At 40.0% G+C, this 57,527-nt stretch overlaps 4 protein-coding genes across 6 annotated transcripts in view; 2 read left to right on the top strand and 2 right to left on the bottom strand.

Moving 5' to 3' along the window:
• The window catches only part of LOC117558123 (bone morphogenetic protein 1-like), a 14,605-nt gene extending 11,550 nt beyond the window's left edge, over positions 1 to 3,055 (bottom strand). The window contains exon 1 of the mRNA XM_034234124.1: positions 2,755 to 3,055. Within this exon, the coding sequence (XP_034090015.1) occupies positions 2,755 to 2,905 (151 nt within the window). The 5' untranslated portion in view covers positions 2,906 to 3,055. The remainder of the gene's footprint in view (positions 1 to 2,754) is intronic.
• A 1,323-nt stretch (positions 3,056 to 4,378) lies between these two features.
• antxr1b (ANTXR cell adhesion molecule 1b) lies at positions 4,379 to 17,357 on the top strand. Its single transcript, XM_034234131.1, has 18 exons — positions 4,379 to 4,683; positions 7,271 to 7,342; positions 7,432 to 7,503; positions 7,619 to 7,700; positions 7,824 to 7,857; positions 8,087 to 8,166; positions 8,874 to 8,942; positions 9,030 to 9,110; positions 9,210 to 9,270; positions 9,491 to 9,589; positions 10,745 to 10,814; positions 10,903 to 10,981; positions 11,897 to 11,992; positions 12,088 to 12,129; positions 12,249 to 12,341; positions 14,488 to 14,646; positions 15,290 to 15,370; positions 16,034 to 17,357. Exons 1-18 carry the CDS (start codon positions 4,529 to 4,531, stop codon positions 16,412 to 16,414), a joined length of 1,806 nt encoding a protein of 601 aa, XP_034090022.1. The 5' UTR covers positions 4,379 to 4,528; the 3' UTR covers positions 16,415 to 17,357.
• Positions 17,358 to 22,582: 5,225 nt separating this feature from the next.
• On the bottom strand, positions 22,583 to 45,069 carry LOC117558122 (AP2-associated protein kinase 1-like). 3 transcript variants are annotated; one of them, XM_034234121.1, is made up of 20 exons: positions 44,043 to 45,069; positions 42,620 to 42,738; positions 40,430 to 40,538; positions 40,131 to 40,273; positions 37,967 to 38,088; positions 37,549 to 37,630; positions 37,040 to 37,172; positions 36,804 to 36,907; positions 36,456 to 36,538; positions 36,137 to 36,297; positions 35,695 to 35,816; positions 34,658 to 34,984; positions 33,918 to 34,078; positions 33,623 to 33,819; positions 33,454 to 33,540; positions 33,213 to 33,308; positions 32,666 to 32,773; positions 32,246 to 32,419; positions 30,117 to 30,221; positions 22,583 to 23,574 (listed from the first exon to the last, which is right to left on the bottom strand). In XM_034234121.1, exons 1-20 carry the CDS (start codon positions 44,200 to 44,202, stop codon positions 22,916 to 22,918), a joined length of 3,252 nt encoding a protein of 1,083 aa, XP_034090012.1. In that variant the 5' UTR covers positions 44,203 to 45,069; the 3' UTR covers positions 22,583 to 22,915. The 3 variants fall into 3 exon arrangements, with proteins under 3 accessions (XP_034090012.1, XP_034090014.1, XP_034090013.1); XM_034234123.1 differs by lacking the exon at positions 22,583 to 23,574 and adding an exon at positions 27,799 to 29,791; XM_034234122.1 differs by lacking the exon at positions 22,583 to 23,574 and adding an exon at positions 27,799 to 29,797.
• A 1,766-nt stretch (positions 45,070 to 46,835) lies between these two features.
• anxa4 (annexin A4) lies at positions 46,836 to 55,340 on the top strand. Its single transcript, XM_034234144.1, has 13 exons — positions 46,836 to 46,977; positions 48,153 to 48,202; positions 49,122 to 49,209; positions 49,871 to 49,965; positions 50,781 to 50,894; positions 51,996 to 52,086; positions 52,603 to 52,682; positions 52,931 to 52,987; positions 53,062 to 53,155; positions 53,425 to 53,520; positions 54,503 to 54,561; positions 54,715 to 54,837; positions 55,111 to 55,340. The coding sequence occupies exons 2-13, from the start codon at positions 48,194 to 48,196 to the stop codon at positions 55,165 to 55,167; spliced, it is 963 nt and encodes a 320-aa protein (XP_034090035.1). The 5' UTR covers positions 46,836 to 46,977; positions 48,153 to 48,193; the 3' UTR covers positions 55,168 to 55,340.
• Positions 55,341 to 57,527: the final 2,187 nt, after the last annotated feature.

Here is a 57,527-nt window from a genome sequence, read left to right on the forward strand (position 1 = left end):
GCTCTAAGCATATTTAGCAAATATCATATTATTTCTTTAATTCGGAGTAGTGTTATCTTTAAGTAATGTGGAGAAAACTAAACTTTAGAAAATGACCTATTTCTCACACTGAGTCATTCAGTAAATCCAAACAAAGGTTTGAGCGGTTGGTTTAATCATTTCTTCATCACAGACAGAACCTAACTCTAATGATATTTTTAAAACTCATCTCTGATTCTCAGTTATTTTTCTTACTTCAAAAAGCAGCCAAACTTCACTGCATGCATTACTGTGTCTAATATCTCTGTCCTGAGAACAGGTCTAAACGGACTCCATGTGTCTGTTTGATCAGCAAACACTCCTGCTGAGCACACACACTGAAACATATTGGAGGACTGTCTCTGTCATTTCAAAGAATGAAGATGTGAACTGAATACCTTATAGCATTGTGACTACACTTTGCTGGACTTGTACTCCAATGACAAAACAACAACCATAAAGAACTCCTGTAAGAAGTTCATATATTCATTTATGGCCTTGAGATTAAGTCTGTAGAGTTGTGTGTTTCTCAAAGTTACAAAACAAGGTTGTGGTAAAATGCCTTAGTCAATAAGCAGAGATATGTTTTCATAATTATACCCAGCAACTCATTAACTGAGGAGTGAAGTCCTTTACTGTACATCGGAGCAAAGAGCTTTGCAGGCTTGATAAGATGAAGAACTGCATCTTCCACACCTTCAAAGACTCAACATCACTTTCTACCAATCAAATTATGATTAGAGGAAACTCTTCTAAATTGAATGGCTTGTGACCAACCATGTAAATCAGGAAGACCCACAGAGCACTCCAGGAACAATGTTTGTTTTGTGTGTGTTTGGTTTAGCAGCATGGATTCCCCAAACATTACTCTTATCTTTTGTACGTGTCCCAGATATCAGGTGTGACAGCATTATAACGTCAGTCCCAGGCTTAATGTTTTACTAAGCCTAAAAATGCTAGGTATGGAAAAGTGTTCTTGCATAACAGCATAAGATAAAAAAAGGTGAACGTGTTAAAGAGTTGCAGGTTGGGAGAAAAAAACAAGCAAGTGTAAACAACCAAACAAGCCAAAAGAAGGAGTGATTCATGTCTGGACTTAAGTTTGGTTGAAAGCAGGAAAACCTTCAACTTCAACATCAAAAACACAAAGTTGAACCACAAGACACAAAACATTACAAACACACTAGCCAATACTGAAGTCCAAATGAGCTTTCAGTTACTGACAACTAAATCCAGGCTTCAAAGTGTCTATTCTGAAACCTAATTAGAGGAATCCCACACACATCTGACCATGTTTTCGGTTCCCTCACATTTTGCTTCCATTATAATGACCTCCTGCATACAACAGTATCTCATGTTTTACTAGTCGGGCAGAAAAGCTTAGTAAAGTTGCTCCCATTAAATACCTCATTTAGCTGTGTGATGTAACCACCTTTGAAAGTCCAACTGAAAAGACATTGAAGGCCCTGTGTCGGCCTTTTGAAGTGAATTCACTCATGCAAAGGGTGACTGTAAATGACTGTCACCGCTGCAGTGTGCGCCCCATACCCTGAAGCCAGAGGGATTTCACCGGCGTCCTGCCGAGGACAGCGCTGGCACGGCCTCAATGACCCCCAGTCTCCAGGCAACTGCCTCGGAGAAGAAGAGTGGTGTGTTGTGGAAGTTTCAGAAGTCACAAGTGAAAAGGGACCACAACCAGCTGGGGGCCCGCTAATAAGCAAAGTGATCTTTTGGCTTGTTATACAAAGGAATAAAGTTGCATATTCTTTAACTCTACAGAAAGCTAATTGCAATGGTATTAAAGACGGGTTTATCAAATCAGACACCTCATCCTGACCTCTATTTCTGAATATTGTTATGGTGCTTTATTGAATAGTTCTTCTTATTTTTTAAACACAATGTCACTAAAAACATTTTCTCTATTACTGCACCCGAGTACAACTCTGAGATACTTCACTTGTGTACTTCAATTTTAACTTATGAGATACTTGTTCTCCACGAATATTGAGACAAATAGCTTCCACTATATGTACCTGAAAGCTTTGTTACAATACTGTAAACTATAAAGCTATGCCACAGATGAAACTTCAGCTAAGTTTAACTGTTTTTCACTAAAACTGTCATATAAAATGATATAAAAGGGCCCTTTCAGTCATCTAACTAATCAATTTATTTATTAGACCGTATTTATTTTAAATACAGGACTTTTTCCTTGTAATGGAGTATTTTTATGTTGTGGCATTAGTTCTTCCAACACTACCAGACACTTGAACAATATAGCTGTTGCATTAGGCTGATTTGTCTCAGAGATTGCTACTTGTTTTACTTTAGACCAATACTTAAAATACCTACATTATAAGTCAAGAGCAAGTTATATACAAACATCTTCAAATGACATTTATTTTACTTATATTGTGGAAATGAGTGCTTTTACTCTAACAACTCATGCAGGTTAACACAAAGTTGTTATCTCATTGATAAATTACTGACAATATATGGAAGGATTTTTTCTTTTGTGTATAGAAAGTGTATACCTAAATGTTATCCTACATTTTTCTATACATTTACATCAACATCATTAATAGCTACATTTAACTTTGAGATGTCTGAGCTCAATGTGTTTATGGCCTATAGAGGCTACGTGTATTGGAACAACACACAGAACATAATACTGCATACACCAAAAGGGAATACATAGGATCAATATATTTGCAGACGAGGTAAAATTAACTGTACCAGCTTTACAGGGATCCTTGTAGTCGATTACATCACCGAGGAGGGTAACATGAGGGTCCACCGCCTGCCAGTCAGCCGCCAGAGAAACGCGCAGACTGCACAACAGCAGCCACAGAAACGCTGGAGCGACATCCATTACGTAGGCTACCATCAAATGTCTACAACAGGTAAAGTTGGTAAATGTGGGCAGAGACAATCGCTCAAACTAAAGTTCCTCGACAGCAGCAGCGGTGTGATTTCAGGAACACAGCGCTGTTTCCTCACGGCTCCATGCTGCTGCAGTGATCCGCTGCCATACAGCACCGAGAGAGCACGGTGTATAACAGCCATGCATCTGAACCAGAGGCACTTCACCTGCAGGCAGATGCGCTATGCACACTCACAATGTGGGACTAGCAAACCTAACAATGTTTCTCATGGCACTTAATCCTCTTTCTTTCTTCTGTCTGTCTGTCTTTCTTAATTTGGAGGATCATTTTGGAGCAAAATTGCAGATGTATTGTCCAGCCAAAAAGTATTTACTTTCACCCTGCACATTTTTTAAATTCCTGCAAACCTACAAGCTAACTTATTACAACATACTGTATATCCCAGGCTCTTTCTCAAGACAGGTTTAAACCTATGGTTTAAACACATCTTAAATAGGAGTTCATTCTTGACCCTATACGCACCTCCAGGTGACAGGGTCCACTCCACCTACTGTACTTTTTTAAGACAATTTGTTAAGCGGATTTAAAAAGCGAGCAAAAATAAAGGTAGGGAACCACTTACTGAGTGTGATGAGTTTAAAGTCCTCCTTATATCACCCCTCGGATGTCACATTGACTCCTAAATATATCACCTTTTAGAAGATAAATCCTGTTTTTTGCTCTTAACCTGAGCTATTTTACCATTGCATATGCATATATGCATATGCAATGCATATTCAGTTTCTACTATGAACTGTTTATGTTGGCAAAGACAGAAAGGACGACTGCCATATTTAATTTTTTACATTTTGGTGAAAGGCCCAGCTACTGTCACTTCAGTTTAGTTTTTAATTGATTCTTTTGAAGGTTGATGCAATACCCAGCTCTCAAAATAGCCTGTATTTTGAGAGCCGGGAGCTACAATTAAAGTAGAGACACACTTTTAAAAAACAAACAACAACCTCTATGTATAAAGTTACTTCAGGAGAGACAGCACATGTAATTATTCCAGTGTTTACGAGTTCTTACCTTTAATACAGTTGACTAAACTGAAGATATTTCATATTTAACCACAATGATTTTTATAGTGCATTTGTTTACCACTAAAGATAAAAAGTAACTAATTACTCTTACTCGCCTAAGTCAAACATCTGAGTACCTCTCCCACCACTAAGTGGCACTGATGGGTAGGTAATGAATTGAGTAAACCTGCAAAAAAAGTGCATGCACATTTGTGTTGATTGCTGTTAATAGCAAGAACCAATGTCTGGTCAAAGCTGCTAAAAAACAAAAAGAAAACATTTTAAAACGTTTTTTATGTGAACTCATGGCAGCATGTGTTAAAAAGATTGAGCGTGGAGAGAGAGGGAGCTGAAGTCTTGAGTCCCAGTAGCTCCACTCCTACTCTGCCAGCACACATCTGCTGCTGAGGAGATGGGACGCTGATCCAGAGAGGACTTTAATGCATGTGCAGCATGGCTGACTGCATGAGTGTGGCGTGAGAGGGAGAGTGGACCAACATTTCCAATCGGAGACTGTTTACCTTCTTTTTGGCTGAGCTGGTGCCTTTTCTTTAACCCGGGGTGATGTCCCAGTGCTGGTGCAGGCAGGTCCTGCTCGGTGTGGAACTGGGCATGCTGGTGGTGGTCCTGGTGGTCAGCAGCGCAGGGCAGAGCCAAGGCAGGAGGGAGGCCGGCTCGTCCTGCTACGGAGGGTTTGACCTCTACTTTGTTTTGGACAAGTGAGTGCTACTTTATTAAACTTGTAATGATCGGTGCATGACTCATCTGAGATTGTTCTGAAGACACAGGTGCAAACACGAGGCATTCATGGGCTACTTGCATGATAAATAGGAGCTATTGTAGTATAGTAAGAAGATTTGAAATGACAAGCAGCTTTAAGTCAAGTGAAAATACGACTGGTTTTGTGCTGGGGACAGACATAAAGAATAATGTGTGTGACTTGGAGTGCCAAAACAAAGCTCAGTTCTGTCAACACAGCTGGCACATGTGGATGTTTTTTGTGAAATGTCCCCTTTCGGAAAACAAGTTTACTAAAGGTTAAATAAAAAGGCAGAAGAGTGAAACACTCCAGATCTGAGGATTTCTTGTGGTAAAGGATGTTTAGGGCATCACCTCCAGCAGCTCCAATTTGCAACACATATTCTCATTGATGATCTGCAGATTGCTTTATTTATATATGGCTAATTTGATAGGGACATTCTTAAAATATATTGACTAAATATATAGACTAACTGATAACCACCAGATGCAAGTATCATAGTGTAAATGGCTTCTGGATCAATCGATTAGTAATTCGGTTTATAAAATGTCAGAGAAATTATAAAAAATGCGTCTCATCCTCCCAGAGTCTCAGGTGGCTCCATGGAAATGTCTTCCATTGTTCTTACAGTTAAAAACTTAAAGATAATCAGTTTAAAACTATAAAAAACAAAGAAAAGAAACACATCCTCACGTAAAATCAGAAAACGGTATAGGCACATTTGGCATAACACTCTATGTATATCTCATAACAAAGGAATAGATCTCTAGAACCCTGTGAGTGTTGACACGAGGGCTAGGTAACCCTTTCCATGAGGCTGAAGCCAGTGTGAAGCTCCTCAGCACAGCAGGTCATTTCCAGTCATGTGTCAGTGTGTTGATGTTTAGTTGCCAGGTCAAAGTAATGTCCTCCTGGATGGAAAATACAGTTTACAAAGTGCTGATGCTTTCACTTCAATAATAAAGTGCCCTGCAGGGAATCCTGATTCATTAGAAATATCAAAAACAATATAACAAATCAGACCCAGTGACAAATAAATACCCAATGAAATAAATGCAGGAGATAACACTATAAATCAGAAATCACTTTTTCCATTGGTACTTTCTGAAGTTCGGCCACGTTTCACTGACAGGACTCCACATTGAGTCCAGCTCTGCTTCAGTCTGCAGAACCCTTTCTCCATTAGAGCCAGATGTTCCAGAGATCCCACATTTTTGGCGGCACATCTGCACTGGGTCTCACATCACAGGATACATGAAAACATAGCAAAGAGGGAGAAGAAGAGAAGCAGCGCAGAATGAGAAGACGTTTTACATATGTGTCTCGTAATTCTCTTTAATGGCTGACTTCCGTTTAAAAGTGTCCTCTTCTTATTGTTACTTGAGTGCGCAACATATTTTAAAATCAGGACTTGACATTAAGTTCAGCTCATTTGAAAATGGACGTGGCACTTCTCATTGTTTGTTATGCAAATAAGCAGTGAAACCACATGGGGAAAAAGTGAAGCATCACACTTATAAGAAAATACAAACGTTTAAGTCTCACCGGCTTCTCTAAAAACATACTGCAGATGAGCTAATGCATACATTACCAACAACAAGTTAAAGATAAACACATATATTATAACAAAGCAGCTACAGCATAGTAAATCATTCAATTTCAAACTAAAAGGAACATTAAATGTGCAGCTCTTTTGCGCAACAATTCAGACAATGGATTATAATTTACTTAACCAAAAAATGCAAAACAATTAGCTGTAACTGCCTCTCAAATGTGAACATGTCCTGCTTTTCCTTGTCTTAAAAGATAGTAAACTAAATATATGTGGGCTTTTAACAGTAGCTCTGAGTAAACAAGCAAATAGAAGAAGAAGTTTTTCTATATTTTTTATCTCATAACAACTTATGACCAACTGCTCCCTCTACTACCACATGACTGAGAAATATAGAAACTATCAGAGATGGCAAAAGTACACACATCCTTTACTCAAGTAGAAGTACAGATACTCATGTTTAAAAATACTCTGGTAAAAGTAGAAGTACTGACTAAACTTCTTTACCCAAGTAAAAGTAAAGAAGTATGGGCTTCAACATGTTCTTAAGTAAAAAGTACCCATAACTAGCAGCTGTTTTGAAGAGTACCTGACCTCCCTTTATATTAATAGAACAATAATGTCATTGTTAGCTAATGAATGTTTCGATGCTGAACAACGGCAACATGACAACGTTTCCATTGGTCCCTCTTCTTTAGAGAAGACCAGGAAATGACGCAATGACTCTAAATAATAATGATCACGCCACCAAACACAGATTAAAACTAAACTAACAAACAAACCTGTTTTGAAAATGTAAGAAGTAAAAGTAAAAAGTTGTCAGAAAAATAAGTAGTGGAGTAAAGTACTGATACCAGAAAAATGTACTTAGGTACAATAACGAAGTATTTATACTCCACTACTTCCTACCTCTGCAAACTACATGGCTATATATTAAGGACTGCTACCTTTATGAATTTCTATAAGCAAGTTGTATTCTTTGACCCTTTCTCAGGTCTGGCAGTGTGCAACAACACTGGAATGAGATTTATTACTTTGTTGACCACCTGGCTCACAAGTTCATCAGGTAAGTCCAAGCAGAAACGTCAGATTTGAAAGAGAAACAATATATTATAAAACATGACAGTCGTCTCTTGCTGTTTTGTTTTCTTCTAGTCCTCAGCTGCGGATGTCTTTCATTGTGTTTTCAACAGAAGGAAGGACTCTCATGGCACTGACAGAAGACAGGTGCCTCATGCAAATGTCTTAAAGATTGAATGTATCTGTTGTATTTTCCTTTGCTTAGTTAAATGCAATTTGTGCTATCTCCTTGAATTTTAAATAACATATACTCAATGATCAGAGAGCAGATTCGGGCCGGGCTGGAGGAGCTCAACAATGTGCATCCTGGTGGAGACACCTTCATGGACAAAGGTTTTCAAAGAGTAAGACATCTGTTAAATAAATGAGAAGCAGATCCTGCTTGCCCAACAGGATGGCAACTAACTCGTTTTAAATGAGACCAATTTAAATATATTGCCACTGACGCCTCTAAACTTCTCTTTTAGGCCAGCGAGCAAATTTACTACGGGACCGGAGATGGTGAGTAAAAAACGTTCCTTTCCAAGCACTTAATCATGACTTCTAGTAGTAATAAGTATATTTGATCCATTCATCACAACTCAATTCAAACACGTGTTAGAATAATCAAAGATAACAACCGAATCACAGCTGCGCTTTCCATCAAATCAAAGTTATTTTATAATATTTGATGAGACGGATTTTGTGTCATTATTTAAACCGCCATTTCCTCTCTGTTTCTGGCTTTTAGGTTACCGGACAGCCAGTGTGATCATCGCCCTGACGGACGGTGAACTGAGGGAAAATCAGTTTGACCTCGCACAAAGAGAGGTGACATGAAAACCAGATAGGGATTCAAACTAAATGCAGGGTGTTAGCATTACTTAGACATTGCTTTAGTGCAGTTTAACAGTGAGTCAATGTTCAATAGAGAATGAATATATTTCAAAAAGACAGTAATAATATTGCAAATTGGGACTTTTTTTCCCATCATGTGATTATGCATCATATCACCTAGCTATATCTCTCCCCTATTCAAAAATGATGTAAAAATAGAAACTTGAAAGCATAAATAAACATTTGAACCTCATATGTCAGGAAAGCCTTTGCTGTATTATCCTGTGTGTAAAAACCAGGGTTGTTGCCCTTGTGGCCACATGACTCTGCAATGTCACAACAGATGTTTTCCAGCAGCTGTCAAAGGCATAACATAACTGAAGGAGGCGTTTCTACAAGTGGAAAAAACGTTAAAATTGCAGCCCATAAGGAGCAATGAAACCTGCACTTTCTGCCCGATTGACTGAGCCTTCATCTTTCTACTGAAGTTCATTTACTCAGATATAGTCTTCATTACACAGGGACAACAATCAATAATCTTTGAATCATTTGCTTTTGCAGTCCTTGGGCAGGCTATGCTACACCATGAAATACTCTATCACACTCAAATGATTCATAAACATGAATACCAACTCAGTCATCAAATAGAACTGCAAAATGACCTATCATTAAAAAAACCTACGTGTTGTTTAATGTCTCAGGCAGGCAGAGCTCGCCAGTTGGGTGCCACTGTGTACTGTGTCGGGGTTAAAGACTTCAATGAAACCCAGGTACATTAATCTGGTAACTAATAAAACCGTTTATTAATGTAGGAATTGAGCAATGCAAACTTATAATCATTGAATCGTCATTGACAGCTTTCAACGATAGCTGACAGTAAGGACCATGTGTTCCCGGTGAACGACGGATTTGAGGCGCTACACGGAGTCATCGACTCGGTAATTTTATGTCACAGAAATATGATTAAATACTTAATTGCTAAATTGAACCTACTGTACCTTGAGTTCCTCTTTTTGTGCAAATACTTCCCCTTTCAGATCCTGAAGAGGTCATGCATTGAGATCTTGGCTGTAGAGCCGTCCAGCATCTGTGCAGGAGGTACACACAAACATTTTATTAAAAATAATTCTGCATTATACAACTGATATTTAGATATAATTATTCAACTGAAAGAGACATACAAGCATATGATGTAGAGTTTATATCCCCAGGTTACATTTATGACTATAGGCCTTTCAAAATACACAATATAAAACCTTTTGGAAGGACAAATGACAGTACATAATTATAAAATATGGTCCCTTTAATCCCATTTCAGAATCTTTCGAAGTGGTAGTAAAAGGAAATGGTTTCCTTCACACCCGAGACGTACAGAAAGTACTCTGCAGCTTCCGCATCAATGACACCGTTACTTTGAGTAAGTATATGCACTGGATTCTTTTTTGTAGGATGTCTTTATTTGTCACTTTGAAATGCTTATTATATAATTAAGTGTAATGTGAAAGCAGTAACTCATAGTGGCAAACCTACATCACATTTTCCCATTAGTCTGCTGCACTCCCCTCAGCTCTAGAGAGCGTTTTAACGTCTTTCTTTTTTAGCTTTCAGCTCTTTGTTTCGGGTTTATGGCTCACAGTGCAACCTGTTCAGACCCAAACAACAGACAGACAAAGTTAGCGACTATCTGGTGAACATAGCAGAGCATTAAGCAGCTAAAAAGCCAAATACTTAGTTGGTGGAGACCAAAACCAAGTTAAACAGAGAGTGCAAATTGGATTTACTTCTATATGAATGCTAATGTTGCTGTGTCTGCTTGGTGTGTTAATAGACAAATACCAAACCACACATAGAAGTCCATCATTTAAAATATACAAGGCCATATTATGTCAAATGTGATAGTTTGATATGGAGACTGCAAACAAGAGGAAATGGTTAGTCTGTCAAAAGGCAACATAACTTTAGGAGAATTTAGACATGTGTAAGTAAACTTTCGCCTCATCCTCCGTTGTTCACATTACATTGTGAAGTGACTGACAAGACCACAACATTGGGTGTTTGAATACAATTTATATATATAGACAGCAGCAGTTTTAATCAGCAGCCATTTACAGCACTGTTCAAAGTCGGTGAGGGGTGAGCAGTTTTTAGTAGCTCTCAATGGCTGAAATCCCCGTCGGCCCTCCTCTTAAAAAAACCCATCAACACCATCTAGCCCTCCTTTGAATCAGCTGGTATAACGCTCAATGCTTCTCAGATGTCTGGAGGGGAATGTGGATCTCATCAGGCATGAAGCACTGTCTTTGCACACACTAGACACTCACTCAGCCAGGGTAAATAAACCGCAAACCGCCCTAATTTGATACTTTTTCCATAAGGGGAGGAAGTCCAGGAATTGAATAACAAAAAAAAAGTTTGAGGCTAGAATTTAGTTGAGTTTCATGACTGCTAGAGCAAAATCAAGCAAAAGTTCTCCTTTGCAGCTTTCACTACTTTCTCATTCACCAGTTATCATCTGTAATTAACCCTTGTATGTAAAGTTCATTACAGCATGATAACATTGTTTATTCCACAGTGAAAAGACCTTTGGTGGTGAAAGATACCTACCTTTTGTGCCCGGCTCCTGTACTGGAAAAAGAGGGAACGTAAGTTATTACTGTAAACGTTTACAGACTGTGTCGCATTGAATACATGATCATTGCTCCTCTTTTTTTCCCACTTCCATTTGTACAGATGTGCCACTCTCCACGTCAGCATGAATAATGGCCTGAGCTTCGTATCAAGCTCTGTCACAATTACTGCAGTCACATGTGTAAGTGCAATTCAAATAAAAGCTGAACTCACACAAAGCTTATAGATATATTCCAACTCCAGTCTTCACTTTGTTCTGACTCATACTATTCATATTGAAACATTGCATGATAAAACGTGGGTTAGGGTTAGAGTAAGGGTTCTAGTTGTTTCTTTCAGGGTTAGGGTTAGGGTTAGTTTAAAGAAACATCCTGTCATTATTAACTTGAGGCTCTTACTCCGTTTTATTTTACATTTGATTATAGTTATAGTTTTTGTAAGAACCGTAGCCCATGTTTAATTTGGAGGGAATTTATTGAGTTGTGGTAGTCCAGCAAATAAATAGTTACAGTTGTCTAGAATGGCTCGAGAGCAACCAAGCATGAGAGTATATCAATGAGATGTTTAGAAAAGATCAAGCCTCATGGGTGCTCTGCAAACCCTGGGAAACTAATGTTTGGCTTACTCAATCCGTGTGAGCTTTGGGTCCAAATAATAATAATTGTCTTAAACCACAGAGGAATATTTTATCCATTAGTTTATCAGACACATTCAAATAAACACATCTGGAGAGAATGGGTCAAAAGTGTAAAGATACAAAAGCTGTCCAACTTCTAATAAAGTAGTAGGATCAAAGTAAAAATTGTTCTTGTAAGATGCAGTGGAGTAAAAGTATAAAGCTGCAAAAGATACTTGAAGTACAGTAAAGTACAAGTACCTTGATTTATTTTACCGCCACTTTCATAAATGATTCTTTCTTCTAGTCTCAGTTGCAAACTTGTTAAAGTAGTTTCATTCAAACACAAGTACAACACATTATGTATTTCAGTATTTTAAAAGCAACATGTTGGTTAGAAAGTTGTGTACTGGTTTGATGCAGTATACAGTCAAATGATCTTACCCTGGTGATGTCCTGTCTCTTTTTCCTGCTCTATAGTCTGATGGGACCTTTGTTGCCATAGCGTTGCTCATCCTGCTGCTCCTGCTCATCGTCCTCCTGCTCTGGTGGTTCTGGCCTCTCTGCTGCACCGTGGTACGGCAGCCATCTTGGATTTTGTGGATGAACAACATAAACATTTGTGTTTATGTCAGGTTGCACCATTATATATTTATCTTTCATGTTTGCAGGTCATTCACGAGCCGCCTCCTCCAGTAATAGAGGACAGCTCTGTAAGTGCTTAATCCTTTTTCTCCCCTTTCTGCACCCTTTTTAATTTCATAACAGTAATTATTGCCTTGTTTGTCTCGCAAAGTCTAATGGTTTTGCTTCTTTGATTTATTTTTGAAAGGATGACGAGGATGGTTTTCCCAAGAAGAGGTGGCCCACAGTGGACGCCTCGTACTACGGAGGACGTGGAGTCGGAGGCATCAAAAGAATGGAGGTATAAGGAAACCCAGATACTAATATTGCAAAAATGTTGCAGCCTGTTGCAAAGCTGCTATAATCAGAAGAGATCTTTCTTACATTGAATCAACATCAAACCAGCAGATGATGCTTATAGATGCTGAATTAGTCAATTCTGCTCCTTTGCAAAATTAAATATGATTTTTTGTAAATATAAGAATGAAATCCACTGCATATCAGTCAGCTAGCTCCAGGTTCATAGAAGAAACATATGGCAGCCATGATTCTAGCTCCTGCTCACTTTGAAAAAAGATCAATCAATGACAGAGGCAATACAAAGTGGAACAGGAAAAGAGTAATTCCTTAAAAGAGATGAGTATGCAAGTCCATGCTGGAAGCGGCTGAGTCACTTTGTAGTTGTGATTCTTTGGAGAGCCAGTGAGAGTCAAGTTGAGGCCAAGATCTGGCCCGTAAACTGCAGAGACGACAGATTTACCAAATGCCAGGATGTGTACTCTTCTGGCGAGCTTGAATGATTTGTTCGTGGTTGTTACAGAAACAGGCAAGTTTCTTTGGTTTTCAGCAGGCTGCTCAGGAGAAGTAAAGGTGCCTATTAGAGGATTGGATTTTGCAACTTGAGATTGTAAAAGGCAAGAATGCTTTCAATTGTGTGTGGAAAGCATAGGTGGAAAGGAAGAAATCATAATGTCTGGAGATTTATAGTGAAATAGTAAGAGGCAGTCAGACATCTGAGCTACCTGATAGATTCTGAGGAATGATCAGAAAGTACATACGTCCCAAGGTCACGATATGTGTCTGTGTCTAGGAGAAAGGAGGTCACTCTCTTGGTGTGAAATGCTTTACAGACTGTCAGTGCAGCCTGAGGACTCTGAGCTGTGAACTTGAAGCGGCACCACTTCCAAACAGAGCTATGGAAAATATGCACAACCTCATTTAAGTGCTTTTTCTGCCAGGTTTAAACTTCCATGGCTTTTCTGTGGCAGCTGCAAGGGAGTACATCTGAATAATGATCTTCCAAGGTTGCTTTGACAGGACTGGTTTAAATCCTGGTGTGATGGATCTTTCTTCATCTTTACTTTGGCTTTTTTAGTTGTTCTCTGAGCATTCAGTTAATCATAAAAGAAACATAACAAATCTGCTTTTAGTGAAACATTCTTTACATGTGGGAAGGAAGATTATCGTTAGCATTGGTTCTTATGCTGAATATGTAGTTTTTAAGTTAGAACATAGGTCTAAAAGTAAATGCTGCTCTCTCAGGGGCATAGGAAAAAATCCCAAACTTTGGAACATAAACTGCAATGCAATAACATTTTGAGGCAAATGAGCCAACTTCTGAGGACTGGGTTGAATTAATCTTTATGTGGATGTGCAAGAAAGAGTCATTTTCATATGTAGAAATAAAGCAGCACGTTGTAGCAATAAGATTGAAATAATTTACAACAGTTGAAATCATTGCATGCACTGGCATAAAAATGGTCCAGATGCCTTTTTTCAGCTGATGTAAATAAAATGTTCTTATTATCTCAAAATATTCAATGTAACAAGACTAAGCTTCTCTAAGTCTAAGGTCTAAGCGCTGTGTTTAGGCACAGCTGTGTTTTGAGCTAAATGCTATAGTTATGCTAACATACTCAGAAAGACAATGCTAACATGCTTATTTTAGCTACAGTATTTAGCATGCTAACATTCACTATTTAGAGTAGACTAAATGCAAATGCAGCAAAGTACAGCTGAGGCTGATTGCATGTCATCATTAAAGGTAGGATATTCAGTCATACAACTAAGTGTGGGACACAAACATTTAACCAGTCCATGGCGCAAGAAGAAAGTTTAACAAACAACAACTATCCATCCAATAGTTGTTTGAGACACTTTTCCAGAAAACAAAAATGTCAAGCTCAGAGTAAAGGTCAGTAGATCTCTAAAGTGAGATGGACTTATTGTCTAGGAACAAAACAACATCTGAAAATGTCATGAAACAGTTTTTGAGATATGTCAGTTAAGACAAACGGTGGAGCTAACGTGGCTAAAACGTAGCCGCTCTATTATTCTGAAGCTAAACGAATACAATTATCGACTGTATTCCTACTTCAAACTCTACTCATTTAAACACTTATTTTGCTTGTCTTATTAGAGCACTGATAACTTTTGTTTGTATTCAGGTCCGATGGGGAGATAAAGGCTCGACTGAAGAAGGAGCTAAACTGGAAAAAGCAAAAAATGCTCGAGTTGTGATGCCAGAGGAGGAGTATGATCCACCGCAGCCTTACTACCACGTGCACAAATCAGTCCGCCCACAGAAGTGGTACTCTCCAATAAAGGTGCTTTGTTATTTAGTTTGAACTTTATTGTTTTATTAAATATACTTAAATTGACAAAACAAATCTTATCTTAGGTTGTTTTAGTTTTTTTGAGAGTTTTTATCCACAAAGCATGGTCTTGTCCAGTTTGCTCAGTTAGAGAACTGTTGGAAAATGTTTTCCATGTCATGGATCACATAACGTTAACATATGTAATATACTACAGTAAGTTCCAGATGTTTCGAAACATAAAGACCTCTTCCTGACAATGACGTCCATCCATCATAATCTAAAAGTATTAGTTTGAGTGTTCCTGGGGATAATGTGTGACCAGGAAATAGTTAATACAAATGTGTTCCCTAGCATATTAGTCAGCTGGATGGATGCTAATAAGAACCCGACCTGAACCGAGCTGACCCATTATTATGGAATCTGTTGCACGGCTGTTATTTCCAGCAAAAATACTTTCTTTGTTTATCTATGGCTCTACCATAAAGCTTACGCAAGAATCAAAAGAAAGACATCTGCAGCAAAAAGTGGAGCAGATGCCGCCTGGCAGAGAAAACAGACTAACGCTGCCTGCGGGACATGACACACATCAGAGGTCACTTGTATGATCTGCTGTTTAATATTTGTACTATCATCTGTGCTAATCTTTCTCCAGGGCAAACTGGACGCTTTGTATGTATTTCTGAGAAAAGGCTATGACAGAGTGTCTGTGATGAGACCTCATCCTGGAGACAAGGTGAGAGACACGCCAGAGACAAGAAGAAAGGAGAATATGCTACGATTCTTCCTCTCTTTAATGAAAAACAGCATCACTTCTGTTAAGACAAGAACGCATTAACTAAAAAGCAAAGCAATAAAAAGGATAGTTAACCAGATATTTCAGGTTTTTGGCAGGCAGACGTGTAAAGATTGGCCAGATCTCAAATTCATGACCTCTGGAAATGAGGAACAAAAGAAGTTTGGAGCGAAGGATCAAAGAGCAAAGTAAAAAAACGAGATGATGTTTCATCTGCATGACATTAAAGACGTATTCCATAGACTCAAAAGTCAAAGCTCCTTCAAACTGACTTCAAGCTAAACCCTCAGGAGGCATAGCGAGTAGACAAAGGAAAAAACAACCGCAGCATTGTTTCTGCAGGAAGACTTGTCTGGAGAAGTCATTTGGAGTAGGTCCTGCTCCACTCCCAGCTTCTGCTCGACTGGGCTGGCAGGAATACTATTTTCTTCCTTGACACTCAATAACAGAGGAATTTCCTCTTTCCGTTAGTTGAAAGCTGTACCCTTCCAAGCCTGCCAATGTGCCACAGCAGATTCAGATTTATGGAATATCTGCAGATTGTTGTCTTTTCTTTTCTTTCCACAATGACCTGAAATGACTTTGTATTTCTCTTCATTACAGGGCAAGTGCATCAACTTCACCCGGAGTAAACCCTACCCTGTTTCTCACTATCCCATCTACAACCACCCCTCCACGCCCGTCTACACTTTGCCCCACAGCTACCAGCGTCGTCCGTCAGAGGGCAGCCACACCTTCTTGCCCCCTTCGCCCACTTCAACGCTCCCCCCTCTGCCGTCCACTCCTCCCCCGGACTTTACCACCCTTCCTCCGTACACCCCTCCTCCCAACAGAGCCCTGCCTCCTTCTAACTTGAGCTCAGTCTCTGCACCCCCGTCCCCAACCGGCTCCCTACCGCCCCCTCCTCAGGGTCCCGCCCCGTGCAGAGCGCCTCCTCCCTCACGGCCTCCTCCACGCCCCAATCATGATGATGATGATGATTAAAAAACGAAATGTTGAGAAGGATCCTCTTCTCACTGTCAGTGACTTTTAAATGTTGCCTTTTCGAGGCTGCAGCTGATAATTGAACATCAGTTTTCCTCCACAAGCAGCTCATGCTTGATGTGCCAAGAACTATGACATGAATTTTTAAGTCTAGAAAGTAAATAGTGTAGCGAGCACATCTTTGGCTATTAAATGCTAATGGAGCTAAGCAATGTATTCATATCTTAAGAAACATTTCTTCCAAATATCAAATCTGACCAGCATTGCGATACGCTCTGGAGTTGTATAAACGGCACACATTTTACTCTTTGCTTGATGCAAATCTTTGTTCACTGTTGTGACGTTCGCGAAAGATCCGATTCTTTTGAACGATCCGATTCTTTTGAACGATCCGATTCTTTTGAACGATCCGATTCTTTTGAACGATCCGATTCTTTTGAACGGCTCTTTGGTACGAACGAAGGGAACCGAGTCCTACTTGGTGAGAGCCGTTCTTTTTATTGTTGGTTCACTGCCTGCAATAAACCCACTCGCCTTTAAAAGTAACTTGCTTTCCTGAATGCCAATTTTCCGTAGATGATGGCATAACGCATGCTGCTTGAGTAGTAGTTTGGCTGGCTGAGAGATGTAGCAAGTTATACATTTTCTGTGAGTAAAAGTAGATTTCTGGCAATACAGTCAATCATTATCCTGGTGATTATTTCTCGTTTGAACGGCTCTCGGAAAAGAACGGAGCCATAAGATCCAGCTCCCTTCAAAGAGCCGTAATTCCCATCAATACTTAATGCAGTGGAGATTAAAAAAAGAAGAGTATTAGCAGCAGGATATCCGGTGGCTCAGTAACTGTGTCATGTGTTTTAAACATGCAAGTTTGTTTGGCAAGTGCTGTTTTGGAAAATGTATATTTTGTAAATGAAAATCCATTAAATCACAATCACATGTATATCGATTTATGATTTCAATGGATTCACGGGATTTGTTAGGTTTAACCTTTTATTAGTATGTTTCAGATGTTCTGATGGATATATTGAATTCGTTTTTCAGTGTACACACAGCAGAACAGAAGGTGTCAATACTCATACACTTAGAGCAAGTAAACATCGTTTTTAAATACATAAAGATAAATGAATTCAATTTAAGTAACGTTTTTCTTAAAAGAGATTTTCGAAATTTCAGAAACACATTTGGGGCACTGTCCACATTCATTAAGGGACAAAGCACTGACTTTTCTTACCTGCTAAAGACCCCCAGGACAGCTGCATGCAAGCATATTCTGATCACCACAAGTTACTTTTGGAAAAACTGGAGGAATTTGCAGAGAAAAGCCCATCTGGGCTGCTCTGCTTTCCTGGCTGGCACTGCAGGAAATGAGCAAACAACTAGAAGGTGGATGGATTAACAGTAGGATGAATATCGTAAAATGATTCTGTTTATTTACAACAGTTTGGAAAAACACTTTCCATTTTGGGCAAATGTGCTTAGAGCTAGAAGAATGGAACTTGATATACAGAGTTTGAAATGTTGAAAACAAGCCAAGAGTCTTATTCCAATCATATCTAAAAAAAAGTACATCTCGATATATATTTTCCATGTGCTTTCCTAAGTTGTGTGCAGTCCAGTGAGCTCATGGAGGCGTGTCTGAGGAAACTGACAGAAACAAAAGCATTCAGATTTAAGAACAAAAACTATAATATGATGCCATCAAGATCAGGAGTATTTATAATAACACTATAAAACATCCTTCTGCACACAGTGAAGAGGCGGTTTAAACAAAAACATTAAATGATACCTTCCTATTTAAGAGCAGGTGAGTTCAGACCAATGGGGCCACTTAAAAGTGTTTTTGTCTGTTATAATACTTTTATTTCTGTTTTCAGGTTTCAGTTGTAACTATATGATCGACTGGGTAAGAACAAAAGTTATATTCCTAAAACCATCTCAATCATCGTAAACAAAACAATTGCATAGTATAGTATTCTCTAAAAAAAGATCAACACGTTTTAGATATAAGATCACAAATAATATATCTAGCTGCATGACTTGGATCATAGTTTTCTGCAGAGGGAATGACCAAATCCAGCTTACTTCTCGATCTACACACAAATATGTTTAACTTTAACTGAACTCGGCCAGTGGCACATCTTCTTTGGCGTACAAACAACAGCAATCACAGACATCACAGCTGATCAGCTCTACAGAGACATTATGAAGCGCAGCAGCTGGCACAGCATTGATTTCCAGACTTATCTATCTCCATTTACGTACACACATCCTGACATGTTTACTTTGATCAAATCAGCTCATGACCTGGCTCACTCTACCTGTTTCCATGTCCCCTCCTCCTTATTTCTTATTAAATCACATATTGTTTTGCGTATCCTTGAATAAAACCAAGCAGCTCATCTTTCACACTAACTCCATTAATCCCTTTTTCCTCGAGTAGATAAAGATTTAAGCTGTAACTCGCATGTTTTGGCTGGTTTATTAGGGGTCTGACACAAACATGCTTTGTGAAATAGCAACCCCACTTTGTATTTAATGTTTTTTCCATTTGACCTCAGCAGACTTATACTTTTTAGGAAAGTTTCTTCATTTCACGTCGTGCAGAAATGCTGAGGTAAAATGGAAAAAAACATTAAATACAAATGTGTTAGTTATTTCACAAGCCATTTTGATGTCAAACCCTTTGGCCTCACATTCAAAGATAAGCCTGCAAGGAGCAAAAACATCTTGCTTCATCTAAGACACAGAGGAAAAGGGATGTTTTCATCCTATTAAAGTATTCTCAAGTCTATCAACACCACAGAGAGATCACACAACATCTTTGAAACTATGTGGGTTCTGGCTGTTGTCTCTTTAAAAGAGAAACAGGTTTACCCTCTAAAATGAGTTGGCAAAAAGGCATGGGTAGAAACAGTACGATGCAAATATTGTTAATAACCTTTAATAAAGTACAGGTTTCATTTTTACTGACAACGTATGCAGTATTATATAGAAATACACAGATACCGTCAGCATGGCAAGGCACCTTAGTTTACAAAAACTCGTCCATCTGTAACAAAGAATAAGGCAAACTTAGAAGCATTATTTAAAATATGATAAACTTACTAAAACGTCTGCTTGGTAGAGATGGAGTTTTGTTTTCTTCTTGAGAATCCCTTCTGACCTGTCACCTCATGCTGTAAGACATCAGTGAATATCGAACTACAGACAGGATATGTTTCATTTCAAAAGTCCAACATTATGAGGCTAAAATTCGGAGAAACTGGAGTAGTTTGTTGGAAAAGGCAGCATCAACCTGCAAACATTATTAAGCAGTAATGCAGGTACAGTGGGGCAAAAAAGTATTTAGTCAGCCACCAATTGTGCAAGTTCTCCCACTTAAAAAGATGAGAGGCCTGTAATTTTCATCCTAGGTACACTTCAACTATGAGAGAAAGAATGGAGGGAAAGAATCCAGGAAATCACATTGTGGGATTTTTAATGAATGAATTGGTAAATTCCTCGGTAAAATAAGTATTTGGTCACCTACAAACAAACAACATTTCTGGCTCTCACAGACCTGTAACTTCTTCTTCAAGAGCCTCCTCTGTCCTCCACTTGTTAACTGTATTAATGGCACCTGTTTGAAGTCTGTATCAGTATAAAAGACACCTGTCCACAACCTCAAACAGTCACACTCCAAACTCCACTATGGCCAAGACCAAAGAGCTGTCAAAGGACACCAGAAACAAAATTGTAGACCTGCACCAGGCTGGGAAGACTGCATCTGCAATAGGTAAGCAGCTTGGTGTGAAGAAATCTACTGTGGGAGCAATTATTAGAAAATGGAAGACATACAAGACCACTGATAATCTCCCTCGATCTGGGGCTCCACGCAAGATCTCACCCCGTGGGGTCAAAATGATCACAAGAACGGTGAGCAAAAATCCCAGAACCACACGGGGGGACCTAGTCAATGACCTGCAGAGAGCTGGGACCAAAGTAACAAAGGCTACCATCAGTAACACACTACGCCGCCAGGGACTCAAATCCTGCAGTGCCAGGCGTGTCCCCCTGCTTAAGCCAGTACATGTCCAGGCCCGTCTGAAGTTTGCTAGAGAGCATTTAGATGATCCAGAAGAGGATTGAGAGAATGTCATATGGTCAGATGAAACCAAAATAGAACTTTTTGGTAAAAACTCAACTAGATGTGTTTGGAGGAGAAAGAATGCTGAGTTGCATCCAAAGAACACCATACCTACTGTGAAACATGGGGGTGGAAACATCATGCTTTGGGGCTGTTTTTCTGCAAAGGGACCAGGACGACTGATCCGTGTAAAGGAAAGAATGAATGGGGCCATGTATCGTGAGATTTTGAGTGACAACCTCCTTCCGTCAGCAAGGGCATTGAAGATGAAACGTGGCTGGGTCTTTCAGCATGACAATGATCCCAAACACACCGGCCGGGCAACGAAGAAGTGGCCTAGCCAGTCTCCAGATCTCAACCCCTTAGAAAATCTTTGGAGGGAGTTGAAAGTCTGTGTTGCCCAGCGACAGCCCCAAAACATCACTGCTCTATGAGAGATCTGCATGGAGGAATGGGCCAAAATACCAGCAACAGTGTGTGAAAACCTTGTGAAGACTTACAGAAAACGTTTGACCTCTGTCATTGCCAACAAAGGGTATATAACAAAGTATTGAGATGAACTTTTGTTAATGACCAAATACTTATTTTCCACCATAATTTGCAAATACATTCTTTAAAAATCAGACAATGTGATTTTCTGGATTTTTTTTTTCTCGTTTTGTCTCTCATAGTTGAGGTATACCTAGGATGAAAATGACAGGCCTCTCTCGTCTTTTTAAGTGGGAGAACTTGCACAATTGGTGGTTGACTAAATACTTTTTTGCCCCACTGTAAATGGCGCTCAATATGATCAAAGTCTTCCAAGTGTAACATCATATGGTTTCCAGTAAAGCTCTCCAATGACCAGCCTTTTCAGATTTTCTGTATATATTGTCTTTCTTTTCTTACATTTTTAGGAGTATTTTAGTGCTGTAACTGCAAGAATATGTGTTGTCCCTTAACTGTGTGACAAAGGTCTCACATCATTACATTTAATGTCCATACTTCTTTGGTTTGCAGTAGGGATGCCAGTGATTATTCGATTAATCGTTACAGTCTCCATAATCGAATATTATTTTTAAAAATCGATTTTATTTATATATTTTTTTATTATTATTTATGTTTTTTTTTTTTTTTCTGGCTTAGTTTCAACCAAAATATAGACTAATGCTAATAATAGTAATAGTATTAACAATTGTAAATGGCCATTGGTCACACCACCAGTTTGTTTTACTGTAAACTTGGAGGAAGCCTGCGTGCAGAGCAGACTGCTGCTGCAGCACGCTACACACCGCCCCCACCCCCACCCTCCCTCACACCGCCCCCGCCCAGTGTTGCCAACTTGGCGATTTTCTCGTTAAATTTGGCGGATTTCCGAATAAATAAATTGCTATAATAATATTTATTGCAATGCTGCTATTATTAATACAAGCTGTAGCCTGTATTTAATAATGGCAGCATTGCAATAAATACATTGTGCGTGCATAGCGCATCTCCAAATAAAGGCAATGGCAGGCACTTTAGAAAATAACAAAAAATAAACCAACATCATGTTGATGTTGGTTTATTTGTCGTTTATTTTGTTTGTACTGTTAAACATGTTCCAGTAAAGAAAACAACGGAATTCCTTTTGTCTGAGTTTTTTTTTTTGTCCCGCGGGGGGGGGGGGGGGGGGGGGGTCGATTAATCGATTATTATTCGCCAGGGCTGCCGAATAATCGATTTTGATCATGGTCAGTTTCTGGCAACCCTAGTTTGCAGTACAATATTTGGTATCTTCAGTTCTTCAGGCCTGCAACCATTTTGGAAACATAATACGCCTGGTATTAAAGGGAACATTTGTAATTCAAATGTAAACAAAGCGTTACCAACTAAAGTTTAGGAACATGCAATCACTGCCAAACTGATTGACCTGTTTTTAACTCAAACAGCTACTATATCTCTAAGCTTTTGTTTATATTGCAATACAATTATATTAAATATTACAGCACACAGAAAAAGGTCTGAGTAAAACAGAACCAAATATTTGAATTGACGATAAACACACTGTTTTTTTTTTGTTTTTTTAAATGATTTGAATAAACCATTATTAGCATGATCAAAACGACAGATTAGGTGAACCCTTTTTGATATCCTAAATTCAGTTTAAAATGATTCCCAGATCACTCTTTCAAGTTCTTCTTAACAATTCCTCAGTCCAGCTCATTTTCAGACAGGTTCTTATAAATGGATCAGGAGAAATGGAGAGCGAATCTTTTTTCCTGAAACTTTCAGAATCTCTTTACACAGAGGGGACACATGTCGACGTAGAAGAGACATGAAAAAGTGGATTTTGCACAATAGGTGACCTTTAAGTTACAGAATTAAGCTGTGACTTGGCCTCAGAGATATGATCAAGGTTTCCCCTGAGAGCATCTGGGGTGGAAAGGTGCAGTGGTGAACGGGTCTTCCAGGGGTCTCCCCCCGATGGTCCAGGAATGCAGGGGCCCCACTGCCACGGAGCCCACCGCGGCCTGCTGACCGATCCTGGAGACGACCCGGTGCACGACCACCGGCTGCTGGAGCAGAGGGGTGGCCCAGACACGGGGACACTGGGGAACGGGAGGGGACGACTCTGGGACCGGGGGACACTGTTTGCTGGTTTCAATCTGCGGTTCAGATATGTGAGTGCTAGCTTGGGTGGTTTCCTGCCTCTTTCCAAACGGTGCCTGGAGGAAGATATCGGATGCGGCAGCAGGTTTGTGCGACTTGCAGAAGGAGGGGCTGCTGAAGGGCATCTTGCTCTCTTTTTCTGGCGTTTTGAAAGGAGCCAGCTGGAAGACATCAGAGGAGACCAGGCTGTTTGGAGGCTGCAACTGGGACACTGGGTTGACAGGAATAAAAGGCAGGCTGGTGGAAGTAGCTGGTATTGTGCTGCTGTCATCTGATGGCAACATGTGTTTATCATAGACGCATGCAGCATTGTTTGGCTGGATCTCCGGCCTATGATTCTCCTCAGAGAGCTGCACAGGAGCCTCAGTCTGAGCATCTCTCTGTGCATCCCTCTGCAGGTCTGTGAGAGAGGAGATGGAGAAGGGTCAGATATGAAGACACATGCATCAAAGATCTGCTGACCTCTTACAGATTATCTCCAATTTAATATATACAGCTATATCTATGACATAAACATTAAGGAAAGGAGTGTTAATGAGTGTTACCTGTATTCTGTTCATGTGTTTTACTGCCACCTGTTCAATATGTTACACTTTCTTGTGCAAATGTTGGGTTATGTTAGCTGAAGACATTTTTCCACTGGTGGACAATACATTCTAGTTTAATATTTCCAAAGTGGATCAAAAGCCAAAACCATACTTGTCAAAGATTGGGTTTGTATTCCAGTTCTTTAAATCATACATCTTGCATCTAGAAGCTTAAAAGAGTGATTGGAAAAAAATAGCCCCACCTATAAAGGATTTTAGTGTTCAATAGAGATTTCTATCAGCCATGTATCAGTGGGCAGATATATATATTTTTACAGAAAAACATGATCAAATGTCATGTCAGTGCTCCAGTGTTGAGCAAGATATGAATTGCACATTTGACAGTTCAAATGTAAACGTGTTAGTGTTCTCTATATAGAAAACATCTGTAATTAGTCTATAATTGTCGGTCAGGCTCCAGAAATAATCAAAATCCATTAAAATGCGGTATATCCCTGACTTTTGACTCCACTTAGTCCAGATTTGTTACTGTAAAGCACTTACTCATCACTGTACCCTGTATGCCAAGGCAGGTCTGCCTTCACTAACTGTACGGAGGCTCGGTCATCGGTACATGTTTATCTATAAAGCCATGTTGGGTAAACTACCAACTTATATATGCTCTTTGATCTCACAGAGAGTGGCAAGTAGCTATTGCCTGAGATCCCAGGATGTGTTTTTATTACATGTGCCAAGTGCTAGAACTGTTTTAGGTACTAAAGCTTTTATGTGTGCTGCTCCTCTAGCTTGGAACACTATGCAATTTTTTTTTTAAACTGAGCAATTTGGTTCCCTTGCATCATTTTAAAGCTCGGATAGATAGAATGTTATTGGATATCTGTCAGTGTGAATAGGTTGCTAATTTATACCCCTGTAATTATGTTGTATGAAGTCCTTTTTGTTTTCTGTTGTTTTTATGTGTAACCAATGTGCTGCAGGTCTCCCTTGAAAAAGAGATTGTTGATCTCAATGGGATTTTCACCTGGTTAAATAAAGGCTACAAACAAACACACTTAATTTAGTGGAAAAGGATAGCCTCTTTGAAGTTAAAGCAATAGTAAAAAAGTGAAAAAAAACTAAATGTATTGACAAATACAATAGAGCATGAAGGTCTTACCTGAATAAGACTTAACCTGCTATCTGAGCAGAATACATTTGGATTAGTGCATTACACAGTGTGATGCATTATTGAACACATTTACAAATAAATTACCAGATCATTTATTCCGGACTCAATGAACTTCATGCAGATATCTATACACGGAAGTCTTTACCCCATTTCAATAGCATTTGACTCCTTTGATATTATTAGCCGAACAAATGATTTAGTCTCATGACAAACATTGGAGCCTACATTACCCATAATGCAACTTAACTGGGGACACTTCGATCATTATGAAAACAGTCAACACCTTTTTTTAAATAATATATTAGTTCTTCGGTTGAGTAACTTCAACCAATATCCTGGACATTAAGGACATCTTGCAATCAATACTCAACACATTGACATTCACATTTGTATTTTATTTGCCATCCCTTTATAATTCTTTAATTATCTCACAAAAATAGAAGGAGCACACGATACCACAGCTCTGGTTTGGGCCATCAAGACAAGAGTAGTCTCAAAACACTCAGAAGAATCAGATAAACAGGTTTCATTTTTTGGCAAAAACAACAGAGAAAATGACGGGCTTCTGTTTCACATCAAGGAGTAACCTCACTACCTTTTAACACCAGAACACCGGCGGCTACAGGGAGAGAGCTCGGGGGTTGCATATAGGTTCAAACAGTAACTGTGAGTTGTTCAGAGGAAGGGTCATTAAGAGGATGATGGAAACAAGAGCCTTCAGTTCACATGCAGTACCTACAGGAAATACCTCAGAGACGTGCCTCTCCTTTAAGCCCCTGTCACACTGTCCTGAAATGTACACCCGATGGACACACGAATATGGAATTGTGAATTTCGCACGAAGATGGCTCCAAACCACACACGAAGGCAACATTTACATTACATTTAAGACATACAACTGCAACGAAAGTAACACAAACAATTATGTTACAGTACTATGAGATACTGTACTGATATCTTCAGACTTTGTTCTTTACTTTCTCCGTCTTTATATGTAGAAGATATTAAGTTTTCTCCGTCATGTTGTTTCCATAGCAACAACAACTTCCTGTCAACTCGCCTTCAAAATAATATATTATATTCTTTTTAGTTTCACAGAACACAAATTGGGTTATTTACATAATATGTTTACATGATGTTGTTGTGCAATAAAACAACCCGATGGACACACGATAAAGAAAATGTTCAAATTCGGCTCTGATCGTAGCAACATCGGGCCATTCGTGAGGGCATCTAAGCCATCGTATGACCGCCGGTGGAGTTTCTCAGGCTCCGGCAGCAACTTCGTGAGCGGTGACAAAATCTTTGGCATGCCAAAAAATAGCCGAAGGACCTTGCGAAGGTTCATTTTCGTGTTGAATTCGTGTGTCAATTGTGCCCTTCGTAAGGCCATCGTGAGGGCATCTTGTTATCATCGGTGCCATCGGGCATTCGCCCCGATCAGAGTGAGGGTGAATGCACCGATGATAACACGAAGATGACACAATTTGACAAGATGCCCTCACGAGTGCCTTACGAAGTTGCCGCTCACGAAGTTGCTGCCGGAGCCTGAGAAACTCCACCGGCGGTCATACGATGGCTTAGATGCCCTCACGAATGGCCCGATGTTGCTACGATCACAGCCGAATTTGAACATTTCCTTTATCGTGTGTCCATCCGGTGTCAATTTCGGGACAGTGTGACAGGGGCTTAAAGGTTCTGCAAAGATAAAAGGATGTAATTCAATAGTTTACATCAGGAGCTCTACTCAAAATACTCTCAATCTTAGGTGGTAAATGAATACAATTGAAATTAGACAGGAATAAAGATGTTTCTCATGATATTTATCATCAAAGAACATGAGAAGAAGTCACTGCTCCATGTTTTAAGTACCATTCTCAGATTTGAGGTGATTGATTTGACACTGCTGCCTTACAAGGTAACTATTGTATTTCATTTAAAAGGCTTAGAAAGAGGTTTTAAGCTAAAAGCACGTCAAAACTGTTGTTCGTCGTCTTATTACTTATTAAAGTTGCAGTAACGTTGAATCTAATCTAATAATTAGATTAATAACATTAAGATCCATGCGCTTTATCAGCATTTAACCAAACGTTTCTTTCAAAAAGAGACCTTTTAATACCAAATGACATCCAGATTGTTGATGAATCTAAATGACTGTGCCACCTGAAGACTATTTTAAGTAGAATTCTCCAGACCGATCGCTCTCCAGCGTAGTGTAATCATGCATGAGAAGATAACCTTGTTTGACCTTACAGAAACGTTTCTATTGCAGATTGTTTTCAAACCCTGGACTTAATGCTGAGTTGTTGTACCTCCACTGTTGGCATATGAACCTTTTCACACTTCACAGAGCCCCTCACACATGAGCCTATCAGACAGATTCAGTAACATGGAGTGCAGACTTCCAGAGGAGGTGTGAGGCCAAAACAAATCCAACTCTCAGATGTAGCTCGGACTTCCTGAGAGAATTAAGAGGGAGGGGGGGGGGGCTCTGCTTTCAGAAGAGATTTTAACGACAACGTGACTGTCACCGTATTTGCAGCAAACATCAACACAAGGAGGCTACTGGAAAACATATCCAACAATTCTAATTCTGACTCCACACACACACACACACACACACACACACACACACACACACACACACACACACACACACACACACACACACACACACACACACACACACACACACACACACACACACACACACACACACACACACACACACACACACACACACACACACACACACACACACACACACACACACACACACACACACACACACCACACACACACACACACACACACACACACACACACACACACACACACACACACACACAATAACACTGTGTACCAACACACACATAACATTCAACAACACTGCCATGCTTTTTGATACTAACTCTGATCACTGAAGTCCGTAAAGACAAACGGAGCTTTACAAAAGCACAATTTTTCAGAGAAATTCGAGATTTTGTAGCGATGAAATGAAACAGAATTCGAAGAAGTCCCACTTTCCGTACAACTGTCAACTGTTTATGAATAAAAATATAATCCTTCATTAGTCCGCGTGAACACAGGCTCACTTTCTTTTCACAAAGAGGAGGAGGAGGAGGAAAACATGGGATTCAGTCTAGGAATATCTATACATTTTAATGTACCGACAATAATTGAATAAGATAAAACCAAGAAAAACCTTCTCAACCCACAATTTCACAAAGAGGAATGAAATATTTATATAGAGTATTCTTCAATATCATTCAGTGATTATGGTGTCAGAATCATAGATATTTTATTATTATAGACTACTATTTATTTCTTACATTCATTCTCTAACACTCTATTCATATCAACATTTATTAACAGGAAAACAATGTCATTTTTCAGTCATATATCTATCACATATATATGTACATATATATATGGATGGATATGTGATATTTCACAAGTAAAGCAATATGTTTTCCACAAGTAAAGCTTTATGACAATGACTTAATATATACACGGGAAGATAACAGCCTGCAGGGGATGCAGATATCTATTTACATCAATTAGGAGTGAACACATGACAGGAATGTAGGGAGGATTGCACGATGCGGAATGAGTGTTCATGTTGATAATCAAACAAAAAGTGCAAGTGGGTGGAAATGACTTTTTTTAAATGCCATTTTAGTGCCAAAAAAAACACCTGAATAGCCTTAAATGTTTGCTCTATAGACAAAAGCTACTGTTTATTTTGTCTATTCATCTATTACTGCTGATTAATCAAATTATTGTTATGATTTCATGCATTTTCTATAGATATGGCACACTGCTATGAACAATGTTAAATGACCCTGGTTTGTCATTTAATTGCAAATCAACATATTGCTTGCTTAGAGTATACACTTTAAAAAAAGATCATAATAAAAGCCAACTGATTCTCATTTGAAAATGTATTAATTTGTCATTTATTTATTTTGCTATTATATTGATAGTTTTAACTTTCTCCAGTCTGTCTGCAGTTTGTTTACAGATTGTTTGATGGCACTTTCACGGTAAAGTCTGATCAGGAAAACTGTTAAGGTCCTGTTATTCTCTTCATTACAAGAACTCATAATATAGGACATCTGTTTATGGCTGTTTCCAGATTGTAATTTTAAGTCTAATCTATATCTATATATATATTCAATTGTTTTTCGATATTCCACGCAACAGCCCTGACCGAGGTAACATTAATGATACTGTGCAAATCAGCCTGATGTCGCCGACATGACTAAGTTTCCCTTTAAAAAGAAATAAACTGACCTCTTTTAAACAAATGGTCACTTCACTTTCCTATGGGTTTAACTAGTACTCTAAAATGTGCAAATAAAGGAGAATTGAAAAAGGCAAACAACGACAATATCACTTGTGCACGATAATAACTACAACCACTTATAACTATGCCTATTGTACAATACAACAATGATCTCCTATTGTTTGCTATTAGACATAATGGTAATATTGCTCAAACAAACTGGATAGCAGAAGTATATCCTGATTGACAGAAAGATGGTTAGTCTTTAGGAAGGATGCTGTTAGTGTTACTGGCCGAAAGAGAGAGTGTGAGTGAGGGGGTGAGAGATGGGGGGTGAAGAGGAGCCAGACAACGATTGAGAGGTATGAAGAAGCGCAGAAAGGCGAGAGAGTTTCTACTGTAGGGGGGGGGGGGGTGCAGGAAGCGATGACAACAGTGTTGATTGCCGTTATGCTATGCCAGTCTATAATCCGGTGTTACAGCGTCTACGGGGGGGGGGGGGGGGGGGTAGCCGCCTACAAGTCGATGAGCTGGTCCACCAGCTGCAGAGAGCGGGCCAAGCTGGGGGGCAGGCTGGATTCAGAGCCGCCACTGTTACTGCGCGAGTGGCCTCCTGAAACTGGCCGGAGAGAGGGGGAGACGAATACAGGCAAACAGAGGAGGAGGGGAGAGCAGAAGAGCGGGAGTCACAACAAGCATGGTAGCAAAGGAGAGGGGAGAGAGGTCGAGAGAGAAAGAGAGAGGGCAGAATTTACCCATTTACATCTAAAACACAGAGGACGTTAAATAGATCCTGTAATGATCCCGTTAGCACTACGTTTGACTATCATGTTCATTATTTAGCATATCAGCATGCAACTGAGGGAAGACCCAATAAACACTTTGTATTTATTCCTAAAAAGCAACTTGACTCACTGGTGGAGGAGGTGAAGACTAACCTTGGGAGTTCTTCCGGCCAGTGACGGGGATCGGATCAAACTCGTCCTCCTGGTCCTCCGCTGGGGTCGGCTGCAGCTCGAAGTCTGAGATCAGGAGAGACGAGTCTGCAGAGGACGCAGAAAGGTGGGTTGTTGATGTATAAGTCTTAAAGGGACCGTATTATGTTTTTTGGGGTTTTCCATTTTTTTTAATATAGTGTGTTATATAGGTTTTTGTGTGTGTAAATGGTCTGCAAAGGCTTAAATCCAAAGGTTCCCACCAGAGGGAGTTACTCTCCCCCTGACTGAACACTTTATAGGACTCTTGTTTATTACCGTAACAGTGACATAACTACACTAAACACCTGTGATTCTATCGGCTAGCGCTCCAACACATTGTACGTGATAGGCTAAGAGGCGGGACATCTCTAAAAAGTTAAACAATCTCTACGATTGTTGGTCGGGCCAAAGTGCTGTACATGTAATAAATACTACAATCACTTAAAAACACATTACTACATTCATAATAAAAGACAATAAATTACAACAGATATATAGAAAACACAGGGAAAAGTCAAGAGTCGTGCTCCGCTCTGACTAAAAGGCCAGGGAGAAGAAGTGTGTTTTAAGAGTAGATTTAATATGTCCTCTTTAAGAGCCCAGAAGGTTTTAGATTGGGAGTGAAAAGTTTAGAATAAGGATCATTGTGGCGGATTTAAAAGAACATTGTAGAATAGATGATTCATCCAAACGTAGTTCAGGCTAGGGCTACACGATATATCGTGTCATGGCGATAATCGTGATATTCACATCGCGTGGACGTGCAATTTTTTTAGGACTTGCGATATTAAGTAGGCAAATTAACTCAAACACGTCATGTTACAATTATTTTGCTGCTTGCTACAAAAGGAAAACTTGCGCGGCTCTCATGTCAGGGGCACTTGAGTGAGTGACATGCAGGCTCTGCATGCACAGCAAACCACCAATCAAATCTCCAAAGCAAACGGACCCGGTGATTAAAGGTAGAAACACCGAATAAAGTGGTTTCCTGTGTTTCTCCAGGGCAGAGGGCGCTGCTAACCGAGCTAGCTCAGCTTGTTGCTCTGATAACTTAAGATCCAGACGTCCGTGACTAAAATCCTTCATCCGGTTAAATATAGTTAAAAAAATACCAATTGTATCATTAACGTTCAAGAAAGGATGGTTTGCGGGAGAAAAAAAAACGGTCTTTTCTTCAATTCCTGTATGTTTTCATATCGCAATATATATCGCAGGGGGGGGGAAAAATCGCAATGTCAGTTTTTTCCAATATTGTGCAGCCCTAGTTCAGGCTTACAATCAAATAACTCAATACCTTAGTTAGCATGAGAAACAAAATCAGCAGTGAGTGCACTAACACATCGGAAGCTCTTCAGTAGCTAAAAGATAAAACAATAAGATGCCTCAGTAATAATTGGCATCATGCCAGGCTGTGATGCAGAAAGTCAGAAGCCTTCATTCACCAGTCAAGAGCCAACAACTACGACACAGCTATGAAGCGCTCAATGTCAGACATGAAAAAACAACATATATGAAATATGGTTTTGAATTGTTTTTACCTGGCTTTAATGTTGAAACTGTATGAAGTTATTACGACAGATTGGATTATACATCTTTTTAAACCTGTGATGAAAATGCTTTTGCTGCCCCTTAGTGGTTTAAAATGTAATGAACAGAATTGTTGTTGTCTACTGTAGCATACAATTTAGCTCAGTAAACAACACGTGCTGTGTTCATCTTTGGGAATAAAATAATAACCCTAAGAAACCGAAGCATTTCTGATATTTCTCCAAAAGAAAGCATCTTTTGGCTAAGTATGTTCGCCAAAATGTTGCAGAATTTCGTCCATAAATGCTTATACAATTATTTGTACTGAGTAACTTGCTTGTTCACACGCTTAGTTTTGATGTCCTTAAATGCATTTTAATGTTTTATTAATGTCCTATGTGAAATGTTCTGAAATGCCTTCTGTTTTACATTTTTAAAAGCCTTGTTTCTGAATGATGCTCTATAAATGCAATTGTCTTGCTTCTGTGGAGAAACAGTTCTTGAGAATCTTCGGGGCTCTTTACCCGTGTGTATAAACCAGTCTTCAGATGTGTACAGCTTACCTGCTACAGGCGGTGCAAAGTCCCCAGACAACAGACTGAAATCATCCAGAGCAGAGGCAGCGGAGGAGGGAGCGGAGGAGAAGGAGGAGGTGACGCTGCTGCTCGCTGCCGGGGGGGCGGAGGAACCGGAGATCAGAGAGCAGCCCAGGAGAGAGTGGTCTGTGGTGAGAGGGTCTGGAGGGGGCCGGAGGACATACAGGTGAAGGAAGAAGAGGGAAAAGGTTTAGATATGGTTCAAGTGTAAAGAGAACAAGGAGAGATGACTAAGATCTACAGAGATCCTGAGATGCATGCACCGACCCTTGGACTTATGTTACTTTTACAAATGAAAAGCTTTTATGTTTCCAGACCTTTTAAACTCTTAGAAACAAAACATATGCCTGCAACGGAGTGCACACACACACACTCATACACACACACCTTTTGCAGCCACTTCCACAGAGCAGCCGAAGGGATCAGACAATGACAAGAGGTCCTGAAGCAGGAGTGAAGATGGTTCTGGAGATTTGAGTCCTTCTATCAGCTTTTCTGGAGGCCAATGAATAATAAGAGACGATAAATGAGACATATGTGAGCAAAGTGCAATACAAATATCAGTTACACATTTAAAAACCCATTTCAAATACTACCGGTATAGCAAACAAACAAACAACTGCTAAGAGTGTGTACTGTACAGATGGATATTTAGTCTAGAGCCAGACTTGCTGCTGATCATGCACCTGATGTTAAGATCATGCACTTATAATTAAATATTTATTCAACGTTAATTCACTTGGCTAAGGACCATGAACAAATGCTTTTTCAGGTATTGAAGATTTTGGAAATAACATATCAGGATTTTATTTTCTGGCTTGTCATGAATGAATACTTATGTATATGGCCAATATTTGTACACAATACCAACAAAGAAAAAGACTACAAATGGGTGAGGTTGTGTGTGTACCATAAACCCACAGAGCGATGTTACCTGGTGTATCTGACAGATCGAGGATACTGAAAGGATCTGGGACAACCAGCTGAGAGGCTCCTGAATCCACATCAACAAGGTTTGATGCTCTTTCAACTAGGAAACAGAAGAAGTGTTTTACAGCAAAGACTTTTAATCCATTACGAATCCTAACAGCATTATGGGAGGAAGCCGATTTCTTTGTTGGTGCCTTTCAATAAAAAGGGTCCAAACTTCTTGTTTTAAGTCATAAATAGAATACCATTATCTTGGGGTGTATCCACAGTTAAGTCCAGCAGGCCTGGTATCAACTCCTCTGTGGATGGTGGCTTAGTTTCTAAAAGTAAATCTGAAAAAAGGAAATTCCCAGTTATGAATCAACAACACATTTAAACACACACATGCACACACAGTAGCACTGATGATAGTACCTGTAGGCTTTTTGTCCTCAGTTTTGAAACCATTTGCAGAGAGGTTGGAAAATGTATCATCGTCAAATGGGTTCCATGCAGGTTGCGAGGCGGAGTCGGTGGTCTCAGCAGGGGGTCCAGATTTGTTCTGGTCCTGGCCTCCATCAACAACACCAAAGTCAACAAGCTGGGCGGTACTGGGTGGAGATGCAAGTGATCTACAGGTAAAGAAGGGTCATAAGATAAGATCAGAAGTAAAGGAAAAAGGCTTGATTTGAGGTTTCTCTTCAGGTGTATTCCAGTAGGGTCAACGCACTGGTTGGGGGCAGCGTCTGCATTAGCTCCCTGCGGCTGCTGCGAGGAGTCGCTCACAGGAACTCCAGCGACGCCGCGCACTGTGGCATCACTCGGTTTGGCGTCACTCGGTGTGCGCTGGTGGCCTCGCTCTTCAGTTGTCTTTGGAGAGGAAGGAGGAGTCTGATCACAAGAAGCAAAACACAGGAGATCAGGAAACAGTCTATAGAGGATCTCACAAGTAACATAAAGTGTCACAGACAAATGGGTTTCAATGTTTGATAGAAATGTGTGGAAAATTAATGTAATCAAGTTTTTATTTAAGTCAAAGTCAACTTTATCGTTAATCTTTCAGTTTGTGTGTACAGGCAGAGGGATCGAAGTACCGTTTCCCAGAAATCCAGAGGAATACAAAATAAGTATACAAATATGTATATACATGTGTTATTCTCTGTCAAAGCGTCTTTGAGTGTTTAGAAAAGCGCTATATAAGTGTCATGTATTTTTATTATTACATATATATATATATATATATATTTGTAATCTTTTTTCTCAACTTTTTTTTATTTTATTGAGACATATTAAAATATTAAGATTTTTGAAAGAGAAAGAAGAAGAAATGGAAACAATTGATGGATATAAGAATAACCAGAACACGAGGCCATGCTGCTAAAACATTGCACGCATAAAGTTAAACTTCTTTCATTCTGACTGCTCTCCGATGTTCGACCATGTTGAAGCTGGATAGTGTGCAGAACTCACCGTCTCAGCTGTTTTCGGGCCGCTCTCAGAGGGGGCGGGCTGAGCCTGGGCGGCTGATGGCGGAGTTATCTGCTGCTGCTGAGAGACCAGCGGCTGACCTGGGGCCTGTTTGACGGGGGAAGCCTGAGCCGCCGGCTGCTGAGCCTGCTTACGCCGAGCGGGACGCTGAGGAGCGGCCGGGCTCGATGGAGCGGCCTGCTGGGAGGGGGCGCTGGCTGAGGGGGGGGGGGTGGTCTGCTGCTGAACTATGGGCTGTGCTTGGGGTTCAGCCTTGGTCACTGGAGACACCACTGCTGCTGCTGCTGTGATCTCTGCGGCTGGCTGCACCTGCATCACACACAGATACACTGTCACACACTGCAAACCATCTTAACTGAGATGGTGCCCAAGGTCCCACAGCAACTGTACATTTATATTTGTGTAGGGCTGACATTTATGATCATTTTTTCTATATATATATAATTGTTATCAATTTATGATTGATGCCCATCACAAGTTCCCAGAGAACCAGGCTACTTTTTGAGCTCATTTTGTCTGACTCACAGTCCAAACTCTAACTTGATAAATGACTTTAACAATTACCAACATTGTAGCACTTTATATTTGTATCAATCTACATATGTATGAATTAACAGCACTTGTGTGAAGAAGACCATTACTTAGGCCAAACATACTTAATATATTTGTGTAAGCTGACATTTATGATTATTTTGTGTATACTTGCCCATCACAATTTCCCAGAGAACCAGGTTACCTTTTGAGCTTGTTTTGTCTGACTTACAATCCAGACTCTAACTTGATAAATAAATTAAACAATTACCAAAATTGTAGCTACTATGTATGAAATAACAGCACTTGCGTGAAGAAGATCATTGCTTAAGAATCCAAACACAAAAAGCCAGACATGCATTATGCGTTGCTGACGATGCTTGTTTCTGCTGCTTTTTCCCCCACATTTGTCTACGGATCATTTTCCACAGTTACTAATAGACCCCTGTAAACAGCTCCTCTGTCTGTCAGTGTAATTCAGTATGTACCTGCTTCTGTGAAGCTGCAGCCTGATTTGAATTGTTTTGCGGCTGGACGATTGGCAGGACTGAAGTCTGAGCCTTCTGTGACTGCAGAGCTGCAGCCGGCTGAGAGAGGTTCAGACTGACTCCTGGGGGGTGTTGAAAAGAGCAGAGACTACAGATTACTCCACAGCATGGCAACATGTATCAATTTCAATAATTATAATATATAAAATTAGAGGAAAACGGTATGAACTCAGAGTGTGTGGGAAATCATTCCATAATCACTTTGGGCCTGTGGTTAGATCGCTTTAACCTGCCTACTTGATCTGTTCCTGTTGAGGATGCAGTATCAATGTGTGCACAAAGGATCAGAGAGATTTCTGTCTGTATGCACATCTTTATTCATCAAAAGTTCAGCTTCATTTTCCCATGACAGAGAGGAGCAAGGACAGAGTGCAGTACGTACCCACAGGCTGAGCTGCACCACCAGGGAGATTAGCCCGCTTGCGAGGGGTGAGAGCAGCCGGCTGGATGGGGAGGATGCCAGCGGCGGGCTGCGTATGGGCGGCTTTGGGCCTCTGGCGGGGGGTGATGGAGGTCTCAGTGGTGGGAATAGGATCCGTCAATCTGGCAACAAAAGGAGCATGTTGGCCTTCTTGTTAATCATGGCAAATAGTGTTAGTATAGTTATTTAATGAGTATCAGAACACTGACTGAACCTATTTACTTCAACAACATGTCCTGTTACTACAGCTTTAATGGTGGGACAGTGTGAGCCTGCTTGCCTGGGCTTAGCCTGGTTCTTCTTTGCTGCTGCAGCCTCACTCGCTTTGATTGGCTCAGGAAGTTTACAGGGAATTGGAGAATTCTGGATAATGGAAAGAAAAACAAAAACAATTGAATTGTTTGTTGAATTTCCACAAGAGAACTGTAGTAGTGACAAAGGAAAATATACAATTAGACAATAAAAACCTCCCAATTCAGCAGTAACAATAAAGACTATTTATACTGTTTGCAACTGATGAATTAGTGCAGATTTTCCTCCCTCACTGCGACAACAAAGTCAATTCCTGATGAGAGCCAGACAAGCATTTCCAAATATTTCAGCTGACGCGGTGCTGAGAGAGACTGACCTTCACATTCTGGACAGGGCAGGTCCGCTGAGCTAGTTTAAAAGCAAAGAAGGAGACCTGGTAGATGTCAGGTCTTTTCTCTTGGTCTGGCTCCAACATGTACCCTGAAAAACAACCACGAGGAAGCAACTCAAAAAGCTTCACTTGATATTCCTATTTAAACTAAAAATACATGCCTTTTTTTAAACTGAATTAGTTGTTTTTGAAAACATTAAAAACACTTGAGAAGGACTAACGAATGAGGCAGTGCAGATCATAAGAGTAGCGGGAGTTGTCTGGAATGGTGAAACTGCCATCACAGATGGCCACCTGGCTTTCACCAAAGGGCAGAGTGAAGAAACACACTTTGTACAGCAAGCAGCCCAGAGCCTGGAGAAACAACCACATGCCCCGTCACACCACACAAAGACAAAGGAGAGGGAAACACTTAATAATACACAATAAGGTAAAATAAAACAACCTTTGTCTCTCTAAATACCAGCTGTTAACATTTTAAAAACTGTGATTTCAGTCAAACATTTTAACAACATGACTGAATCTAAAATATCTGCGCCCTGCTGTAACAAGCCTACAGGTTTAATATGTTATGTCAAACTAAGGTTCTACTGTAAAAACTACAGCATAATAAAATCAATACTTTGATCCTGTTTTACCTGAATGGAGGCTACGGTGTTTATTTTAAAGGATACTGTATGTGTGTGCGTTCTTGTCATGGATATCACCACAGTGTGTCCTCCTCACTCACCCAGACATCTGATTTTGTAGTGATAATCTGGTTATTGTAGAGGTTCACCATCTCAGGAGCACGATATGATAACGTTGTGTACCTGAAGGAATACATTAACAACAACAAAACAAAATAAACTACCGGTTTAATGTGTGAGTGAAGAAAAACAGCTTACATAGTTCCATCTGCTCATAGATGCACTTTAATGCAAATAAAGTTAATTATTACATCCATTACTAATTACATTTACACCACACTAAGATTGTTTTGCTCAAATGTGAAAATATAAACTGTGCCATGCAGAACCCTGCTTTAATAAGACAACAAGACTGCTCATGATTGAAAAACGGCTGACCGTTTCTGTGAGGCTAGACCTAAAAGGAATGCTAATGAATGAAAGCTATAGGGGCAAAACTAGATGACAAGACGCACTAACTTTTTGATCTCTTCCTCCACGACGGCCACTCCTTCGGTCTGAGGGCTCTGGAACTTGTTGGTGGCGCTGCCAAAGTCACACAGCACATAGTGACCCTTGTCATGCAGGAGGATGTTCTCCACCTGACGATCAGATGAGGAGAAGGGATGGAAAACACTGTTAGGAGGCAGAGCCGTTATGCTCCAATACAGTCCGACACACAAACTACTAAACGTTTCGTTTTTTTTTAAATGTAATTCTAAAAAACACCACTGCAATAAAAAGTAGTCTTGCCATATGGATTAAATCCGCTGAGTGACAGTAACCTAAAATGACTGCGACAGACACGCTGCAGTTGACTGCGCTCTGGAGAAAGCCTTTTGACAACTGACAATCTCCTCTCCCCTCCTGTTGGAGCTCTGCATAATTAAACACAGCTTCAACTCACATATATTTTTATTTATTTTATTTAACCAGATAAAAGCATTGAGATAGAATCTCATTTGCAATGCTGACCTGGCCAAGAAGGCAGCAACGTTACACATAACACAAACATATAAAATACAGAGAACATAACTAAGAAAACAAAAGACGAAAAAGCAGTCACTACATTGTGCACATTAGGACAGTAAGAAAGGTGCACTACTTATTACTGCAAGAGCAGCTGGTGGTAAGGACTTCAGACAACTTCAATTTAAAACATGCTATTGAGACAAGTGCCCTCAGTTTTAGGCTTGATTGAAGGTCATTCCAAGACCAAGGACCATAATAAAAAAGACTCCTTTTCCCAGCCTCAGTCCGCACAGCAGGAACCTGGACCCGTATCCAGGCACTGGATCTGAGGTTGTAAGAGTCACAAACTGGAGCAAATCTGGCACATATGTACAGTGGAAGCTTACCTAAAATGGCTTTATACATTAATAAAAACCAATGCTGCATCCTACGCATAGTAAGTGAGGACCATCCAGTTAGGCTATACAGTTTGCAATGATGAGTCCTATAGGGTGCATTTGATATATATCGCAGTGCAGCATGGTAGAGTGGGTCAAGTTTGGCTAACACAGTGGGACAGGCAAATCTATAAATGGTATCACCGTAGTCCAGCTGGGACAGGAATAAGCCAGAGACCAACCTTTTACGGGATGAAGTTGAAAAACAACATTTAAGTGTGTAAAGGAAGCCAAGAGTGAATTTCAATTTCTTAGTTAGAACTTCAATATGGTGTTTGAAGTTGAGATTACTGTCCAACCAAAAGCCAAGATATTTGTAGGTATCGACAAACTCAACAGAGATGCCATCAAGGGTGTCAATGGAGAGGCAAGAGGACGCTGACTTGGGAGCAAAAACCATTGCTTTGGTTTTCTTACTGTTCAAAAGCAGTTTGGAATCAAGAAGCGCATGCTGCAGCGTGATAAAATCAGATTTTAAATTGGAAACGGCCATATCCAGAGAAGGAGCATATGAGTATACAATAGTGTCATCAGCATACATATGATAGGTAGAAAATTGCATCTGATTACAAATATTATTTACATATAATAAAAAGAGCAAAGGCCCCAAAATAGAGCCCTGTGGAACTCCCTTCTTCAAGGTGACAGGGTCAGAGACAGTACTACCCAACCTGACGCATTGAGTACGGTCGGTTAGATCACTCTGAAACCAGCAAATTTGGCATTATGACCGAAACGAGACATCAACATAACATTAGACATAATGTGGTGATATATAGTGTCAAATGCTTTGGCCAGGTCAATAAACAATGCAACACAAACAGATTTGTTATCCAAAGCAGCCTTAATATCGTCTAAGACTTTCAGACCGGCAGTCACAGTACTGTGCTTTGATCTGAATCCAGATTGCATAGGGTTAAGGATGTTGTGTGAATTTAAAAAAAGTTTTAGCTGAGTAGAAACTAGAGACTCAAGAATCTTTGATAACGCAGAAAGATTTGAGATAGGACGATAGTTATTTAACTCCGTGGGATCACCAGCTTTCAAGAGGGGCGATACCGGAGCTTGCTTCCACACAGCTGGCAGTGTGTGAGTGGACAAGGAGAGATTAAAAATATCAGTTACTGCAATCATATTGCTTCAAATACTCAGCATGGTGATCTTCAGTAGGTGTTGCCTTGGTTTTAACGCTGGGGCAACACACTGCGAAGAATACAAATGGCACAATGTATCACCTTAAGGTCTCTGTGGATGATGGGTGTCTTGCGCTGGTGCAGGCGAGAAACAGCATCACAGGTGTCACAGAAGATCTGCAGCACCTCAGCCTCAGTGAAGCCGGTCTGCAGCCTCTGATTCATCAAATTCACCACCTGTCCCCCTGCGAAACAATATCACATTATACAGCGTCAAACACACAATCACTGGTATACAATTGAACCTCAACTTGTGTTTTGTTATTCTGTGTAATTACTGATAATGGACCCAAACTCAAATTCTTTCAGTATTCTTAAAGAGTTCCCCCCTCAGCACTCACCCTTGCAGAAGTCCATAAGAATGAAAACCTCCCACACATCCCTTGATCCCATAGCAGTAATGCTGGAGTCCAGATAACCAACAATATTCTTGTGACCAACAAGGTCTTTCTGCAAGGACACAAATAGGCATTAAAGAGCATTAATAAACCGCCGTTCATAAAGGTTTTACCAAAAAGCACAACTACTGCTAACCTGCATCATGTGAAACTAGTGAATGAAAGCATTTCATAAGGGCTCGATTCATTCTTCAGAAAGGTTGTGTGACGGAGCGGGTCACAGAGTGACTGACTCCGCCACTGACAGCCGACACACACACCAAATATTTCCTGCTCTCTTCCGTCAAATGAACCATGCAATTTCTTATTTATTTTACGTTTGTTGATTATGGGGAATGATTATGTTAAGAGGTGGTTAACCTGTTTATGTTTGGGTCGGATTTTTATGTTGAAATGTGGTTTGAAGTTTAATTGTTGTCACCTGTTGACGGTAAGCCTGTGGGAGGGGTTATGAGCTCAAAAGGGACGGGGTTTGGCCCTGGAAGGGATCACTCTGAGGAATGTTGCAATGAAGGCAACAGCTGGGACATGTTTGGGAGTTGGTTGCAGAGAAGGCAACCCAGAGCATGTTTACTCTAATGAGTGATGGACGGCCTGTTTTTGGATTTTATTTTGTTGTCTAACTTGTGTTGGTTCGCTATTTTTGTTGTTGTTATAAATAAAGTTTTGGAGCGTAACCCAACCGACTAGGCCAGTGTTTGTGAACGGACAAATAGAGCCCCGTCACAGGTTGCCACAAAAATGACTAAATGATACGCAATACAACAAAACGATGGAGGAGAAAGGAATACTTCCATATTGTTTTTCTGCATAGAGGTAAATAAGAAGTTAAACGCCATCACACATTTAGTTTAATCTGGCCAGTGTTTAACGATGCAGTGTGAGGCCATCACCTGCAGAGGGAGTTGCAATGGAGAGCAACATCAGGAACCTATTAGGTAATGAAAAAATGTCAAGTACTGCAGGTGGGGTGAAGGTCTGTCTGTCAACGAGTGTGAGCATGTGTGTGTCTGTGTGTGAGAAAGCGAGTGAGGAGAATGAGAGGTAAAGAATGTCATGTGAAGAAGATAAATGACGTCAGATATCACTTTAGAATTTTTTTTAGGGTCTTTTAGTTTGATTTAATAAGAACAACTAGGACCTGCAGTAAGTTGCTAGGAAGAATTGCACGTAATACTGATGAATGTTTACACAATCAGCCATGTGTATGTAATCGGAGCATCCATTTCTTCCTTCCTTCCTGTGTGGTCCTTCAGACTTAAAATAATGTGTTTGAACTAAATTAATGTAGAAGCACAGTCACAAAAAAATGCTTCGAAAATAGAAAATAACCGTTTTTAAAATGGCTTATATATAATGTAAATGGTGTAGTAGGGTACCATGATATACGTTAGTCACTATAAATCCTAAATCTGCTGCTCTTGCTCTTTTACCAGGTCAAGAGGTCAGGCTATATGGGACTACTCTTCTTTTATTACCTGCGTGTTGTCCATGACATGTATAGAAGGGACAGCTTTATGTTATTGTATACAAGTAACCCGGCAGCATGCCTTAAAGACCCTGTGTAGGGTAACAACCAGAGCTTCAGGACCTTTGAACAATCTCACTGATGAAAGGTGTTCCTGGAAATAACCCCTTTGACTCATTTCCCAAACACCTCAGGGGGAGAGCGGAACATGTAAGACAGCACAATGAAAACAAAAACAAATCCCACCAAGAACCAGATGAATCAATAGAGAACGGACATATAAACAGCGCTGCAGGCTGTGTGTGTTCTGAACCCACTTGTTCTTTGGATTTCCTGACAGCAGAGCTTCAATGTTTGTCCACAAATTGATCAACGTAAAAATAATAGCCAACCATTTTGATAACGGATAAATAAATAGATAGTCAAAAATGGAGATTTCCTTTGACATTAAACTATATATCTTTGGGTATTGGACTCAGAAAATAAGCAGTTTTCTTTCCTGCTTTTCTAGAGAAAAGAGAACCTGTACGTGTAGATTTCTTGTTTCCAGGCACAATTTGGGTTTGACATTGTTTAGTTGTTGCTTTCACATGTGGTTTCGACCCTGATGGCAGATCACACGAGAACTGTGTGAGAACAAGCAGGGAAATATTGAATCAACTCACCATTATTTGTATCTCGCACTTGCACACCTGCAAATCATGCTCATTGTTGACATACATCCTCTTCAGGGCGCAGCGCACCCCTTGATTTGTTCGCACCAGGAACACAATTGCAAAGCCACCTGTAGGGGTGAGAAAGAAAACATAAAGAAATGTCACAACCCCGAAATCTAGATGCACACTAAAACATTATTGCCAGGTTCAATACAACATGTAAAAGAGATATGGGGAATCCCAGCATCACAGCATTGTCACAAGTTTTCTTTTGTGCATTTTGGAAATGTAGCTGAACATTTTACACCCAATTACTTCCACAACTGTTGTAATCTGGGTTTGGACATCAGAAAGGATAATCAGGACCAAATGGTGCAGCCTTATAGTGTTATATATTAGTCATAGCGTTGCTGCAGGGTTTACGGAGAGGCCTACATTGAGGCCTAACCATCTGGTATAGCTCAGACCACAAATTCACTTTGCCGAGTTCACTTGTGACAGTCATCAGTTTCAGACAGACATTGCGGTCATACTGCATTCTCTCTTCGACAAAAGTGAAATGGTATTGTATGGCACGGTAGCTCTCTCAGACTTTGTCTCATGTTGCTGTCGGTATTGAAGGGCAAGTAACTAATTGACAAACTATTTCATTATTTTGTTTGTTTATGTTTTGAGTAAGGGGCAGGCCAAATAACATTGTTCTTCTCCCTGCTAGACACTTATAACCGGGTGTTTTCTTTGGTTGATTCTAGAGCTTTGCATACTGTAAAGGAGATGTAATTATCTCACCCTATGGTTAAGAAGATTATGTTCAATCAAAATGCATGAGAGTAAAGGAATGTTTGACAATAGCAGGTTCATCACTGTCATATTCTCTCATGTAATTGTTACTGTACTCGTCTTAGCACATATGCTACTATTGGCTTACATGATGCTCAGATAAACTGTACAATAGAAAAAGAAGAATACCAAATTCCCAGGTTTAAATGGTGAATAGTTGTTTTTAATCAAGTACAGGCCTCCACGTCACCATCAGTGAATGTGCTGCTGATGCCAAACAGTCATACCATCAGTATCTATTCAGAAATACAACAATTGCACTACACATTAACCCTTCATTTATTCATATAAAAAGGGGATACAATAACAGCTCTTTCAGCACCAGACAGGTATACACATTCTTCAATCACACTTCTGATTCATAAAACAGTTGTGTTAGTCAGTGCGAAGCTGAGAAAGGCAGTCGGCCTCTTTTTGCATGAATGCATCATGCCTGTGGGGATGGCATAAGGTTACATCCCAGCCTGCCCTGTCATGTGATTCAAGTATGTGGCTTGCACATCATATTCTAAATTGAACCTCATGCATTTAAATATATAGGGATAAAGGTTACAATAAATGGCATCATTCGGCCTGTGCAACCCCTTCTCACCTTCAGCAATGATCTCCTCCACAGTGACTTGGTGCCGCCCGACAGTGAAGTTTCTGCCAATGAAATTTCCGCCTGCATGACTGGACCCCGAGCTGCCCCCCCCTCCAGAACCGGGCCCGGAGCTCACCAACTCCCGACGGGAATCAAAGAACTTCCTCATGTTGTCAGGCTGACAGGAGGTGTATCAATCACTCAGATGAAGGGATTGTTTCCTGTGCACTGAAATATTGCACTGATATATAAATGCTGGTCAGAATGTGCACCTAAAATCGGACGAGTCTACTTTTAGTCTCAAACCATGCAGGGATGCCTTTTTTACTTGTGATTTTGACAGATTTGTTGGTAGCAGATCCCATTTGCTTGCCAAACACAAGCCAGTTTGTGATAGCTAGAGCGGTTGCGACTCGCTTGTTATGTAAGTGAATTACACCACCCAGGAGGCTAAAGCATCTCCGGAGAAAGTCTTTCTTTAGCTATCCATCCAGCTGTTCATGGTCGGCTGCTGATGATGATAACATTAGCTCCTTCTCCATCTCGTCCAGCCATTACAGAGCTAGCTAAGTGCTAGCTACTTAACGCGCTATGACATTTCGTGTAAGGTTATCCAGGTTATCCTCTGAAGATAATGTCTTATGTTGCGATGTATCCGACGTGTGACTTGTGTGTTCGCGATACCTGGAACAATCTTTCCATCCTCAGTCAAGTGAAGCCGCCTTTGGATGGCACATAGCTGCCCGTCGAGCTATTTAATTGCTCCCATTTAGATTAAAACTGTGATTTTGTTGTAAGCTAACGTGTTAGCGCCGCTGCAGCCATTGACAAACACAAGCACGCGCGGGGTCGACAGACAACGTAATCCTCCGTCTGATGCGACTGCAGATAAAAAACATACAATTTGACATCTACCAAAACGTTAGGCAGAGGTTTCAACCCAGCAGCCTAATCTCTGCAACCACAGCAATCTTTGGCTGCCAGCGATATCGCAACATCCGAGCTGTTGCTGTTGACGCACGGACGGAATTCTGGATATTGTAGTTCAGAGCGAAGCTGCAGCCTCCCCTCCCCCTAGCGAATGTGGTCATATGGGGCGTTCAAGTCCTATCGCTCAGCCCGGAAATACGAGTAGTAAGGGAAACCTTTAACACGCTTTACACTAGTTCAGTTCGGTTATCAGTAATAACAGTGGTGGAAAGCAACAATGTACATTTTCTCAAGTATTGTACTTTTTTGAATATTTGTACTTTTACTTCTTTCGAGTTTGTCTATGTATTGCTTGTTTATACTTATGCCCCACTACATTGTACTTTTTACTCCACTACTTTATTTTAACACAAACAGTTACAAGTTACTTTGTTTTCACTTGTTTCTCTCTAAAAATGTGTATCAGAATAAAGCTTATTTTTATATTTTGTGAAGAGAAATACTAATGAAAAAGAAGATAATAAATAAAATACAAGTAATAAGGGTAAAAGCAGCATAATCAATGAAGAAAGCTGCCCCTGTGACTGATATCAATTATCTATTACATCAGTAGGTTATTGCCACTTAAGCAATAAAGAAAAAGCAGCATTTTAACAATATTTATATGACTGCAGCTTATGATTGCTTTATCATGTATGGTCACTCTGACAACTCGTGCCCATGTTGAGACCGTGCCCATGTTGAGACCGACTTCCCAACTCTGTCTATCTGTCTGTCTGTCTGTCTGTCTGTCTGTCTGTCTATCTATCTGTGAAGGATTTTATCTCACAACCTTCTGTGGAGCAGCTCCTCCTCCAGTTTAACTATCGTGAATCTATAACGAGATCTATTTTTTTACTTTTTTAACAGTTTATATTACAATATAAACAGGGCTGCACATAACTGGTGCGCAGGTGCGCATGCGCACCTCCGCCAAAAAAAGAGCACCGGGTTATTTGAAACAAAGCGCATTTGCGTACCAACATTGAGAGGGAGAGAGTTAAGAGAAAAGAGAAAAGAGAAAATAGAGGAGAGAGGAGAGATGAGGAAGAGAGAGAGAGAAAGATATTTGCGAGTTGCATATGAACCATGATATGAACTCAGGGCCTAGGGCGCCAGATCTGGGGAGGTGCTGCGTTTGCAGTTCTGGGAGGGAAAAAAACATTTTGACCGTTGGGGCTCATCCTAATTTTCGGCCTTGATATAACAATATTCACAATTAAGTAAATGTAACACCCTTTTCACCCCGGTTCCACCTTTAATTTGCCCTGTACGATGGGCGCTGTAAGTGATGAAAATGGGGGATGTTGGTTTATCTGGCGCCCGCAGCTCACAGACAAAATGCGAGTGAGCGAGGGAGGGAGGGAGGGTGGTACCAGAAACAATAAACGTGCTCAAAAACCAATAACCAACTATTTCAAATACTGCATTAAAATCGTTGAATTTAAGTTTAATTTCAACTTGCAAATTTCAGAATTCAAATCATCAAAAACATTAAGGAAGAGGAAGAAACCCAAAACATGTACTGTTAGTAGCCTACATCTAGCTTTGCAAGCTATGTGAGCATTAGTGTTTTTTTGTTATCACTTTAAATGAAAACTGTTAAATTGTAAACTTAATCTGCAGGTGAAGCCCATGAGCTGGATATGTGACCTTTACCTCTATGATACATTTGCATTGCTTTTTTATATTTTGAATACGATAATCTTAATATTTAAATTAACCAAAGCAGCCACTCAGTACATGTATCAAGGTAAAAACAAAATAGAGTCTACAATATTTCCTTTATATTTGTGCCGACATCCCGTGAATGCAGCAGTACCTTGTGTGACGTGGAGTCTAAAGGCGGATCTTGTAAAATCCAAGTGGGTGGGACATTAGAGTGCAGCTGTAAATTATAAGGTTTAGTTTTCCGGTATACTGACACATTAACCTCTTGTCGGGAATCCCGCGAATAAATTGGTCTTCAGCTCAGGTAAGGTGTCCTTCAGGGTCCGGTTGGTCATGGTTCAGAGGGGTTTCTGAGCGGTAGTTCTGCGGTATGATTCGGCAGAAGAGCTCCGACAGTATCTGCAGGGTGTGCCCACTAACTTCATGCCAAGTTCACTGTTAAACTGCTCAGTGCTCCGCTTCCGAATCACTTTATTGCATTTGAATAACTGTAGTGTGGACTTTTAAGTATTTTGGGCATACATTTAATTTGCAGTTATAACTTGTGATACATAATGATCGGGTATATGTTTTTTAGCCTTAGCTTTTAGTGTACAGAGGACTATCCTTTCCTAGTATTGCTCAATTTCAAATGAACTCGCTGACGTTAGATATTATCACTTGCTTTGAAATAAGAAAAACGGTAAACCTGAATACTAAATGACTAATTTGAGATGCCCACTATTAAGAAATCAATTGTGTATATATCCAATATAGCCAATGTTAATAACCTTAACGCCCTACAAATAAACAGTGTACACATTTCAAACTTAACTTGATACAATTTGTATACTGCTGTAACTGGAGCTAATAACAGGGTTAGCACTTGTGTTAGTTCAGAAGAAGAATTCACAGTGTTAACGTTGTGCTTTGGAAACATGATTCACTTTGTGTTTATTTACGGTCTGTGGTCCATACACATGGTCTGCAGTGTTTGTAGGAGTCACCTGCCTGTATTTACATCACAAACCACTCAGGTGTGCCTCTGCTACTCACAGACTTCTGGACACTTTGTTCAACAAGAAAATGTTGACGAGAGTCTTATTTTTGTCTATAATAAGCAACTTAAACTTGTAATATGTTTGAGCTGAGGGTATTCTTATACCCAAAATGCACTTTGACAAATAAATGAAATGTATGTCAATGGGTAAGTTGATCCCTACCTGCAGGAAACGCCACTATCTTATCCCTCAGTGGAGTAATTACAGGTGTGTCTAAACAAACACCAGCTCAATGATACTACCCCTGAGACGTTGAACGGTTGTGGAACAAAAGAGAGCCAATGACCAAATTTGTTTGACAGGAACCCTCTGAGAGGATGAACTGCATACAATATAGATTGAGGTGAATGAGGGTCACCAGTTAACTGACCCCTAACCTGCAGTTCATTCGTTCCTTGTGCAAGTGACAAATGATCATCATGTTTTTATTCTGTTGTAGCTTTCTGCACTTCCAGTTTGAAAATCCTCACTCTTCTTACAATGGCAGCGGTAAGTCCGACCCCCAGCATCTGTTTCACATTTACATGTATTTGCATCACCAGTAGAGACTGTGCTTTGGAGATTGGATTGTTTTGTTCTGCTTGGTTGTAAATATTGCTGGACAAGCCATACATATTAAAATTCCTTATCTTTTATGAAAATCCCTTGTAATGATATTGCAAGGTTGCGATTCACATTTGCTACTGCAACCGGCGATGCAAGTGTTAGGTCTGCTGTCATGTTCATTTGATGATCACAAACTAGACACAAACCATGGTAAAAATGATATCAATATTTAAATGTCAAGGTTGCATTCTTATTTTCTTTTATTCATAATACAACTTTGCAGTTTTCTTTTAATACATGGGCAAAAGTTAGTTGAAAGTCTCAAAAAAAGATTTTGAAGCTCCTAAACTTTGTCCTGCTTTTTAAAATATAAAACGCATTTCTTTCTGACACGTAAAAAAGGATACTACTTTGTACTTGCATAATACTATAGCATCATAGATGTTACTTTGCCTCAAAAGATCCTCTCCAGATGTTAATAATACATATAAATGATCTGCTTTGAATAATTATCTGTCTATTTTTCTCATAAGCACCTCTTCTCCTTCCTACATTTCAAAAGTGAAACTACTTTGCACGAGGTCTCTAGCAAGGTCTCTTACAAGGTCTCTAAGGTCTCTATAAAGTGAACTGAAAAGTTCATTCTGAGAGAAATCACCACACCTTGAACTCTGTTTAAGCTGCAAATTTAGGGCAAGAAAACGTTCTCTTTTCAGCAGAAACATTTGAAAACAGCCTTTAGTGTTCAACAGCACATCATTCTGCACTGGGAAGGTCAAACAGCATGTGAAGTAATAATAAGAACAACACATTTTGAAGTTTTCACTGCTTATTTATTAATTGTTTTGTTATTTCCAATCAGATTGGAAACCGTGGAACAGTGACTGAGGCGACTGGTTTCAACCCAGATGCAGATGTCCAGGCTCTCCGAGAAGCCATGAAGGGAACCGGTGAGTGATCCAGAAACCATCATCAGATGAAGACATCTTGAGCCTGTCATTAAGCCTCCATGGGGAAAGATATGTATTTTCTGCCTCTCTCCTCTCCAGGAAAGTCTGAAACCAAACTCAGTGTTGCTCAGTGTTGTCATGGCAGCTTTCTGTTTTCATAGCCCGTTCATTAAACTGAGTAGTGCTGTGTACTTTGCCTCATCTCTTCTCTCTGTCGTAAAGCTTCCTCTTCACTTCTGATATGGAGGGAAAATGTATCTGGACTTTGCTGATCATGCAGTAAGAAATAGTGAACTAATCTCATTATGGGTTGCACTGTTCTGAAACTATGCTGGCAGGTATGCATCACTCAAAGACAGTTGTGCAAACATTCAGGAGTACACAACTAACCTCATTTCTTTCTCTGTCTGGACATTTGAAGCCAGGAATGTTGATGCTGTTCGAGTTCCGCTAGAATAATCATCTTCCCCTGACTCTTGTTGAGCTCTATTGCAAACAGATGGTTTGTTTGCCGATGCCAACAAACAGCTGAGTGTTAGGATCATCTCCAGGGATGAGAGCTTGTTCTTAAACCGAGCTCCAAGACAAGTTGTTAATGATTGTACAAGTTGAGACATTTAAAATGAATATTAGTATAAGATTTGTGTTTTATTCATTTCAGGCACTGATGAAGCAGCTGTCATCCAGGTCCTAGCCCCCCGCACTATTGCCCAGAGGCAGCACATCAAGGAGGCCTACAAACTATCAGTGGGGAAGGTGAGCGTTTTCACTGAGCTGTACTCAAAGGCAGCACATTAGGTTCAATTACGTTAAATAAGGCTATTCATGAGTAGGTTATTTACTCTAAATAGCAGCCTTGATGGAGACTCTTGCAGTGGATTTCACCTCTTAGCCACCTATTCCATTATGTACTCTCTCATTATTTTTTCAGTTACTATGCTGATAATGTAAAGTTAACCATTAACTGTGAAGCAGAAATGATTACTCCTGTAAACAAAAACCAGGACAGAGAGGGCCTTGTATTCTGTAGGAAAGAAAAAAATTCCCTCCCATAAAAACCCACAGAGTTCCGCTCCCCCGCTGACTGTTTCTTTGTTTCATGGTTATATGGATCTATATATCAAATAAAAGGGAATACAACCTGGTGTTTATTGTATTGAACTAATGAGATAATAACCAGCCCACTATGCAAGGTCCGATAAAGGGTCCATAAAGTTATTTGCAAGTTCCTCAGAGGGAGCAAAGCAAAGCGTGTGAGAGGAATCCTCGCAGGCAGAAAGAGTGACTCATGGTGACGCCCACATGTGGTCACACAGGCTCATTGTGAGGAACAACTTCACAACACTGTGTCCAGAAACCAGACCCTCTAGCGGAGACACAAACAAAAGTAATGTGTCAGGGCCACGCTGGCAGCACACCACTCCAACACAAAGCCAGAGTTACTCACTTTAATGTCGAATTGAATGAGCTTTTAATACAGCTGGCCCTCTTGATGAAAGTATTTATGTCTGGGAACAACTGGGGGGGGGGTATTCTCCTGTTAATCCATCTGCTCCCCCCCCCCCCTGCAGGACCTGGCTGATGATCTGTCCTCAGAGCTGAGTGGGACTTTCAGGAGCGTGGTTCTGGGTCTGCTGATGCTGGCGCCCGTATATGACGCATACGAGCTGGAAAATGCAATGACGGTGAGAGTTTAGGAGAAATCCAGTCTGTAATTTGTAATGTCAAAACATCCCATAAAAAGACCAAAACCAAGACTGATTCATGGCGTACTGAGTATTGACTGTGTATTGACCAAAGCTTGATTTATATGACTCTTTTTCTGCCTTCGGGCTTCATCAGTCTGACACACCACTGCACTGTGACATGCTCCTTTATGAGGAGAGGCAAGGAGAGTTTTTAAAGCATAATTCAACAACAAATCAATTGAATGTGCTTTACAAAAAACATTGTAAGCATTCAAACTTAGTGCAAAAGAAACCCACTATAAAACAATATTAAACTCGCTTCAAAAAGTTTAATTAAAGAGCCATAGGGAATAGAAATAAAAATACAAGAATGAACTTAACAATGAAGTGTAAGATAAGAGTAGGTATTTGATGTATTAAATGCAGAGACAAACAGACATGAGTTGCATCACAATGAACCACTGTGGTTTATTTTAAGAACTTTCCTGCTGCTATAAATATTTACTTCAAATGCAAGACATTTTTGAGCCTCATTTGTTTCATTTCTTTCCCAATGACAGTTTGTATTGTTGACATTTCTTCAGTAAACATAGATAAAAAAGAGCTTGGGTCTGAGAGCCACAACTAGAAAGAAAACAAGGCAATGGATCTCTAGAAATTCATAGCGTGGAAGTAAACTGTTCTAAAATGTAAACTTCTCAAAATAGACATAAAACAGCATTAAAAAGTAGAAAATATGGAATAGAATTGGGAGGGATGAAACCGTCTTTAATGGTCACACATGCAGAGCACACAGCACACACAGTGAAATTCGGCCTCTGCATTTAACCCATCCTAGTACCAGGAGTCTAGTACTAGGAGCAGTTACAAGTTGAACGTAAAGATAAATCATCTATAAACTATCTGACAAATAAGTAGTAATGTGTTGTTAACGTTGGTCTTTTTATGGGACTTGTCGTTGGTAACAACAAATAGAAGATACCCAAATGTATCAGTTTAACTGACTTCTCCTTTTGGTCATACAAGTATCTCATGTCTACACCCTTCTCCTGTGTTCATATCTAGTGTTAACTCATGTCTCTATCTGTTCATCAACAGGGGGCTGGAACAGAAGAGGCCGCCCTCATCGATATTCTGGCTTCAAGGTCAAACGATGAAATGAAAACCATCAATGCGTTCTACAAGAAGAGTAAGGGCCTGCCTATAGATTGTGTATGATATCTGATACTTTGTAACGTGACTTTGCTTCTGTCCTTTGTTTGGAGATGCAATGACGTCCGTTATTACAAAGCAGTGGAGGGCATCAATTATTCATGACAGCCGTTTCTGTTTCCATGTGGCGGTTTATTATTTGCTTTCGTTTGTTATTTTGTGGATACGATGACCGCAGCGGGCAAATATTTAAAAATGTACTTTTAAATGTATTTTAATGTGTATAAATGAATTGTGATTGTGTGGTGCTTTGTGTTACATGGACATGTTTTGTTCTTCTTTTACCAGCACAGTTTGTGAATTTTGAGCGCACCAAAATGAACATAATTGAAGTTACATTGAGTTGGAAATACTAGCTTTTCCATAGCTCATTACTTTTATTTCGTATTTTTATTTATTTTCTGTCAGTTTGTATTGAGTTTTCAGCACAGTGTCCAAAATGGGTGTTTGATTATATGCTTTATAATTTAACTTCGTATGTTGTTCATTGCAGAACATGATCAAAGCTTGGAGGATGCTGTGTGTGGGGACACATCAGGAATGTTCCAGAGGGTTTTGGTCTCTTTACTCACGGTGAGTAAAAAGTAGGCGAATGTTTAATGGCAAATAGATCAAATATATGTGCCGATATAAACATTTTATTTGAATTATTAAGACTAAGATTTTACTTCCTTGCAAAATGACTTGTAAAATGTCAGTAGGAAGTTGAAGTTAAAAACTTTTTCAATAAGAGGAAGCAATTGTCAGTTCCTCTATCTTCTCCTATGTTGTGCAATCGTACTCTGTTTTTCCCTTAAGCTGTTGTGTCTTCTGTTTTGCAGGCCGGTCGAGATGAGAGCGACAAAGTGGACGAGGCGCAGGCTGTCCTCGATGCCAAGGCAAGATCTCAGCTTCTTTAAACAAAGTATTATTTAATTATGACTCGGTGTCTTAATACCGTTTGTGATTGTAGGAAATCTATGAGGCTGGTGAGGCTCGATGGGGCACGGACGAGGTTAAATTCCTCACGGTGCTTTGTGTCAGGAACCGAAACCATCTGCTGCGAGGTATTCTTACAGCATATTCACAATCATCATGTTAACATCTGCACTTGTGATTATAAGTAATGTCACGAGTAGTAGTGTGTCACATGAAAACGCTAACTTTTATAACTCGTGACATAAATCATTCAATACTGTGGGGTTTTACTGAACCTTTGTGACAGTTTCAAGAGCGAACACTCACTCTCTTAGTTGAGTCACTTTCATTTTCATTCATGTTATGCATAGTGTCAGTTTGATAATAATAAAGTGTATTTGTTGTTTCCTTCCCTCAGTGTTCGAGGAGTACCAGAAGATTTCTGGGAGAGACATTGAGGACAGCATTAAGAGGGAGATGTCCGGCTGTCTGGAGGACGTCTTTCTGGCCATAGGTCTGTTTCTATCTCTGTGACAAGCTCCATCAAACAGACTATTCTATCTATCTTTTGCCAATTTATAAAGATGTAACGCCATTCACATTTCAAATGAGCACAGAAAACTAGAGCCCGACATTCAAATTTGAGAGGCAGAAAAGAAAAGATGCACCAACATCAGATTAGGAAACTTTAGTCACAAGGGGTCAATATTTTCAGTTTAGCACACATTGCTGTTCAAGCTCTTGCTTGGTGGCTCCGAATGATAGGAATACATGTTCAATCTAAGGCAATTGCCTTCATTGTTAAAGGTCCCTTGTTATACTCTTTTTCATCAATATATTATAGGTCTCAGATATATACAAAACATGTCTCTGAAGTGTTTGACTCAAAATACCAAATAGATCTTGCATTGTAGCATCCCATAATCCCCTCTGTTTCAGCCCTGTTTCAAAAGTGCTGAGTCTCTGTCTGTAGCTTTAAATGAAAATGAACTGCCACTCCCCACGCCCCTCTGAGATGTGTTTGGTTTAAAAAAACAAAAACATAATGGTGCTCTTGGAGGAGATTCAGGTGAAAAGGTGGGGGGGGGGTACCTTGGTTGGTTATTTACTAATGGTCGAACAACCCATAATAACATTGTGACATCACAAAGTGTAATAAAGATTTCTGTTTACATTCCAACATTGGTATGCCAATTTAGAATTGGAATTGGGAGGGATGACACCCTCTTTAATGGTCACACATGCAGAGCACACAGCACACACAGTGACATGTGTGGTCGGGGACTTGAACCGGCGACCCTACAGCTCCCAGGTCAAGCCCCTACTGACTGAGCCACTGCTCTAAATGTCAAGTCAGAGCTTGATTTGTTTTTGCTCACTGATGTAAGACATCCTGTGCTCACTACATACCCTGAACACAACACAACGATACTTTCACTTTCTCATGTTGTGAGGGCATTGCACCTCATGCGCTGGGATTTGTTTTTGCTTTACAGTGAAATGCTTAAGGAACAAGCCGGCATTCTTTGCAGAGCGATTATACAAATCAATGAAGGTAAATATGTCATGCTTGTGATGAAGCTACAATACCAACATGTGAAGTCACTCCACATACATTACATTATTGCTTTGTGTTTGAATATGTTTCACTAGTTATCAGTACACATAATTACAATAGTTATGTAAAACCCAGCTTGTCTCTCCTCAGGGGATGGGCACCACAGATACTGTCCTCATCAGAATAATGGTTGCGAGGGCGGAAATCGACATGTTGGACATTAAGGCGCAGTTCCTGAAGATGTATGGCAAGACCCTCCACTCCTTCATTAAGGTAAGGCACTAATAACTAGGGGCGGGAAACACTGTAGTCAGCAAAGGCTCTGCAATACATTAGCTTCAGTTTAATAATATTGCCTTTCATTAATTGTTGTACTCTGACGAGACTTAAATGTATCACCCCTTTCATTTCATTTGATCAGCTGAAGTGATATATTTAGTAATATCTTTTTTCCTGAATTTGTATCCATTTTGCTTCATGTCACTGATCACAGTTATTCCCTAAACTAGACGTTTGAAGTCTCACAAGTCTTTTCTCACTGCGTAGGGAGACACATCTGGAGATTACCGCAAACTCCTGCTGGAGCTGTGCGGAGGCGAGTAAAGCAACATCAGCAAAGCATCCAGCTCGGTCTTTATTATGAGCTTTTATTACGTTGATGACTTCCTGTATTTCACCCGTTCTTCTTCCAATTTGCATTTCACTGATTGACCGCAGTGCCTTGTTTACTGTCTGTAATGTAATACCAATTAAACCAAAGACCAGCGACCTGTTAACACGTGTCTGTGTTTTCGTTATCGATCCCGTGTTAAGGATTAATTAATGGTATTAGTTAGAGAGCAATAGATATATGCTTCTCACATCCTTAACCACTTAAAAGATTATTGTTATTGGCATCTAGCTCCTGGACTTGTTTGCGGCACAACATTTTCATCATGTGAAAGTCTGTGAAGTCCATTTGTTTAATTGGTAGCAATTACTCATTTGTTGAGTCAGCCCTTCGCCATTTGACTCAATTACATTAACGGGATGCTAGCTTGATTTGAGGAGGCAGTAAAATGGGCTCTAATCAAGTAAAGGAGAATGTCACATTGCTTATACAAACATACAGCTCCATCTCAGAGCAATAAGCAGAGAAAGGATGTGAGGTGGTTTTACTCAAGGTGACCACTAGGTGGAACCAAAATAACTCTCCTTGAAGTTTCTATGGAGAAGTACAGCATTATCTTTCAGTGCCCTTTATGTTGCAAAGTACAGCCCTCAAATGTCATGTTCTGCAAAACATGACTCATCTGCAGTTTTCTCATTAAAAACTAGAGGAACCTGACATGTGCTGTATTCAGACTTTACTACAGGAAGAGTTCAGCTAAACGCTCGTCCCTGCAGGCTCTCTGTGGCACCATCTGAGAGAAGAAACATCAATTATTCTCATCAGAGTTGTTGTTCACCATTCCCTATGTTAGTCAGCCAAAATGCCTGCTTCCATTCATGAGTTTCTCTAAACTAAAGGACCGCCACCCTCTGGCCATCTGCGGAGTCCTCGTGGTTATTCCAGAATATTCTGAGGCAATCAAGGAAAACAACTTGGAAGTCAATCCTAGAATGTGTAAACCATTGCCTCAGTGGTAGACGTGTTCAAGGCATTTGTCCCAATATCATAGTGAGCAATTTGACTTTATATTAGGAGAAAAGCATTATATCATTCCAATTAAGAGCTTTCAAAGAAATGCTTCTGCTTTATCGTGGACAAAATAAATCAATTTTACAAGCACCTTCATATATTTGAATTCATGGCATGAAGTCTATCCATTACCTCAAAGAGGATTTGATTTTTCATTGTGTACAATAAGATACAATTTATAAAGGTAAGCACTTAAGACCATTTCAATAAAGAGTTTCTCAACAGGACCGCCAAGGAAACCACTTTTACCTTCTCTGTGGTTGGAGGCCATTATAAATCATTGATTAACTAGTGACATAAAGTGTGTACAGCAAGCAACGACAATTTATAACTGAGGTGTGTTCATAACCCCTACTATAAATGCTCCAAAATGTTACCATGGAAACCAATACAATAGATGCACCTTTCACCCTGTTGCAGCTTCTGTCTTATTTTGAGAAAGGAAGCGCTTAAAGGTGGGGTAGGTAAGTTTGAGAAACCAGCTTGAGATACACTTTTTGTTATATTCCATGGAATGCTCTTAACTTCCCGATAGCAATGAATATCTTAAGTGTTTTGACAAAAAATGTTCCAGATATATGGAGCATAATACCTGAACGCTGCTTCTCATGTATAACCTACACAATGCGTACAACTTCTATCATAAAGAAGCAAGGCACAATGGTGAACTGTGCCTTTCAGGTATGTATTGTGTTATTTCTAAGACTGTCATTTTCCTGTTCTCTTTGAAAAGACAAAATGGCAGCGTTTTCTCTTTGCTGCCTTATATACTGTACACTTTTGTCCAGCCTTACTTTATCGCAGTGTAAGTAGCATATTGGGTCTTTATTTTTACACAGTAATTTTCTCTTTTACATAATTTGAACATGCAATACACCAGCATTCATGTAAAGACGCTGCATTGAACATAATCACAAAGAGAAAACTCAGGATGTAAAATATGTATCAGCTAAGGTCTACTCACACATTGCCCTCGATCAAGGCTCTGTGCGGGGGGCCGACCGCATGGAAGACACTGGAACAACAGGGAAGCAAATGTCAGATAGAGGCCAGGCTTTTGTTCTAATCACAGGGGATGGAAAGGAATAAGTGGAGGTGGGGAGAGTCACCTGTCGCCTGGGGGGGGTTCCTCTGCAGCCTGCAGGTTGATGGGGGAAGAAGGTGATGAGGGAGTTGATTGCGAGGCCTTTGGACACCACAGGACCAGGCAAAGGACATGAATAGAATTTGCATTTATTCTGGAGAAAGAACATGTTGTAGATTGTTGTAGATCATGCATCAA

This window comes from Gymnodraco acuticeps, unplaced genomic scaffold (genome assembly GCF_902827175.1).
Source record: "Gymnodraco acuticeps unplaced genomic scaffold, fGymAcu1.1, whole genome shotgun sequence".
Classification (NCBI taxonomy): Eukaryota; Metazoa; Chordata; class Actinopteri; order Perciformes; family Bathydraconidae; genus Gymnodraco; species Gymnodraco acuticeps.

Bases quoted from the DNA above. Each gene is read 5' to 3' on its own strand.
- antxr1b (XM_034234131.1), top strand. From the start codon at position 4,529: ATGTCCCAGTGCTGGTGCAGGCAGGTCCTGCTCGGTGTGGAACTGGGC. The intron at 7,343-7,431 runs GTAAGTCCAAGC...GTTTTCTTCTAG, and splicing joins CTGGCTCACAAGTTCATCAG to TCCTCAGCTGCGGATGTCTT. The intron at 10,982-11,896 runs GTAAGTGCAATT...CCTGCTCTATAG, and splicing joins CAATTACTGCAGTCACATGT to TCTGATGGGACCTTTGTTGC.
- LOC117558122 (XM_034234121.1), bottom strand. From the start codon at position 44,202: ATGAGGAAGTTCTTTGATTCCCGTCGGGAGTTGGTGAGCTCCGGGCCC. The intron at 40,539-42,619 runs GTGAGTTGATTC...GTGTCCTTGCAG, and splicing joins AGTGCGAGATACAAATAATG to AAAGACCTTGTTGGTCACAA. The intron at 37,631-37,966 runs GTTAGTGCGTCT...GTATTCCTTCAG, and splicing joins GTGGAGGAAGAGATCAAAAA to GTACACAACGTTATCATATC.
- anxa4 (XM_034234144.1), top strand. The intron at 49,210-49,870 runs GTGAGTGATCCA...TATTCATTTCAG, and splicing joins AGAAGCCATGAAGGGAACCG to GCACTGATGAAGCAGCTGTC. The intron at 52,988-53,061 runs GCAAGATCTCAG...TTGTGATTGTAG, and splicing joins AGGCTGTCCTCGATGCCAAG to GAAATCTATGAGGCTGGTGA.